The sequence below is a fragment of the Pyrus communis genome, chromosome 1, assembly GCF_963583255.1.
Source record: "Pyrus communis chromosome 1, drPyrComm1.1, whole genome shotgun sequence".
NCBI classification, from domain to species: domain Eukaryota; kingdom Viridiplantae; phylum Streptophyta; class Magnoliopsida; order Rosales; family Rosaceae; genus Pyrus; species Pyrus communis.
Genome location: NC_084803.1, coordinates 31,926,804 through 31,998,892, shown reverse-complemented (window position 1 = coordinate 31,998,892; position 72,089 = coordinate 31,926,804). Strand labels below are relative to the sequence as shown.

Here is a 72,089-nt window from a genome sequence, read left to right as displayed (position 1 = left end):
AACCATGGTGATCGACAAATTAGTAACCATGTTTTAGTTGAATTTCCTTATTCCTTTGTTAGCTTGTACATATTTAATCATCCTTGAAACACAAATGCACATAGCCTTATTGATGTGAAACTAAAGCATGATTTAACTTTTCCTTTGTGAATATAGTGACATCATGTAATCCTTGTGAGCTTTTGAGTCTTTCATGATTGAACTATCATGCATCAATCACATTTATTCTTGTGAGTATGATCTCATTCTTACATGTATCTCTAGAATGTGCTTTATATCTCTCGATTCATTCATCAATTCATGTAACAATTTGGAAAGGATATAGGCCATTTTTTATTGTTTGAGCTTTTCATGCCTACCTCACATGCTAATTTTATCCCTAGTAGCCCCTTGAACTTTAAACTAAGCCTTTTCTTTGTTAGCCATATCTCCCTACCATGCTCTGATATTTAGTTGAGAAGTTATGCATATACCTATCCTTTATTGTTTTGAGAAAGTATCATAGAGGTTGTGCCATTGGGGTTTTGTTTATATAGAAAAATGGATGGAATGTACTACATTGAAATGTGAAAATGAGGAGCATTGTAGCTTTGTATATTCGAGCATGATAAAAAGAGAGAAAAGATAAAAAATCTGCAGGATGCTCGTTATTTTTGTTTGGGTAGTATGGGTTTCATTCATTTATCTAAAGATAGGGAAAAAAATGGAGTAATAAGGTGTTGGAATGTGTTACGTACAAGCACATACTACCTCATGTTTTTTTTTTTTTTTTGTCTTTTTTTTTTTTGAGTCGAGCAATATTTTTAGTAAGTTAAAGGTTAGATTAGTCATCGATGACTTATGTCATCATGCAAAGGCACAACACCTTTTTACCACTATGGTAAAGGGCCACTTGCAATACCTCATGTTATTTAAATGTTATGCAATGCCCGTGGCCACTTCAAGAAAAAGGCTACCTTTATCCTTTTATTGCACAGAAAAGAAAAATGAAAGCTTTGCCTTCTCTTCTATTCACATGATCAAGCTGACACACACAACTGCAGCAGAATTTGACCACTCAGATTTTCTGGAAGTTAGACGGCGAGATGCAAGGATGCTATGACTGCAGTGAGTAAACTCAAGCGGCACAAGGCTATGCTGTTTTCCATTGAGAAATCAATGAAGGCGTTTAATCATACAAAGTGGCCAGCAAGGAATTCAATGGACCTCTCTTTTACTGTTGTCATTAAAAGGGTGTTAAAACCTTTGTCGGTTACACAGAAGGAAATGAAGCAGACGTGGGAAGACAAGAAGAAAAAAGACTTTTGTTTTGCATTAACTTATTAATAATGGGGCTGCTGGGTTAATAAGGGAAAAAGAACCTGATGATTATTCAACATAGAAAGGAAAATAAAATGATATTGAGGAACCAAAACGGACAGCAAGCAAGAAGACTGGAGAGTTACGGCAAAATAGCAAGAACGTTCAGGGGTTTTTCTTGAAATCTCAATTTATTTTTCATTTTTATTATGGGTTTAGTATTATTGTCGATTATGATTATTCACTTTGAGTTTCATTTTGCTGTGCTTATGAGCTTGATTTTAATCTTGGTTATTGGCCACACTTTGGGGGTTGAATTGAATGTATGTGATGCGAGTTAATGCATATACCATGTTGTTAATTCGATTTTAGCTTCCTACAAATAGTACCATGAATTCCTTGATGTAGATGACATACACTAAGTTTCATGCGGTCTCTTAGTTAGTTCCCAAATCGTTAATGAATTTGTATGTGTTTAGTAATCTAGATGCCATAGATTATTAGCACATATGAGTATACGTAGTAATATAGATGTCATGGATACTATATGAACTTGAGGAAATAGACCGTCAATTTTTATGATTACTCATTAATAATTAACTATTGGAATTGAGTTGGATTGGTTATAGTGAATCGGATGCTCTAGTGTCTTTCACAATCAAACTACAATTTTTTTTCTTTGTTTTTCGTGATCACTTATTTAAGATCATTTTCCTTTTATTTAAAATCACAATTTCATAATTCTTTCTCAAATCATCAATCGTTCAATTTCAATTCAAGTGCAATTTAATTTGGTTAGATAATAGAATTATATCAATCTTAGTTGGAATAGTCTTGTGCTTGCCTACTATATAATACTACGATTGTACACTTGCGAACAGTTAAATTTGAACTTAATTGGGCTGATTTCGGTTAATCCAGTTTTGGCAACAAACACCTCACTTCACTGATAAGGCTAATGAAGTGACCTCTTTTAGCAAAAGAATCATAAACTTTTCGCCGGCTAAGACTTGCATAAATAATCAATTGAACTTGAGAGAATCCCAGCTAACCAAATAACCAAAATTCCTAAGGCAAACTAATTCTCAACTCCGGCTTTGTCTAACTAAACAACCGCCCTTGTTGGTTGATTGTGGAAAACCTGTCTAATCAGACAGTCCGTCGGTTGCCAATTCAAACCTTTCTAACCAAACAGAATTCATGCTGACGATTAGTGAGCAAGTTAGTTTTCTCAAAAGATGTGAGAGATTTTGCGTAGAACGTTGATTTGTGTGTTGAGGTGAAGGTCCTTTTTACGTTACACAACGTCTTGTATTTATAGAACTCAAATTGCTCAACTACGAAGTGGAATATCCTAGTATCGCTCCAACTCCTGCTATCCTCGTATCGTGATTAAAAAAAATTAAAAAAAAAATTAAAAAAAATTAAAAAAAAAAGAAAAGAAAAGAAAACCCTCTTGATAAGCACCTCTCAGTATTAACCAAAGTCAAAATTCACGTGCACCTTTATAGCAAAACTCTCATCCAAATATGGCAAAAGTTCTCCCTCCGTTTTCCTTGATAACCAGAATATCAAACTTTGCATTATCTGCCTCAAGTCAATTGGATTATTTGACCGACTTTTATCTTCTTTTTGAACAAACTTCTTGGCTTTGTAGTCATCTCTAAGCTCATATAATTTTCTACAAGATAATTACTCCGATAATCTAATAGTAATATCTAGAAAAAATATTAATTCATCCAATGGCCTCTATTAAACGGGCCATAATGCGAAATTAGTAAATAGATACATTGACTTAAAACCCTACTGTCTTATTGGTTGTGGATGACTTGCTCTAAATAAATAAGTACAATATTGTTAATGTCTAAATAATTTATCTGGCTTTGTATTTGACAAAAACGTTTTAGTAGGATCGTAAAGAGGTTTAGCAAACCATGGTGTTAATTTTTTGGAGTTCAATTAAGTTAATATTTAGGCCTGAAATACAAGATTTGGGGCAAGAAAGGATAACCCGAGTTGAAAGGTCATGGTTCTCGGCCCAGTAATTATTCATCAGGCCAGTTGGCTCCCAACCCAGGAGATCATTAATGTAGCCAAGTCCTAATAGGAATAGGAATGCTAAGTGATCAAGCCAAGGGTGGCTTGGTCGAGTCCTAGGGGAATCAAGATTGTTAAGGATCATGATGTGTATTGATAAGATTTGCATTATTCCAAGGATCAACCCGTGCTTGGCCATGTGAGAATGAATTAAGTGCATAAAGGGATTAGGTTCAAAATTTTGTTCAAGTCAAAAAGATTGAGATTTGGTAGAGATTGAGTCTCGACAAAGAGGGGATTAAGGGGGATAAAAAGAGGATATCCAAGTAAGTGCTGAGAAGGCATAGTCCTATCAAGACTTTACCTCGACAAACGAGGTTATCACACAATTCACTCATGTATAGAAGAGGCTCTGGAACAAGAAAACCCTCTTCAACTCAACACACAACTCAAAACGCTCTATGTGAAACCCTACTCACAACCCTGAGAAAAATTCTAATTATCCTAACCCTCCCAACAACACATCTTCAGTTTGGATAAGTAAATAGTGTTGTGTTAACAACCGGCAACATATTTAGTTTGGTTAAGTAAACAGCATTGTGTTAACTAATGACATCTTCAGTTTAGATAATTAAACAACATTAGAGTCGTAGAATTAGGCAACTTAGAAGTAGCTTCAATTTGGACAAGTAAACAACACTACTTCTGGTTAGTTAGTCATCAATCCAAGTCTCGGTCGACGAAAAGTTTTCAATTCTTTTGCCCAAAGAGGTCACTTCATCAGCCTTGGGAATTGAGATACTTTATGATCAGTTACTCTCAGGTGCAATTTCCATAAAGACACTTATTTCTTTGAGTATCTTTGCTTGTACAACCTGATACTGATTCAATGCACTTATATTCTCACGAATATAGTTGAAGCAACCAAACCCGGTGTGGAAGATCATGAACTTTGCAGTGAATTAAGCAACCTTATCTTCATGTTTGAGAATCCTAGGCAGGTGTTCCTATTTGAATTATGACCTAAAAGCCAATTTTGTAATATTGGATACTATGTAACAACTTCATATTAATTAATAAATATTTGGGTAAGATTTATTCATTCATGAATTTGGCTTTATATTATGGTGATAATGTACGAAACGAGAGTGGGATACGGAGACTTCTATTATAGTCACTTAGTCCTTAAATTAAGTTCCGAACCATATGAAAAGTCAAATGGACTTTGCCTATCCTAAAAGGTCGATGCATATCGCATTAAGGTTAGAATGGTCTCGTGCTACACGTGTTGGACATGTGATAGATATATAGGTGCTTGTCTGTTGATCAAGTTCACTGAACACTGACCAAATAAGAAACTTAAATGCATAGATGCTTACCACATATCAAAGGTTACAAAGCTTCTAATTCTAGTATGCAAATAGTTCTCAGACTTGAGGCAGCATAGGTATCTTATGCTTATAGATATAAACTTTGATTTCACCTCAAAGCCCTCATTGCTTCGCAGGGCATGATAGTGTGAAACTTGGGTTCATATGTATAAGTATTGATAGTTTTTTTACCACTTGCAAAGGTAGGGATAAAAACACATACTTAAGGGCACGAGCCTTAACTAATCTCATAAATCTTCGGTTGAAGTATTTGTTGATCAAGCTATGTTTGTAAGACTGCTTCAACATGAACTGTATCATGGTGATAATAGATTACTACATGTGATTTGACATAAATCCCTATCACATAAATCTTGATCGGGATATGGAATAGAAGAACTGAATTGCATTGTAACTATAATCAAGGTTCGAAATAGTATCATAGTTATGGATGGCAATTTATACCGTTAAACCCGATAACCGTCTGAATGGAACGGATTTGGGGATGAAAATTCAATTATATTTTGAATATGGGGAAAAACTAGAAATGTTATTCATTTATGGTTTCAGATATGTTATAGGGTTTCCCGATCTGTATTAGTCATAGAAACCAACCTGCTTAATACATATTATACGTATAATATAATTTTTATATAATAAATATAGTATTGTATAATATATATACACTGAGCCCATTACTTTGAGAATTACAAAAGTTGCATTTTGTGAGAAAATTCAAAAGTTTTAAATCAAAACCAATGAGAATGTAGTTGTGCTTATGGGAGAGATCAAACATATGCCAACATCATCAATGTATTTATTATATTATAATGGCTAACTAGTATCTATTATATTATAATATGTCAATTGAACAAATGTATTGGTGAATATGGATATAACCGTACATCGATGGGGAATCCGTTACCCGGTGGATGATAGGAGCATATTCATGCGACTTAAATGGCTTGTTCTCGTGCATTTACGTTATGTTTCTTTAGTTATTTTAGTACTTTAAGCTATTTTCGTGTGTTTGTAGGTCCAAAGGGCTAAAGGAGCAAAAAGATGCATTTTGGAGATTTTTGGAGCACTTTTGGGCTAAGGATGGATAGCTTATGCTTGGAGCCAAAGTGTTGGACGAAATTGAAGACCTAATTGGAGCCAAAGTGTTGGAACCTTGTTCTCTTTAGTTTTAGGACATTTAAACCTTTCCTAATCCCAATCATGCCATGCATAACACACATCCATTCTAACACATTGTCATTGCACATGCATTTCCTTCATTAATTAACCCACATGCTCCCATTACTTATCATAACCACATATCATATCACTTATCACTTATCACTTATCATCATCACTTTAGCTTTAATTCACATGAACATTCACTCACCACAAACATTTCACATGCTTTCCTATTCAATTAAATCAGCCACATGCATTCATCATCATAACCTAGCTGTCATTCCACTTCATTGCACATGCATCTTCAAAGAAATCAGATTTCCATCATATTCACATGCATTCATCATCATAACCTAGCTGTCATTCCACTTCATTGCACATGCATCTTCAAAGAAATCAGATTTCCATCATATTCACATGCATTCCATCTTTTAATTTAATCACATGCACATTCACCTTGCTTTGCAGAAAATCCACTTCATAACACATGCATCTTGGCAGATTTCACATGCACTCATGCACATTCACCTTAATCATTCACATAGCTTTAATCCACATGCATTTCCACCTAGATTTCCACCTCACAACCACCAGAAATCAACCAAAAACGTGCATTCCCTTTCATTTCTGTCAAAACACATGCATTTCCACCCTTTAATCACATGCACAAACAGCCACATGCATCTCCCATCACCATTTCAGATTTCCACCAAGTTCCTAGCTGTCATGTTCCCCCCATTTCACCTATAAATACTCATTCATTCATTCTCATTCATACACAATCCATTCACCACAGAAATAAGGCCTTTGTGCCAGAAATTCACCCATTCCAAACACTCTTCCATAAACTCATCCATTGCAGAAATGTAGACCATTTCGGCACAAAGGGGGTGGTTTGATGGTCTACATTTCTGCAATGGATGAGTTTATGGAAGAGTGTTTGGAATGGGTGAATTTCTGGCACAAAGGCCTTATTTCTGTGGTGAATGGATTGTGTATGAATGAGAATGAATGAATGAGTATTTATAGGTGAAATGGGGGGAACATGACAGCTAGGAACTTGGTGGAAATCTGAAATGGTGATGGGAGATGCATGTGGCTGTTTGTGCATGTGATTAAAGGGTGGAAATGCATGTGTTTTGACAGAAATGAAAGGGAATGCACGTTTTTGGTTGATTTCTGGTGGTTGTGAGGTGGAAATCTAGGTGGAAATGCATGTGGATTAAAGCTATGTGAATGATTAAGGTGAATGTGCATGAGTGCATGTGAAATCTGCCAAGATGCATGTGTTATGAAGTGGATTTTCTGCAAAGCAAGGTGAATGTGCATGTGATTAAATTAAAAGATGGAATGCATGTGAATATGATGGAAATCTGATTTCTTTGAAGATGCATGTGCAATGAAGTGGAATGACAGCTAGGTTATGATGATGAATGCATGTGAATATGATGGAAATCTGATTTCTTTGAAGATGCATGTGCAATGAAGTGGAATGACAGCTAGGTTATGATGATGAATGCATGTGGCTGATTTAATTGAATAGGAAAGCATGTGAAATGTTTGTGGTGAGTGAATGTTCATGTGAATTAAAGCTAAAGTGATGATGATAAGTGATAAGTGATAAGTGATATGATATGTGGTTATGATAAGTAATGGGAGCATGTGGGTTAATTAATGAAGGAAATGCATGTGCAATGACAATGTGTTAGAATGGATGTGTGTTATGCATGGCATGATTGGGATTAGGAAAGGTTTAAATGTCCTAAAACTAAAGAGAACAAGGTTCCAACACTTTGGCTCCAATTAGGTCTTCAATTTCGTCCAACACTTTGGCTCCAAGCATAAGCTATCCATCCTTAGCCCAAAAGTGCTCCAAAAATCTCCAAAATGCATCTTTTTGCTCCTTTAGCCCTTTGGACCTACAAACACACGAAAATAGCTTAAAGTACTAAAATAACTAAAGAAACATAACGTAAATGCACGAGAACAAGCCATTTAAGTCGCATGAATATGCTCCTATCAAATACCCCCACACTTATCTTTTGCTAGTCCTCGAGCAAAACAAAACAAAAGAAATAAAAAAACAAAACGACACTGAACAAGAAAAACACAACCTAAACCTTCCAACAATCGTCTCAAGGATTTCCAATGCACATGACAAGTTAAAAATCATTAGTCCCATAGATTTTAGTCATCTTCACACTTAAGTACATTCTTAATCATAGTCACCACATATTATTTCACAATTAAGCATTTAAAACCATGTTTTGAATGTAGTAACATGCCTTAGAGAATTTGCTCAAATCCTTACAAGATATGCACTCGTTTTTCACACAGATTTTCTGACTACACTCCCTACACTAAGTTATATGTGAGAAGATTGATGTAAATATGAATTCTAACACTCACATATGTTATATCAAAGAAAGCATTTTCTGGATTTACGACAATGACATGAATATGATCTCATGAATTGAATGCTACTACTTAGAACGAGAACCAGTGATTCCATAAGCTCATATCAATTCCAAACTCCACATTATTGAACACATAACGATCAAGATAGAAGTCAAAGGTTGTAACGGGGCTTGGGGAGTTGGCTAACAATGAAAGGATAGGGAAAACAAACGTTCTTTAAGCAATAGTGAGCAAAGTATTGAATTAGGCACTTAGAATTCCCTTTAGAACGCAGAAGTCAACTTTGAACACCCAAGGGAAAGTCACACAAAACTTAGGGCCATATTCAAACTTTTTGGGCCCTTTCTTCAACAATCACACTTGTGAGTCCATTCTCACTTATTTTCACTCTTTTTCTTTCTTTTCTTCTTCTTTTTTTTTTTCACATTTTTTTTTCTTTTTCCCGTGCCTCCTTTAAGACTTAGGCACATACATACACACAAAAATCCTTTCCCCCACACTTATTTTCTGCAACATATTAATCAAAAGGAATTCATTATCCGTCATGCTTACTATGCTTCAAGAACAAGGGTACGAATGGTCCTAATCTAGGCTAGGTAAGGGGTGATGTGGTTAGCAAAGAAAATAGGCTAAACGAGGTTCAACGGGGTTAAAACTAATAACAAATACGAAATATGGGAAGTAAGGCTATTTGGTTAGGGTGGCAACTACACAACTTCATCTTGATATATGTTATGCAATTCAATGTCATGCTTTGAATGAAACGGATATAAGTTCTAGCATTTAGTTCTATCATGATACGATTGCATTCTAAGTAGCAACCAAGTAAGGAATAATGAGATCATGCAACAACTTTAGAAAACAAAGAATCACAGAAAATAACTCTCCAACGAAGGTAATGGCTCGAGTCTCACAGGGTTGTAGCGTTTGTTTGAGTTCCTTCCTTCAAGCATGTTACTAAAACGAATTTTTCTTTTATGATTGCATGTGAAGTCATACATTATAACCATAACCAAGCAAAAAAAATACCAAGAGTAAATCAAACTTTTCTCTATGTTAATAACTCTTTTTAACCGTCATGCAATTACAAACCAAATCCTTATCATTGTGTTGGAAGGTATACTAAGACACAAACACACAAAAACGACTCAAAACACTCTTTTTAGGCTTTTTAAAACACGTTTTTCAAATTTTTATGTGATTTTCGGAGTTATAAAAACAAAACAAACTAAAACACTCTAAAACAACTTAAAAACATCTTAAAACAGCAAGGAACAACATTTGAAGTTATGGGTGATAAAATCCCATGAATTTGCATCAAATATACTTAGTTACCCCCCCACACTTAAATCAAACATTGTCCTCAATGTTTTAAGCATAGATTCACACAAAACATAAGTAAACACACAAAAAGCAACTAAACATACTAAACATGGCAGAATGTAATTAACAAAGAGAAGAGTTTTAGGGACGCAAATCTGGTTATGGAGTGTAAATTCCCTCTTCTCCTTGGTAATTGCATTGAGGCTTTGATCATAGTGACTCCACAGGCTTACTCTTGAACTGGTTTCCGCCCATCATTGATTTTCCTTTGTGCTACTCTTGATCTGGGCAGCAGGATTCTTTTGGTCTCCCCCGAAGGTCTGAGCTTACTCCTTTGGTCTGTTTCTTTGTTCAATCTTTCCAATTCGTATTGAAAAGGGTTGGAGGATAACTCAGCCTAAGTTTGTCTCCACATGCTTCAATGTATCATTTTCACTTGCCTTACTCGCTCCCCTTTGCAGAAGTGCTCCCTTCTCTGGAAGTGTATCAACCGTTGAAGATGACTACTCGAGAGCAACGCTAGGTAAGCAATCAGGAATAGATTCCAGGCAGTTGGCTCCAGATCGGAAGACTGACTCCAAGTGCCGGCTGATTGCTTCTTTTACTTTGCCATGCGAGTAAGAACAAGGACAAAGAAAAAGACAGGGAAAGAGCATGATATGAGATACTTTTGCTTTAGACCTTGATGATATGAGATACCTTTGCTTTTGAAGAAACGGCGAATGAAGCAGCACATGTATTTGTTGTGGTTGTCTCCACATGCTTCGACCGACCGTTTCCTTCTGCCTCATTTGTACTCCAGGTTTCTGGTATCTTCTTTGGGGGAGAAAAAATTGAGTATTTCAAGAGGCTTTGCTGGGAGTGCGCCCTCAGAGGTGAGAGAGAGTTGGGCATTTTCTTCAGGTTTGCCTTGCCATAAAAGACGAAGGTCGACATATATAGAGATAATATCAAGTGGTGGTACTGTGTTTTTACCCTTGTCGACAAATGTCTCTTCGATATCTGAACGACGCCTCTTCGATTTCTGAGCAGGCCCCCTTTCGATTTCTGAACGACGCCCCTTTGCTTTCTGAACGACACGTAGTAGTGCGTATGCGGCTCCTTTTGACAAAGCTGCACGCGTTTTCTGAAAAGCAGAGAAAGCGTCGCCGAACTTTGCGCTTGTCGGCTAAAGACGTGTAGTTGTGATGATGGCCTCCACGTGTTTTCAGCTTTGTCAGAAATCTTTTGACAAAGTTGAACGCGTTTTCTGAAAAGCCGAGAAAACGTCGCCTAAATTTCGCCGAAAATTCCGGCTTTTTGAATTGGAGGACGCGTCGCCTTGGCTTCTTATAGAGGTATCGATCACCGCCAACAAACACACTCTGAAGACTTCCCATTCTTGAAAATTGACTCCGGCCCTTTGAAATTTAACTCCATCCCTTCTCTTTGAACACTTTTGAAAAATGGCAAACTCATCGAACCTTAGCTTGGAATTGAGCCTTAGCAGTGATACGGGCGCGCCGCGTCAAGGTAACGTATGGCGCCCTTCTTTCTTATCTTCTAACGGTCCTCTTACAGGTGAAGACTCCGTGATGCAGGACGCCACAACAGCTACAATAGTAGCTAGAAACCTCCTCACTCCAAAAGATAGTAGGCTGCTGTCAGGACGGTCCGATGAGTTGGCCGTTCAAGAGTCCCTCGCACTTAGTGTTCAGTGTGCGAGCTCTGTGTCCAACATGGGCCAACGCCTGCTTGCCCGCTCCCGTCAGGTGGAATCATTGATGGCAGAAGTGGAAAGTCTTAAGCAAGAGATCCAGCAGCTTAAGTACGAGAATAGAAGTTTGCATGTGCTTGCAAACAACTATTCGACGGGCATGAAGAGGAAGCTTGATGAGCTGCAAGAGTCTGAAGGTCGGATTCACAGTGACCGTCAAAGGTTTTCGTCTTTCCTCCAGAGGCACCTTTTTCCTGGCTCATCCAGCGCTTGGCCAAGTATTGAGGCCTGGAATGCTCTAGCTCCGATGCCTCCCGCTCCGATGCCTTCCGCTCCAATGCCTTCCGCTCCGATGCCTTCCGCTTCGATGCCTTCCGCGTTGATGCCTTCCGCTTCGATGCCTTCCGCTTCGACGCCTTCCGCTTCGACGCCTCGTAGTGGGGCTTCACGTAAACAACCTTTGTGAAGCTCCACCTTTCTCCATGTTTAGTATCTTTTTTTTATTCTTTTTTTTATTTTTTATTTTTTTTTTTTATTTTTTTTTTTTTTTATGAACATGCTTTGTTTTATTCAGCGCATTGGGTTGCCTCCCAAGTAGCGCTTTCTTTTACGTCTTGCAGCCGGACGAAGAACCCAATCACTCCAGGATATGTTCACAAATCAGATGAGAACTCCGAGTCATGAACTAGTACCTAAAACAAGAAACAAAACAAAATTAAGAATCTGGAAAAATAAAAACAAACAAAAATAAAACAATCCAAGGGATTAGCAAATTTTCTAATCCCCGGCAACGGCGCCAAAATTTGATGCGTGAATTATACACGCATAAATTAAACCCTCTTTTCGTCAAATTGTAGTATAAGTATAAGTAGGGATCGTTCTGGACCGGGGATTAGGAGGGATTGTTAACCACTTGGATTTGACTCAAAAACGTAAAATAACAATATGAAACACTATACTAGACTCAAAGAATGCAAAGCTAAACTTTAAAACACTAAGACAAACCAAAAGACTCAAAACAACACAAACACACTCAAATCTGCCTAAAAACCACTTTCTGGGCAGATTTGAGCAAAACCACAAATTTGGACGAAATTAAGTAATAACTTGACTCAAGAACGTAAAAACACAATATAAAACACTAAACTAACTCAAAGAATGTAAAACTAAACACTTAAAACATTAAAACAAACCAAAAGACTCAAACATCACCCAAAACACTCAAAACTGCCTTAAAATCACTTTCTGGGCAGTTTTGAGCACTTTGGTGAATTTGGACGAAATTATGTAACAAAATGAATCAAAACACTTATAAACATAAACTAAAACACTTTCTACTATATTGGACAATAAAGTAAAGGGGGATTGAGTTTTATACGAAATTAAATAAAATGTACAGATTCGAATTAAGACAGATAGTATATATGAATGTGATGAAATGGAATGAATGGATGGATGCTAGCCAAGGGGTTCATCTCCATACATGTTATACTTGCATAATAAATGATTTCCAATTGCATTTCAATAAACCATGAATTCTCAACACCCCAAGTTAACCGTGATGCACTAATTAACCTTCAAATCTTCCTAACGTTATTGAATTGGATGATGCATGCGACAATTCAAAACATTCCCCACAAGTCCTCAACATGAATGCATAGAAGAGGTACAAGCAAGAATCATTACGCTCTATGAAAATTATAAGTGTTGACGAGGCATTCGTTACTATGAATGCATGAAACTCTTGCCAAGAATTCATTTAACGCGATTGTTTATAAGCAACCTCCACTACTTGTGAATATAAGTTCGTAACTATTAGGTGAAACTCACTTATATTCTAGCGTCATATTCATGCATGAAAATTAAGCGTGCACTCTCAATAAACATACATAAATAAGTTATCAATAAAACGGTTAAACAAATTGAATCACAACTTATGAAACGCAATTAGAAGTAATCAAATCAAAATGCAAGCATAAACATATATTTCAAATTACCCCCTAGCCAAGGGGGGTTTAGTTCCTTATGATACAAAACAAAGAGAATCAAAGAAACACCTAAACATTCCAACAACTCAAACTTGAATTGTATGAACGTTTAGGCACTCTTCTCTTCCATGCCTCATTCGTACAAAACAAAGAGTATTAAAATTAAACATAGAAATCAAAGAAACACCTAAACATTCCAACAACTCAAACTTGAATTGTATGAACGTTTAGGCACTCTTATCTTCCTCTTCGTTGTAGCACAAGGTCTAAGGATAGTTTGATGGTGTGAATGGTTTGGGTAGTGGTGGAGGAATGGAAGGATGGTGTTTGGATTTGTAGGGGAAACTCACGGCACAAAGGGGGTGGTTTGATGGTCTACATTTCTGCAATGGATGAGTTTATGGAAGAGTGTTTGGAATGGGTGAATTTCTGGCACAAAGGCCTTATTTCTGTGGTGAATGGATTGTGTATGAATGAGAATGAATGAATGAGTATTTATAGGTGAAATGGGGGGAACATGACAGCTAGGAACTTGGTGGAAATCTGAAATGGTGATGGGAGATGCATGTGGCTGTTTGTGCATGTGATTAAAGGGTGGAAATGCATGTGTTTTGACAGAAATGAAAGGGAATGCACGTTTTTGGTTGATTTCTGGTGGTTGTGAGGTGGAAATCTAGGTGGAAATGCATGTGGATTAAAGCTATGTGAATGATTAAGGTGAATGTGCATGAGTGCATGTGAAATCTGCCAAGATGCATGTGTTATGAAGTGGATTTTCTGCAAAGCAAGGTGAATGTGCATGTGATTAAATTAAAAGATGGAATGCATGTGAATATGATGGAAATCTGATTTCTTTGAAGATGCATGTGCAATGAAGTGGAATGACAGCTAGGTTATGATGATGAATGCATGTGAATATGATGGAAATCTGATTTCTTTGAAGATGCATGTGCAATGAAGTGGAATGACAGCTAGGTTATGATGATGAATGCATGTGGCTGATTTAATTGAATAGGAAAGCATGTGAAATGTTTGTGGTGAGTGAATGTTCATGTGAATTAAAGCTAAAGTGATGATGATAAGTGATAAGTGATAAGTGATATGATATGTGGTTATGATAAGTAATGGGAGCATGTGGGTTAATTAATGAAGGAAATGCATGTGCAATGACAATGTGTTAGAATGGATGTGTGTTATGCATGGCATGATTGGGATTAGGAAAGGTTTAAATGTCCTAAAACTAAAGAGAACAAGGTTCCAACACTTTGGCTCCAATTAGGTCTTCAATTTCGTCCAACACTTTGGCTCCAAGCATAAGCTATCCATCCTTAGCCCAAAAGTGCTCCAAAAATCTCCAAAATGCATCTTTTTGCTCCTTTAGCCCTTTGGACCTACAAACACACGAAAATAGCTTAAAGTACTAAAATAACTAAAGAAACATAACGTAAATGCACGAGAACAAGCCATTTAAGTCGCATGAATATGCTCCTATCAGTGGACATAGTTATGGATAATCCCCAATGGTAAATTTCCAATTATGGATATGGTTAATTTCCATGGTTATGGGGATGGATATAGCATTTTCGTCTCTAAACTAAACCGTTCGCATATAGTTTTACTAATCCAAGTAGCCATGATATGCTGCTAGGTGTCCTTCATGGTTTGTAGAATTAATTAATTCATCAATTAACTTCATTGCCGGTTTTAGTTAGAACCTAAGAGGCCACCCACATATGATCATTTCTAGTAACGCTGTATGGATGTTGATAAAATAAAATTAATGGTGAATTATATTAAACCAATTTTTGGGCCTATTAGACCTGTTTTAATTAAAGGGATCCAAGTCACAAGCCCAAGTGGACAAGTGAAATTAGGTTGGGTGCATGGTTTAAGCCCATGGTGTCAAAACCCTAGAGGAGGTGTGGCATAAAGAGGCAATGAGTCTCTATGAATACTCCTTGTGGTTTCTCTCATAAGTTAAGATTATTCATTTTTGTCCATTAGAGAAAAGGGAGAAAAACCATAAGCCAAATACGCATTGTGTGCTATCCATTCTATATCAATCCAAGTGAGAGATATTACTAGCACATTTAAAAGAATAACTTCATCATCTGTTACTAGATTTATCAGTGTGGATACTCTTAAAGGCTCAACACTTGGGGAGCTTCATGTGATCAATCATGAAGAGGAAGATTAATAGCATAAGGATGATCCAATCATGCCGCCTGCACATGGCTAGAGATTCAAGTTAGCCAACTAGATATATAATTGGGATAACATATTTTATGTTATTTGTTATTTTTGTTGTGTATTAATCCCAAAAATATGCCTAGAAACACAAGGGTATCAAGGCCATCGTTGTAATCAATAATTGCGTTGTTATGGTAAATTCTATTGTAAATTTCTTTGATTTAATTAGTGTTTTTATCAGAAGTGGTCCATGAAATTGAACTACTCCATCAAGATGGCACCTGAAATTGAAGATCGATCAATATAGTCCCAAAAAATAAGTGTCGCAAATCAATGTGGCCCTTCCACAATTTAGTCAAAAATTTTGTTATATCCTGCTATGGCACATAACTAGGTTCCATAAGTCTAATTAAATATTGTCATATAGATTAAAAATATTTAAATAATAAAAGAAATTTAATTTTTGTATGATTAAAAACTTAAAAAAAAAAAATAGATGAATGTTCATCATCTTCTTCCTTTCCCACCCGAGCATTACAATGCCACCAAGGGTACTCTCTTGTCCGACCCAACCCTATTGATTACATCCTCCTGATTGTCCAACGATTGTACCTTACTTAGTGACCCACCATTCTCATCCCCCTATAACTGCACCGTTACACCCTCGTTCCCACAGTCCTCATACTCGTTGACACTGATAATCCGAATTGAAACCTCCCCAGTTTTGCTTGACCCAGAGGCACATGTTGGAGAAGAGTAGGGCTGAGAATTAAGGACGACTCTAGCGTTACCACTGGAGAGTCGAACTCATGGCCAAAAGAACATAATTTACTTGGGTTTCATGAACTTTGTTGGTTTATTCTTATTCCTAAAACCTTAAGCACTCTGTTGGTGGGGCTATTGACACACCCCGATCCTGAGACCAAGGCGTGCTGGACAACACTCGAAGGTGACGTAACCATGAAGTGTAGTGATGCAGAAAGTGTGAATAAATTTAAATCGAAGTTGGAACTTATTTATCTAATACAAAGTTTGCGCAATAGTGGGAAGAACCCATAAAGTGTAAGTAGATACAACAAATCTAGTCAAGGTACTTATTACACAACCGGAAATAAGCTCCTACATTTATTTGGGAGAATATCAAAATCGCCAAAGAATCCCTCGTGTGCCATAGAACATTCAGTTAACTAAGTCCTAGAGGGGCAAAAAACAAAGGGTGTGAGTGGGCGAAAATAAAGGTTTTCAAAACAAGTTTCTTTTTCGAATATACTAACCCCTCGGCACAAATATAATTTCCATAAAATCATACCACGTATGAGTATGAAATCAAAGGTAATGCAACCATAGTTCAAGAAACAATGAAATCAAAGGTAATGCAACCATAGTTCAAGAAACACAATTCATAATATCTCAACTGAGACATAAGAAAATCAAGTACTCATCAACAATATCAAATGCTTACCATAATATCAAGTTCTCATCAATAACTCTAATGGACCATTATTCTACGCTAACACACGAGTTCATTCAGCGGAAATTCTGATATGAATAGGACTGCTAAACTTATGCTCTGATACCAATCTAACACACCCCGATCGTGGGACCAAGGCGTGCTGGCCAACACCCGAATGTGACGTAACCATTTTTGTGTAGTGATGCAGAAAAGTGTGAATAAATTTAATTGGAACTTATTTAACTAATACAGAGTTTGCACAATTGTGGGAATAGCCGATAAAGCATAAGTAGGCAGAGCAAATCTAGTTAAGGTATTTATTACACAACTGGAAATAAGCTCTTACATTTATTTGGGAAAATGTCAGAATCGCCAAAGTTGACTTTTGGGTTGACTTTTTCAGGTTTCGACCAAGACCCCCTAGACTAATTTTGATGTCCTGATTCCAAATCCATGCTCTGTTTTCCCAAATTTAATCATTTTTGTTGAGTTTTATTAATGGGTCCCAATATTATGATCAGGTGCAATTACTATCGTACACTCTGGCTTCCTAGCTTGAATGGATGTGACATCGCAAGTATCTGTGAGTGGGCATTTTTTTTTATATATTATATATATAGTTTTATAGTTTCCAAAAATGCTTTTGGATTCAATATTATACCTATCATGCCATGTTTTAATTCATTTTAAATGAGATATTATATGGTAGAGATCATGAAATTGCCATGGCATGATTATATATATTTTTCTTCTCATCATGTATGCTGCACTAGTGTATGTACTAGCCTCGGGCCAGGGCCAAGCTTCACGTGTATGTTCACATAGCACCGTTCACTCACTTTGGATCCATTGTAGGTGCCAATCTTGTCCTAGGTTGCAATAGGCAACTCGAACTCGTATGTGATGCACATTAGCGCTAGTCTTCACATGATTGTAGTATAGAGCGAATAGATTATGATTACACCCAGTCCTGTTCATATCAGAATTTTCATTGAATGAACTTTTGTGTTAGCATAGAATAATGATGCATTAGAGTTATTGATGAGAACTTGATATTATGGTAAGCATTTGATATTGTTAATGAGTACTTGATTTTCTTATGCCACAGTTGAGCTATTATGAATTGTGTTTCTTGAACTATGGTTGCATTACCGTTGATGTCATACTTATACGTAGTATGATTTTATGGAAACTGTACTTGATTTACGGTGAGGGGTTAATATATTCGAAAATGGAACGTGTTCGAAAACCTTTATTTTCGCCCATTCAAAACTTTTGTTTTTCACCCCTCTAGGACTTAGTTAGGTGGATCTTCGGTGGCGCACGAGGGAACTTTGGCCATTCTTACATTCTCCCAAATAAATGTAGGAACTTATTTCCAGTTGTGTAATAAGTACCTTAACTAGATTTGCTCTGCCTAGTTAAGCTTCATCGGTTCTTCCTACTATTGCGCAAACTTTGAATTAGTTAAATAAGTTCCAACTTCATTTTAAATTTGTTCACACTTTTCCGTATCACTACACAAAAAAGGTTACATGACCATCGAGTGTCAGCCAACACGTCATAGTCCCACGATCGGGGTATGCTAGCTATAGTGCTCAAGTGGGAAGGGAAGAAGATGATGAACAGTCATCTTTTTCTTTTTATCCTTTTTATTATTATTATTTGTTAAGTTTTTAATTGTACCAAAGAAAAAAATTTGTTTTTTCATTATTTAAATATTTTTAATGCACATATTAATATTTAATTAAGTTTATGGGACCTGGTTATGTGCCACATTAGCACATAATAGAATTTTTGACAAAATTATGACAGAATGACCACATTGATATGCAACACTCATTTTCAAAAACTACATTGCTCGATTTTCAAAATGGGTCAATTTCAGAGACTGTGATAAAAACCCATTTAATTCTTAGGGTTCATGTTGTTTTTGCATAGTTCTTAATGATATGAATGCTTTTATCTATGTGGGACCATGATTTTCCAGGGCCAAAGTAAGGCTGATCAGTTACCTTAGAAGTTCGGTCATGGACTCAGTAGCTCTCAACGAAGCTGTATCAGATGAAGCAATGATGCTATCATCACCCTATTTCGGGGCAAAAGGTGGAGTCGACTCCACTAGATAACCATGCTTGTTTTGCAAGCCATGCAATCTGATCCAAATATGGACTCAATCAGATCTTATAAGTCTTGGAGTTCCTATAATCTAGGAATTGGCATGCGCCGTAAGTAGTCACAACGCCTAAGAGGTGCAATATCTACTTCTAGATATCCTATAGGATTATCCCGGCCTAGAACGAGGATTCTATCCTAAAAATGTCTATCTCTCACGGTATAAATACACCCATCTAGGGTTCATCTATGGTAATGCAATCTATCGTATGAGGTCTCTCTTTATCATGGCTAGCGATGTTTAGTTCCATGTCATGAGCTCAAGTGGCAAGTTTTTCAAAGGTACAAGGTTTGATTCCTTGAAGGATGTACTACAAACTTTAATGCATTCCTTGTATACAAATCTTCACGGAAGACAGTTTCGAGAAACGATCTTTGCAATCAAGGCTTAATACATGCTAACGGCTGATGTAGTCAACTACTCACTCATCCCTTCTTTGTTTTGTGTTGGTGAGCTCTATCATGCTTACCATGCGACGTGTGCTGAAGAAGCACCTCGAAGCAAGTGGACAAACTGCTTCACGAGGTAATCGTCAATAGTGCTAGCACTATTGTACATCTCGATGAAATGAGTTATGTTGTTTAAGATTGCATTTTCCATTGAACTGCAAGAACTTGGGAGGCTGGTACCCAGTTGGCATTCGGAGATTATCAAACTTCTTTGTCTATAGCTTGGAGTACGTGAGTGAGTCTTAAGAAGAACCATCATATTGTGTTTTGATAGAGGCGATCATGTCTTGGAGTTGTTGGATTGACAAAGATGCCACTAAAGCTGAATCTGTCTTTGATTGCTCATTCTCATCGGAGGTGAATTCTTGACAAGCCTCTTTCTTCGGATGAGGTAAACTTTTGCTCAACTCTCTATCATGCCTTCTTCTAACTTGCTTACGAGCAACGCTATCTGCATGTCTTTCTCCCCAATGGTCTTTGTCAGCTTCTCGGTTGCTTGAGCCATTTGAGCCAATTATTCATTAGCAAAAGTGACTCACATTATCATCACTTGCATGGAACAAGATGAGTTGGATGACTCTGAGTGCAGCAATGTTGCCTTTTTCTTTTGATCACTTACCACTGAAACTAGGCATAGGTGCACTTTAAGTCGACACTGGATACATGCGACAGTGACCGCTCTATTGAATTTTCCAATTTTGGCAAACACCTTTCACTATTTTGAAGGATGAAATGTTTTGCCCCCACTGAAATGATGGACATGACCAACTTATGCTTTTTGACAAACTTTGCATGATTTAGATAAATACTCTGTAACAGTAGCATGTTGAGCAGAAGCCTTTGACTCTCTCTGGGTGAAAAAGTTGATTGTTAGTTAATTCTCACAATGACCTTTATGTGATATTGGTGGAAACGACGTCGGAGTGGTGTGTCTGGTTAAAAGACATGTCGCTTTCATCTTGCTTTGTGAGACAATGGCAGCTAAGTCGCGCCTTATGGTGAAAGCCGACACGTTCTTGCATGCGTGGACGAGTGAAACTTGAGCCTTCTTTGACATAAAAGAAGCATGCTCGTTGCTTTAAGAATTTCTCTTGCATGCTACAAAAGCATGCTTCATTTCCCCTAGCCAGGACCGGCTGATGACAAGTTCGCACCCCAACACTCTCCTTGCTCCATCAATGACATCAGCTTAGAATAGGGATGTTGAAGTGTGGTCTCTCTACCTCTCATATCTTTCTCCATTCAAAATTCAAACACACGTCAAAACCAATGGCTTCAAGGAAGGAACAAGCTGCTCTCATAACCAAGGGAAGAAACGCTAAAACTTCTGTTGCAAGTGGAGAATTTGTTGGTGTCACGACATAAAGCAAGGCAAAGACAGGGCGTGCCAAATTTGTAAACCCAAAATTCATATGACAAATAAGACAAGAACACGTGTACAAAATAACATGTGTAGTGATGTAGATTTAGGGTTACAATCTCTTTACAACTTTGAATCCTCTGATTTGGTCTCCAGGGTGAAAAATGTGTGTTGTTGATTCGAGGGTTGTGATAACTTGATCTCGAATGGACGAACCCTCAAGGTTTTGACTTGTAGCAATGAAATAACCGACACGTGTAAGGGTGCTTGATGATTCCTCACAAGTTTAATATTCTATTCAATTAAATTGTAATAAATAATTCTTTTCTGCCAAGTGTTGACACGTGTCTTTCTTGATGACTCGTTCGATTTTGATTAGTCATATCCATGTGTACGATCTGTGAGACACATGGCACATGCCACATAAAGCCTGGCATGTTAAAACTTTAATGTGTTGGTGAACTTTTACTTCACCGGAATTTTGATGTCTACAAGAAGATCCTGAACTTCATACTGAATTAAGCAACCTTGTCTTCAAGTTCTAGAGTGCTTGGCAAGAGGTGATCCTTCCTCAGTCATACTCGCTCAAGTGCATAAGTCAGCAGCGCATTCGACACCACCAATACCACATCTATTCTACTTACTCGACCAAACTCGATCGCGAGTTGGCACACCTTCATTGACAAGAAGGATGTAGTTAGCTCATAGTTATTCGGCCTGCTCGCCATGTGGCCCTTGTAATTTTAAGGCCAACAATTAGTTACAAAATTGTTGATGATCAGAGTAGGTTCTTTCTTTATGGTTGTTTTCTGCTTGGAGTCGGGGTTTTTAGTTTTCTTTAATTATTCCATTGTTCCTTGTGATATTTGGTGGCCTTAGATTCTGCTTCCTTCTACCTTTCTTAATAATGTGTTTTTGGTTACGATCATGACATAATTGTAACTCTAAAATATTTGAAAAGTTTGTGCTGTCATATGTAATTAGTATTTGATCTTATGTATTTCACTTGACTCTTGGGGAACAATGTATAGATAATGGTTTGTGGTCGTAAAAATGTGCAATTAATTACATAATAAACTAATTAACCAGGTGTACCGACTCCTAATTGAATCACTAATGAGAAAATTTGATGAGGTGAGATGAGATCTAGAGTGGAATCCTATGATGTTGCCCAACCACTCCATTGAGGTAACTACTGCCTATAAATGTAGGGCGGAAAGAACTGCAGATATTCTAAATTTGTACACCACTGAATTAGTGACACAAATAATGATGAAGACTACCATGATCATAAGCACGATCCTGATTTCACTTATCATCTTTCAAGGAACTAATTCTGGTTTTAATATCTTGGTTGAAGCAAGACATTTAGCAGGTAATTAGCAGCATTAATTATTATTTTCATGTTTGGGTAGGTCATTAGCATGCACCAACTCCATGCCTTGAAATAGAGGCATTTTACATATTTTCTTTAGATGAAAATATATTATTCATCTTCGCCGGAAAATGTAAATAAAAACCTAAATTTACATTCTTTTTAACATCTTTTGGTGATAGGTCCAACTCATCACAACGATAATTTTAAATGAGATCTCAAATTTATGTATCTCCCATTAGAGTACAATATTAATTTACATATGCCGAAATTGTAAAATATAATACAAATATGATTTTTGCATCTCAAATTTGCATTTTCCCATTGGAGACGCCATTCGATTATTTCATGTACTGAAGTAAAGTACCCCCAGTTCTTTAATTAGGCGCTCACCGAACATATATTGAATCGGTTCTTGTGTTCCTGGTATGCTGGAAATCCGTCTTTTACTCATGGTTACATGTCAATTATGTGTCGAGAGATTATCGGAATGAACATGCATCGACACGTTCTTGGCATATTAGAAACACGTTAATGAAATTTTGTCCATGAATTAAAGGCCGGATGTCCTGCAGAGAGGACACAACTGTATATAACACGTTGCACGGCCTTAAGGAATTGCGGTCAGAAGCTTAGATATTATTCATTATATTTCTTATTATTCTGGACAGGATACAGCATATTATATAATTTCTTGGCTAGATTTACCAACTTCAGCAACATTAATTAATTGAAAGAATTGAATAAAATCTTTTTCATAACCATTCTTTATTTGGCATGTTCAGACGAAAGTTCTTCCGAGCATCCCGCATCTTCTTTACTTGGTACACCAAACATTGGAAGTTCGTTCGGTGTGATGAAGACAGGTTTCACTGAAAATTATACCACAAAGTTCAAGTCCCCGCCTCCTCCGCCGAAATCGGCAACACCACCACACCAAGCGCCAACACCACCAAAACACATACCAATTACCACTGATCTACTCGACAGATCTCCTCCGAGTACCCCCTGCATATCTTCAGCCTGAAGAGAGTCGACTGTGGAATAGTGGTGTCACTGTGTAATTATTTCATTTTAATTTTCAAGTTTGCAAAGCTCCACCTCAACCCGTCAGTTTCTCGTCAAAAGCATCAGTGCTGATAGAACTCGCCTTATATATAACGTGGAATTCAATGATCAACATAGTCAGCCAGCTGAGGTCGTGGTTATGGTGAATTTGTCACCCACGTTAACGATGTAGTTCTCCTCTCGTCCTTTTCGATGATGTTGATCTCCACAACTTCTGCCCTTCTTGCTAGGGTCTCTGTTTTTTCTTTTGGTCGAAATTTCAAGGGTTTATGTTTGGTTTGCCTTATGATGGAGTTATAAGGTCCTATGCGTGTGTGTACGTCATTGTATAATATGTGGTTATACCTTGGTTGCTACGCAAGGTAGTGAAATATATTAATGCTAGATTTGGTTTATCAGGTAGAACTAGAAATTTAATGATCAAACAACAAATCAAAGCGTATGCCTCAGCTAATAAGCTCTACATCCAGTGGTATTTTGTATTATCAAGTTAAAGATGTACCAAATTCGAATCCCACATTCACCATTAATAACCAACCATAACTAATACAAGAGGAGTGTCAATGAGTCATCATGTCCATAAAACTTGTTCTTTTTGGACCCAAAAAGAAAAGAACTTAATTTTGTATGCATAACTAATAACTTAATTTGTAATATAATTACCCTACCTATTTTGTTCAAAAAAAAAAAAATTGTAATTTTTGAGCTAATTACATTTTCACCATTTAGGTTTTAAGCGATTTTCAAAGTGGGCAATGAAATTTTAACTTTTTTGAATTACAACCTGAGGTTTTAAAACTATATAAATTTATGCATGTTGTCTAACGAATTATTTGAATCTTCATCAAATTAATAACATGATGAGCATGGATCCCATAATTGGATTCACATGTAAACACATTCGTACCAAAATGACTAAAATATTCATCAATTTGATGGAAAAGTGGACTTTCAAAGAGACAAAATGTGTAAATTGATGCAATTATAGTGTCTTACAGTGCAACGTGAAAAAATTAAAATTTCATGACCTATTTAGAAAATCAAGTTGTAAATGGTAAAAATTGAAGGGCCTAACGTTCAAGGAAAAAGTATACTCTTGTTCATGAACAGTCCCACATTTAGGCTCAAATTAATGTAACAGAGAATGGATGGGGTCCTGAAATACGAATACAACGTCCTGCTGGGGCCTTGTTCTCTCCTATCCTCTGAACCAATCCAAGGCAAGTGATTATTTACTACAATGGTGGAAAGAAGCTAAGCCCTTAAATGACGGCGTGAGTTCAAATCCCATCAATGGTTGATCTAGCATCTAATCTAACAAAATATATCGTTTGACAACAAAAAAAAAAACACAGGACAAGCATCCCAACATGTACCTAACAATCTGAAATACTCCACGGCAAATTTTTATTCTGCCTAGTTGATAGAAGCATATTTATGCAACTTTGTTAGCCTGTTTCCTTGCATTTACTCAATTAGTTTATATTTATTAGAGTGTTTTAAGCCATTTTCGTGTGTTTGTAGGTTCAAATGGCAAAAGTGGCAAGAAAAGGCAATTTAGAGCATTTTAGAGCAATTTTGGGCTTGGAATGGATAGCACATGCATGGAGCGAGGTGGATGGACGTTTTTGAAGATCAAAAGAGGCTACGAATGTGCTAAAGAGTTGAAGAAATTAATTCAAGACATAGAAGATAAGAAATCAGCTAAAGAGAAGGAACATTATCCAAAACCTTATCTTATCTGATCCTAACCTTATCCTAATCCTATCCTACCTTATTTCCAGCTGCATGGGGGAATTATTTTCACATTAGAACACCTAATATCAAAATTCTAGAAGCCTAAAGCTATGCCGCACCTTACCTTATCCTTTTCCCTAAGAATCTGCCGCAACTACCCTCTCCTTATTTTCCCTGGTTTCTCCCATAGAATTAGCCTTTTCCTTGTGGGATTGGAGTGCGTAATCCTTCTCCAACACAACCTTGCCGTACCCCTGATGTGAAAATTAACTTCACACACAAATTAACCCTCTTTTGACAATTGTAGCATATAAATAAGTAGGAATCGTTCTTAAACCGAGGATTAGGAAGGATTGCTAAACACTCTAAACTGACTCAAATAAATAAAAAAAAAAAGCTTCTAAACACTTAACTCAACTCAAAAGACTCAAAACAAGTTCACAAAACTCAAAACAAGCTGAAAACACTCAAAACTACCTAAAAACACAATCTGGGCAGATTTGACTCTAAACACAAACTTGGACGAAATTTGGTTCTAACTTGACTCAAAACTCTTAAAAACACAATCTAAAACATATTTGAACTAATTAGACACTCTAAAACACATGGGGATTTGGTTTTGGACTAAAATCAAACAAACAAAACAAGAAATTAACCTATGCAGATTTGGACGAATTTGATGGAATTAAGTGGATGATGGGATAGCTAGGAGGTTTTTCTCCACACATGGCATACTTGCATACAAAACAATCTCCAGTTGCTTAGTCAATGAATTATGAACCTCAACACCCCAAGTTAATTAGGTACGCTTAAATTAACTCTCAGATTTCCCTTAGGTCATTGAATTGAGTGGAATTAGCGCATTGCAATCAAATTATTCCTTAAAAGTTCTCTATATGAAAGCGCATAATAGAAAAACAATCAAAGATCATTAGGTTCTATGGAAATCATAGGTGTTGACGAGGCATTCGTAACTATGAAAGCGCATGATACTTATGCCAAAAATTTACTTAACATGATTGTGACCAACAATCTTAACTACTCATGAATATAAGTTCCCAATGATTAGGTGAAGTTTCCTTATACCCTAGCATCAGATTTATGCATGCAAATTAAGTCATATACATAAACAAGTTTTAATTAAAACAGATAAGTAAATTGAATTCACCATTCATGAAATCACAACTGAACGTAATCAAATCATCATGCAAATATAGCCATGGTTTCGAAATTCCCCCTAGCCAAAAAGGGGATTAGTTCCTCATACTCGTAAAACAAAGATCATTGAATTTAAACATTGAAAGCACAAGAAAGATTACACCTAAACGTTTCAGCAATTCCAGGTTGAATGGCATGCACGGCTAGGCTTCCCTTCCTCTTCCTTGCTGCGGCACAAGTTGTGGGTGGTGGATTTGGGGGTTTTGAATGGTGTGTTCTTGTTTAGAAGGATGAATAATGGCTGATTATGGTGGTAGGGTGTGGCAGGTTGTGTATGGAGGTGTATGGAGTGAATGAATGAAGGAGAATGGAGAATAGGGGTTGCGGCAAGGTATTTTCTGTATAGCATAAGGGGTGGTACGAATTTGTGGCTGAAAATATGTTTATATAGTCCTAGGATTAATTAGATTAGGGTTACACTTAGCAGATTTTATGGATTAGGGCCCTAGGGTTCGACACAAGTAAGTTAAATCCACTTAGGATAGGGTTTGGCCCAATTAGTTTCATAAAAGGATTTGTGTAATCCAAATCCACAAGGAATGAGGCCTAACAAATCAGAATCCAAAAGGAAAAAGGTTTAGGAAATTCGTCCAAAATTGGGCCTTCTAGAAACTAGGTGTTTTGTGGCTGATTTTGGGTTTTCTAGAAGAAATAAAAGGGGGAAGGGTGTGGCACCCTTTTAGGGTCAGATAAGGCTTCTAGAAATTAGGTTTTTAGGTCCACTTGTAGCTAGGATTAAGGTGGAACAAGATTAGGTTAGGATAAGGTAGGATGAGATAAGGTTTTAGATAATGTTTTGGATAATGTTGGATAAGGTTTTAGATAAGGTTTTGGATAGGGTTTCCTCTTTTGAGCTACTTCCTTATCCACTTTGTCTAGAGCTTAGTTCCTTCCTCTTCTCATCATATTTCTAGCCTCTTGAACTCCAAATTCGTCCATCCATGTTGGCCCATATGCAAGCTAACCACATAGTGCCCAAAACTGCTCCAAAATGCATCAAAATGCACTTTCTTGGTACTTTAACCCTTTGGACCTACAAACACACAAAAATGAGTTATAATACGACATTAACTAAGAAATAATAGCACAAATGCACAAGAATAATATGTTCCTATCAAATTCCCCCACACTTATCTTTTGCTAGTCCTCGAGCAAAACAAACAAACAAAAGAAACAAAACATATAATCTAAACCTTCCAACGTTCGCCTCAGGGATTTCCAATGAAACATAACATGTCAAAGATTCCCACTCACATAGATTTAAGCAATCCTTACCCTCGAGCGTACTTAATCATAGTCACCATTTACTAGCTCACATTTCATCAATTAAAGCAACATTTTGAATGTAGTAACATGCCTTAGAGAATTTCCTCAATTCCTCACCGGATATACTCTCTATTTTCACTCAGATTTTCTGACTACACTCCCTACACTAGGTATATGTGAGAAGATTGATGTAAACATGTAGACGAATACTCACATATGTTATAACAAGGAAAGCATTTTCTGGAATTATGACAATGACATGTATATGATCTCATGAATGGAATGCTACTACTTAGACGTGAGAACCAGGGATACCATATACTCAAACCCATTTAAAACTCCGCATATTGAAACACATAACAATCAAGATAGAAGTCAAAGGGTTGTAACAGGGCTAGGGTATTGGCTAACAAGGAAAGGTAGAGGAAACAAACGTTCTTAAAGCAATAGTGAGCAAAGTAATGAATTAGGCACTTAGAATTCCCTTTAGAATGCAAAAAACTACCTTTTAAACACAAGGGGAGATTCATGCAATACTTAGGGTCAAATTCAACTTTTTTGGACCCTTTCTTCAACAATCAATACATGTGAGTTCATTCTCACTTATTTTCAACTTTTTCTTTTCTTTCTTTCCTCTTTCTTTCTCTTCTTTTTCACATTTTTTTTTCTTTTTCCCGTGCCTTCTTTAAGACTTTGGCGCGCACACACACAAAATCCCTTCCCCCACACTTGTTTTCTGCACAAATGTCACTCAAAAGGAATTCCTTCCATGTCATGCTCCACTATACTTCAAGAACAAGGGTATGGAAAGTCCTATTCTAGGCTAGGTAAGGGGGATGTGGTTAACAAGGAAAATAGGCTAAATAAGGCTCAAAAGGGCTAATCCTACAATACAAATGACAAGGGTAGATTCGGCTATTTGGCTATGGTGGTGACTACTAAACAACTTCATCTTGTTATTTGTTATGCTAATCAATTTCATGCTTTGAATAAAACGGGTATGAGTTCTAGTATTTGGAACTATAGTGATGAAACGCATTCTAAGTAGCAACCAAGCAAAGAATAATGAGATCATGCAACGACTGTAGAAAACAAGAATGCACGAATTAATAACTCTCCAAATAAACGTTTAGGCTCAAGTCTCTCAGGGATGTAGCGTTTGTTTGACTTCCTTCCTTCAAGCATGTTACAAAAACTGATTTTATCCTTTGTGATTACATGTGAATTCGTAAACTATAACTACAACCAAGCATAAACCAAGGAGCAAATCAAATTTTCATCCATGTTTGTAACTCTCTTTAACAGTCATGCATTAAAAACCAAATCCTCATCATTGTGTTGGAAGGTACCCTAAGACACAAACAAACACAAAAACAAAAACGACTCTAAAAAACAACTCTTTTTGGGTTTTTCAAACACTTTTTTCGATTTTTTTCAAATTTTCGGATTTTTACTTCAAAACACACCAAAACAGCTCAAAATGCACTAAAAACACTTAAAAACAGTGAGAAACAACATTAGAAGTGATAGGTGATAGAATCCCAAGAATTAAATCAAACATTGTCCTCAATGTTTCACATAAAGACTCACACAAAAGCAAACAAATAACAAACAACTAAGCATGATAAAATAAAGCAGCAAAGAGAAGGGTTTAGAAACGCAAATCTGGGTTTGGAGTGGAAGTTCCATCTTCTCCTTGTTGAATGCATCGGTTGCCTCCCAAAAGCGCTTGCTTTAATGTCTTCCAGCTGGATGAATATGCCATGCTAAGCTTCACTAGTACCCATGGCATGGAGGGGTACATCATCCACAACATGCTCCTCGAAATTCTCATAGTATGGCTCTATGAATGGAAGGGGATAGTGATCCTCCCTGATTGTGGTGTTTTGGTTCCTATAAAGTCCATGTAAATGCTCCCACCACCTTGAAATCGACTGCGTACCTGCACCAAAGAAGGTAACAACCTATTAGTTGATATGGGAATTGGAATTGGGATTGGAGACTTACTAGGATGTTGTGGCAATGCCCCTAGGGCAGCGACCATCTCTATTATGCAGTTCATATAGGGAACTTGATAAGAATAATTTAGTTGCGAAGCTGAGTCCAATTCAATGAATTTAGGATACTTTGATGGTTAATTTGTACAGTTCACAGTTAACTTAGGGCATTGTCATTCATGGTTTATAGGAATAATAACTGGAAATCGATTTGTATGCATATGTGTCATGTGTGGAGAAGGACCCTCTAGCTAGCTTTTCACCCCTTTAAGTCACCTTAATTTCGTGCAACCTTTACTTAGTTCTGTAACTTATTAGTTTTAAGTCAATTTTCGTCCAAACAAACCCCCCTTTAGTATTTCGTGTCAATTTAGTTAGATTTTCGTCCAAATCACCCCTTAGTGCTTGTTTTGAGTTATTTGAGTCAGTCTAGCTTAGTTTTGTGTTATTTGAGTCTAGTTTTCAGTTTTTGAGTCAAGTTAGTGTAGATTAGGATCCTTCCTAATCCCCGGCCTAGAACGATCCCTACATTCATATACTACAACTATCAAAAAGAGGGTTTTAATTTGTGCGTTAGTTTCTACTGATGCGAAATATATAAGCACACAAATTAAAACCCTCTTTTGACAATTGTAGTATATGTATAAGTAGGGATCGTTCTAGACCGGGGATTAGGAGGGATTGCTAAATCACTTGAAAACTGACTCAAAAACGTAAAACAAAAGTTAAAACACTAAACTAGACTCAAAAAATGCAAAACTAAACAATAAAACACTTAAAACAAACCAAAAAACTCAAAACAGCCCTAAAACACTCAAAACTGCCTTAAAAACACAATCTGGGCAGTTTTGAGCACTTACACTAATTTGGACGAATTTGGGTGATAAATTGAATCAAAACACTCAGAAACACAAACTAAGACACTTTCTAGCTAAATTGGATACTAAAGTAAAGGGGGATTTAGTTTTTGACGAAATTAAACAAAGTGCACAGATTGTAATTAAAACAGATTGTAAAGATGAATTTGATGAAAATATGGATGGAATGCTAGCTAGAAGGTTCTTCTCCACACATGTCACACTTGCATACAAGATGATTTTCAGTTGGTCTTTCGATGAATCATGAAACTCAACACCCCGGGTTAATTAGGTTCGCTTAAGTTAACCTTCAAGTTCTCCTTAAGTTAATGAATTAGATGGGACAACGCATACACAATTCAAAACATTCTCCAAAAGTCCTTTACGTGAAAAGCACAATAAAGATACAATCAAAGATCATTAAGCAACATGAAAACTATAAGTGTTGACGAGGCATTCGTTACTATGATGAGCATGAAACTAGTGCCAAGAATTCATTTAACGCGATTGTTTATAAGCAACCTCCACTACTTGTGAATATAAGTTTGTAACTATTAGGTGAAACTGACTCATATTCTAGCATCATATTCATGCATGAAAACTAAGCGTGCACTCTCAATAAACATACACAAATAAGTTATCAATCAAGCAGTTAAACAAATTGAATCCACAACTCATGAAATTCCAACCAAAGGTAATCAATTCATATTGCAAGCATAAACATGGTTTTGAATCACCCCTAGCTAACTAGGGATTTAGCCTCTCATGTTCACAGAAAGAGAAACAAAATTGAAATTAAACATAAAGAACAAAAGATTGATTACACCTAGAACGCCCAACGAATCCACTTGAATTTCTGCGCGTTTAAGCTCCTCTTTCTTCTTCTCCTTGCTGCGGCAGAGATGTTTTTGGATGAGTTGGGATGATTTTCTGGGTTGTAGATGGGTTTATGGGGATATGGTGGTGCGGCAAGGGGTGTGAGTGGTGGAGGAAGGTTGGGAATGGTGGTTGGACTAGTGGAGTGGCTCTGGATTGAAGGAGAAGGGGGATGGTGGCTGCGGCAAAGGGAGAGAATTAGGGTGATGGTGGCTGAATGATGAAAGAATGAATGAAAAGTATAGGCTCTAGGGTGAAATAAAGGGTACGGCTGAGATGTGGAATTAGAGGGCTTAGGGTTTTTGGATGGAAGTTGCGGCTGAGATGCTTTTGTGGCTGAAATATGAAGAATGAATGAATAATCTCCCTAGGGTGCGGCTAAGTGGTGGAATACCTAGGGTTTTCAGAAAATCCAACCCTAGCTTATTTTTATTAACTAAAATTAATTCAAAGGCTGCTAGAATTAGGAAATAAAATCAGAAATTAAAAGGGAATTGATTAATAGGTGCGGCTAGGGTTTATTTGAAAGGGAAATAGGTTTAAGTTCAGAAATTAAAGGGAGAGTGGCTGCAAGGTGCGGCTAGGGAAAAGGGTTAGGGTTTAGGTGCATAAAATGGGACAAATATGCCCCCCCTTGCACGGCAAGGGAATGGGAGAAGGGGAAAGGCCACGGCAAAGGTTGGAAAGTGGGCTAGGGCCTTTGTTTTGTGTCCTAAAGTGCACACAAGGCCTTCTTCAAAGTGGCTAGAAAATACGAACGTTTAAGATTAGGAAAGGTTACCAAAACGGGAAACCTAGGGTTAACTTTCCTACTTCAAGTAGGAATCCTTGTTGAAGTAGGAATCCTCGTTGAAGTAGGAATTCATTGTTGGAGTAGGAATTCATCGTTTCTTCAAGTCTTCAACTCATTCATTCCTCTTTTGCTCCAAAAGACTCCAATTTGCATCTTCTTGCACACTTTGGCTTTATAATCTGAAAATGCACAAAAGTGACTTTAAACACTAAAATAACTAAGGAAACACAACATAAATGCACGAGAACAAGCTAATTAAGTCGCATGAATATGCTCCTATCATCTACCACATCAAATTTTGGCACCGTTGCCAGGAATTAGTAAAATTTTGTATTAATATCAAGAATTCATCAAAGAGAATGTACTTGAGACAACCAACCCCAAAGAAGTTGGATTTTATGACATAGGACTAGTCAAAACCCTCACACCAAATCTGGCCGAGTGCAAAGTTCCTGAAACTTTCAAAGAAGTGGTGTTTGTCCTTGAGTTCTTGTCAGAGCACACAGGTAAGCCACCTCCTCGAATTTCAATTTCATTTTCTACTAACAGGTTGTTGATGATTCAGGCACCCACTCTAGAATTTAAACCATTGCCGGATCATTTCAAGTATCACTTTCCATTCAAGGATCAATTCCATCCCATGGACCCTAGGGGAGCTTAAAATGAGGTATCGTCAGGCTGGAAGACGTTAAAGCAAGCACTTCTTGGGAGGCAACCCATGTGTTCGAATAAAGAGATCTCAGAATCTCCGACTCCAAAACCAAATTTGCGTTCCTTAACCCTACTCTTTATTGCTTTTACTTTGCCATGATCGTCAAGTTTGCTAGTTGTTTTGATTGCTTTCGTGTGTGAGTCTATGTTTGAAACATTGAGGAGAATATTTAGTTTAAGTGTAAGGGGGTAAACAGGTGCTTTTTGTTTTTAAGTGTTTTTATTGTGTTTTAATGTGTTTTGAAAGGAAAATACGAAAATTTGAAAGAAAAAAAAAACAAAAAAAAATTTGAAAAAAGTTTGAAAAAATACCAAAAAAAATCATTTTTGTTGAGTGTTTGTGTCTTAGGGTACCTTCCAACACAATGATGAGGATTTGGTTTTTAATTGCATGACTGTTAAAGAAAGTTACAAACATGGGTAGAAGTTTGATATGCTCTTTGGTTAATGCTTAGATGTAGTTGTCATTTACAAATTCACATGAATCACAAAGAGAAAAAAATCAATTTTTGTAACATGCTTGAAGGAAGAAACTCAAACTAATGCTACAACCCTGAGAAACTTGAGCCTAAACTTTATTTGGAGAGTTATTAATCTGTGATGTTTTTATTTTCTAAAGTCGTTGCATGATCTCATTATTTCTTTGCTTCGTTGCTACTTAGAATGCTTTTTCATCATTTTAGTTCCAATACTATAACTCATGCCTGTTTATTTCAAAGCATAGAATTGAGTGCATAACAAGTAACGAGATGAAGTTGTTTGGTTAAACCAAAGCCAAAAAGCCTTACCCTTTGCATATGTATTGTAGGTTTAACCCTTTTGAACTTTATTTAGCCTATTTTTCTTTGTTAGCCTGCATTATCCCTACCTAGCCTAGTATAGAACTATCCACACCCTTGTTCTTAAAGAATCATGGAGCATGACTTGTTGGGAATTCCTTTTGATCTACAATATGCAAAAAAACAAGTGTGGGGGAAGAATTTGTCTTTGTGAATTGGTGAAAGAGTACGTTTTGCGTTTCAAAAGGAAAGAAAAAAAAAAGGTGGAAAAAGAAAGAGAAAAGAAAAAGTTGTGCAGAAAAAGGAAAAAAAAAGGTTGAAAAGAAGTAAGATGGAGTTCAAAAGTGTTGGTTGTTGAAGAAGGGTCCAAAAAAGTTGAATCTGGCCCTAAGTGTTGTGCAAATCTCCCCTTTGTGTTTAAAGTTTGATGCTGCAATCAAAAGTTGAATTCTAAGTGTTGATTTCATTATGTTGCTTACCATTACTTTAAGAACCTTTATTTATCCTTAACCTTTCTTTGTTAGCCAATACCTTAGCCCCATTACAACCCTTAGACTTCTATCTTGATTGTTATGTGTTTCAATATGTGGAGTTTCAAATTAGTATAAGCATATGGTATCCCTAGTTCTCACTTCTAAGTAGTGGCATTCCATTCATGAGATTATTTACATGTTGTATTAATAATTCCAGAAAGTGCCTTCTTCGTTATAACATATGTGAGTGCTAGTCTACATGTTTACATCAATCTTCTCACATATACTTAGTATATGGAGTGTAGTCAGAAAATCTGTGTGAAAATAGAGAGTATATCCGGTGAGGAATTGAGGGATTCTCTACAACATGTTACTACATTCAAAATGTTGTTTTAATTGATTAAATGCGAGCAAGTGAGTGGTGACTGCGATTAAGTATGAGCTCGAGGGTAAGGATAGCTAAAATCTATGTGAGCAGTGATTTTTAACATGTCATGTTTCATTGGAAATTCCTGAGGTAGTTGTTGGAAGGTTTAGGTTGTGTTTTGCTTTCTTTGTTTTGCTAGGGGACTAGCAAAAGCTAAGTGTGGGGGAATTTGATAGAAGCATATTTATGCAACTTTTTTAGCCTATTTCCTTGCATTTACTCAGTTAGTTTATATTTATTAGAGTGTTTGAAGCTATTTTTGTGTGTTTGTAGGTTCAAATGGCAAAAGTGGCAAGAAAAGGCAATTTAGAGCAGTTTTGGGCTTGGAATGGATAGCACATGCATGAAGCGAGGTGGATGGACGTTTTTGAAGATCAAAACAGGCTAGGAATGTGCTAAAGAGTTGAAGAAATTAATTCAAGACATAGAAGATAAGGAATCAGCTAAATAGAAGGAACATTATCCAAAATCTTATCTTATCTTATCCTAACCTTATCCTAATCCTATCCTACCTTATTTCCAGCTGCATAGGGGAATTATTTTCACATTAGAACACCTAATATCAAAATTCTAGAAGCCTAAATCTATGCCGCACCTTACCTTATCCTTTCCCCTAAGAATCTGCCGCAACCACCCTCTCTTTATTCTCCCTGGTTTCTGCCATAGAATTAGCCTTTTCCTTGTGGGATTGGAGTGTGTAATCCTTCTCCAACACAACCTTGCCATGCCCCCTAGCCTATAAATACCCACATCTACCACATAATAGACACAAGAGCCTAAAAATTAGAAATTAAACACTTTGTGCCGTAACTTTGTAAGGAAGGAGAGCTTGGAGCCGTGCCTGCCATTCAAGGCCTTTGGATTGCTGGAGCATTTCTAGTTGTATTCTATCCTTAGTTTTAGTTCAATGTTTGCTTTAATTTGGTTTTCAGTTATGATAGACATGTGGAACTAATTTCGCTTTAGCTAGAGGTGAATTCAAAGCCATGAACATATATGTGATATGAATGGATTACATCCAGTTATTGTTTCATAAATCGTGAATGCAATTTACTTAACTGTTTGATTGATAACTTATTTTTGTGTGTTGATTGAGAGGGCCCACTTAGTTTGCATGCATGAATTTGATGCTAAAATATAAGGGAGTTTCACCTAATAGTTATGAACTTATATTTACAAGTAGTGGAGGTTGCTAGTCACGATCGCGTTAAGTAAATTCCTGACAGGAGTATCATGCAGTTCATAGTTACGAATGTCATGTCAATGCTTATGATTTTCACATAACTTAATGATCTTTGATATGTATCTCTATTATGCAGTTCATATAGGGAACTTGATAAGAATAATTTGGTTGCGTCGCTAAGTTCAATTCAATGAATTTAGGAAAATTTGATGGTTAATTTGTGCAGTTAACGGTTAACTTGGGGCATTGTCATTCATGGTTTATAGGAATAATAACTGGAAATTGATTTGTATGCATATGTGTCATGTGTGGAGAAGGACCCTCTAGCTAGCTTTTCACCCCCTTAAGTCACCTTAATTTCGTGCAACCTTTACTTAGTTCTGCAACTTATTAGTTTTAAGTCAATTTTCATCCAAACAAGCCCCCCTTAGTATTTCGTGTCAATTTAGTTGGATTTTTGTCCAAATCACCCCTTAGTGCTTGTTTTGTGCTTGTTTTGTGTTATTTGAGTCTAGTTTTCAGTTTTTGAGTCAAGTTAGTGTAGATTAGCATCCCTCATAATCCCCGGCCTAGAACGACCCCACTTTTGTATACAACTATCAAAAAGAGGGTTTTAATTTGTGTTAGTTTCTACCACATCACTAGTGTTCGGCAAACTTTAAATGCACCAGTAATGACAACAAAGGAAAATCCACATCCGGTCGGACATGGAAATTGTTGACAGAAAATTTGTAAACATGAATCTCTCTGGTCAACTCCTCATTTCTCTCACACAAGACAACTGTAGCTACACCAACGCAGAGGTGCGGGATGATGAACTGGAGTTCTCAATATCATAACAATCGGGATGCCAGAGATTCATTACATCCCATTCGTAATATTTTCGTGACAGCGTTAATATACAAAACCATAAACGAAAGTAGTCCTCACCAGGGATTTTACAGATAAAAATGAAAGTCTTGTAAATTTGTAATAGAAAACGGAAGCGAAATTCATCTCATCCTGCTTTACAGCTGCAAACCGGCAATTTCGACAGCACATGCTTCGTCGCTCCCAAAGAGAAACCTTTGTGAACGCTAAACGTATCAAGCTCTAAAGAATGATCGTCGTATAAAATATTAAGAGAGTTCCTCCTTGTTGAACTTGTTCCAAGCTTCCTGTTCCAGTAAGAAACCAACGCTTAATAAAGCCTTAATATAGATACTTTGCTTGTATTAAATATTTGATGCGTTGATAGAGGTACCTTAAGGATATCGAAAACCTTCTCTGCAGTATATTTTTGTTCCAGACTAGCACCTTTCTGTTGAACCTTATCAGGATGGACACACAATGTGGCCTTTCTATAAACCTTTTTGACTGAACCAGAAGTGATCAAATCTGTCAATGAAACGGGCTCCCATCCAGATTCTGCCCAAAGGACCTGTTCATCATTCCCGAAAAGAACAAATTAGTTGGTACTCAAAAGGTTTTATGACATCTTGGGTGATGACGCAAATAAGGCCCAAATTCTAAACAACTCAAAAATCGAAGGTCAAACATTATTGTACAAGAAAGCAAGTGAAAGTTTCAATTTTCTTTCAGACGTCATTGTACACGCAACTCTAACATACTGCCTTCAGATGTTGTGAACGCGTAATTTTGAAATCTTATAAAGCTCAGAATTCAAGTGAAAGATAACTAAAAAACCGTTTAGACTTTTATAGTAAGATGTTCAAAAAACAAAGAAAAGGGGAAGACAAAGTACAGCCGATCATTTATGGTGCACTCAAAAACTATAGTTTATGCAAAATATTCAAAGCATACTTCTATGTAATATTACATACAGATTGCAAGGATGACAGTAATGCACGCATATTGCCTTCTTTCCCATAAGACCAGCTCTTTATTTTAATATCCAAATTCTCGGCAATTCTCTGCAAAGCAATATGAATAATACAACTAGGTCAATAAATATAACAACGGTGATGTAAAAACAAAACCATATAAAAGCACGAAATACAAGCCACTCCTAGACCCAAAAGATATAATTTACAGCATATTTTAAGATTGAAGATAGATAACCAACCAATTTGTAAAGAATCCCCATGCACAAAATCATGAAATACATGCCAATGCAATGGATTAAATAATACTTACACGTCTATCTTCTTGCTCCTGCCGAGTCTTTCTATCACGTTGGTTCATATCAGCCACTGCTTGCAACTAATTAAGGAGGAAAAGAACAGTCAAATTATGCCAGAGTATAGATACAAAAATAGTTAAGCCTAAATCTACAATAAATTCGCAGGCCAGTCCATCATGAACATTATCTATGTTCTATAGATCTTAGATCCAGCATCAAGATGATGTAGCTGAACCTTACGAGGATAAATAACATTTAATTTTTAATAACTGTTTTTCACCTAGCTTATGACTGAGTAACATTATGCTCAAATTGCGAACATTGCATTATCGTAGTGCAGGTAATAACATGGAAAGGGGTCAAAAGAACGAAACAAACCCCGAAGGTATAGTAAATTTTAGAATAAAAAAGGTCTTGTACAATTCATGTTTGTTTATTGTGTCCTTTTCCAAGTAACTTCTCTCTATCTGCTCCTCACTTTAGCTAGTTCATTTGTATGGACCTTCCTTTTGCAGTCATCAAAACACAAAAAGAGACAAAGAAGAGCAATAAAAGAAAAACAGCAAAGTGATAAGAGAGAGAAACACAGACCGCACGCTGCTGTGATCTCTGGTGACGTGCCAATCTGGCTCTTCGTCTTTCTTCACTTTCGCCTTCAACTTCCTCAAATTCTACAAACCCAGTGGAAGCTGATGCAAACAATAATATCATAGAAATCGGCAAAACAAGAGGCTTTTCTACAAATGAAGTAGAACTTTTAACAACTAATTACCTCCATCCATCGAAAAAAGGCCATCAAAAAGACCAGTTGCAGATGAAGACTTCTTCATGCTATTTGAGGTAACAGATGCCCTTTGGGGCGTAGGTCTTCCTCTGTTGTTTGTCTGCGAATCAAATACTGAGTCCTGGAAATTGCACGAGTTAAGTAACTACATAAGTCACTGGTGTTGGAAATAGCATCTTACTAAAGTTATGCTTCTCACCAAATTTGTAGGTTTTGACCTTGGTACACTGTTTGATCTGAAACCCATTAGATCATCTTCAATCAATCTGCCTCGTCTGGTGGCTGAGGTCTCTACCCTTTCTTCATGAGAAGGAACATTTGTGCGTCCAGTTGCATTATTTCGCACCGTAGCTCTGGCAAATTCCTCAAGTTCATCAATAGAAGACACACCAGAGCTCCTTTCTGCAATCAATTAAGCGTGTAATGAAGGGAAAAATAAAATTCAACTTTGCTTTTTAACTTGAGGAAGGAGGAAAACCTTTATCTCCCTTTGAAGCTTGTGCTGACTTTGGAGGGGATTTCAACTTTGTGGAACTATTTGATGAAACGCCGGGTTTTGCTCCTCCAGAATTGCTGAGCTTACTGATCTGTTCCAGTTCTGAAAAAATATCGGAGGAATCATATCCAAGTGTTGAAGCTGAAGTAGAAACTGACTCTAACACCACAAAGGGGTCGTCCATAGATGAACCGAAGTTTGATTTAGTTGAATGAACGGTTGATGGCCGAGGACGATTTTCGGGTGCTCTGAACATAAAGATTTTAAAATGAGAACATCTGCGTTTCTTACCCAGGTTACTTATAGGGACATTAGTAACTACATTATGGCATCCATACACAAAAGTCATACAACTTGCTATGATCAAGTAAGTCGGAGTAATCACATCCGAGAACAAACCAAGGTAACACGCACATTTGAACAACATTTCCATTTTCATTCAACAGAAGTATAAGAGTAATTTACAACAGTAAATGCAGTAGGCTGAGACAGCGACGAGACTAAACTGTGCTGCATTATATATGGAATGTTAAACTGGAAAAAAACAACACAATGTATCACCAAAATTACGAAAAATCTAATGAAATCCCATCTTTTAATGATTAAGCTAGCCATAAAAAGAAGATCATCAATTGACATTAAACTAAGACGACATAAAAAAAAATTGATTAACTGATTAACCTATCATTCGGTTGATCAAAACAAACATACCCATTATTGGAAGGGGTGCTTCCACCAAACCCCGGAATCAAATCATCAAAATCGCCTCCCTTCTTGGCCACCTTTCCGGCCGAATTAACATTTCTATCGTTCTTCACGTTCAATCCTTGCAATTTTTGTCTCACTCCGCTAAGATCACCCAGCAAGTCATCAACCGGAGCACTCTGCTTCGAACCGGAAGCAAATGACCCGAAAATGTCATCATCTTTTGCACTACTCTTACCAGAACTAGAGCTCTTAAGGCCAGGCATTCCAGCAAACACGTCGTAGTCATCATTATAGCCACCAAACGACGACGTTTTCGCATTCGAACCCACAAACATCGAGTCGAAATTGAAAGAAGAGCCACCCGACTGCTTTACTGGCTTACTGGGTGCGGTGAAGATGTCGTCGTAGTCGTCCAATCCTCCAAAGCTGCGTGTTTTGTCGTTAGAGCTCGACTGGAAAAGCCCGTTCGGACCATCAAAGAAGGACGCGTAATCGGAATTGGGATTGACGGGAGGAGATCCGGAGGAGTACGACGACGTTTTGGTGCTTACACCCGAACCGACCCCGAAGTCCCAGGATTGAGCGTCATTGGCGGCGGCGGGTCGTTTCGATGAGGCCATCGGAGCAGATTTTCCTTGGGGCTTCAACCCAAATCGCTCCGTCAACACACCGAACTCGTCCATATAGGAATTCGACAGAAATTGGTCACAACTGAGCTACAAAGAAATCGAATTTTCGGAAAAGAAAAGGTGGGTTTGATCGAGCTAAGAAAAACTCTGAGAAAATTACGAACTTTAAAAATCTGTGTTTTGTATAATTTTGATATATGATCTACAGATTGCGTGTAATTTGAGGGGGAGGGAAAAAAAATGAAATTTTCTGCAGGAAAGGGGGAATTGGGTTTCAGATGGCGAGGACGAATTGGCGGCGATCGGGTGATGGGGAGGGTGAGAGAGAGGGAGGGAGGAGGGCGTTGGATAGTTTTCCGGGGATTTGTGTGAATGAACGCGGCTTTTCTCTTTTTTCTTACTATCTCTGTCTCTCGCGATTCCCCTCTCTGTCTCTCTCTCTGTAGTGGCAGACCACGACAGTTGCCACGCAGCTTCACAAATGCTATAATTTTTCATGAGAATTGTTATTAACACTTTAAAAATCTTATTTTATATTTCAAACTTTCTATATTAAGAAAGAAAAAAACACTTGTGAGTAGTGTAGAATAAGATTTTTGGAGTGTCAATAACACTTCCCTTTGTGATTTATTCTTCAATTTTCACTTTTTTTTTTAATTTCATTGGATTTTAAAAAGTTTTTTTTATTAGCACCCCATATAATATTAAATCCACCTCAAATGTGCAATGACAATTTTAACTTCATAAAGTTAAATAAAAAAACCTAAATACACCCCAAATCACAACTTTAACATGTATATCCTACAATTATTTTTCTTCAACTCTCAAAATCAATCTCATCCTCTATTGTAGTACAAAACCTAAATCAATGAAATCACAAACACATTGATCACAACTTTACAACACAGGTATATTGATCAATAACCTCCTGATTTTCATTCACCGTACCACTACAACTTCATCTCCGTATGAAATCAACAAATATGCCTTGTTATGACGATTTTCACAGAGGGGACTCAAAATTTACGGACTCTCATTATGGCGCTTCAAATTACACCCAAACAGGAAGGGAAGGAGAGGAGCGTCCAAGTCAAGCTACTTGCCTCTTTGGCTGTGATACCGAAAGCTCTCGCAGATGCACATATGATTGGTTGTTTTGTACATACAATGAAAATCTTCAATCCAATGATTCATGGGGACGTTCTATCAACCCCACATTCTTCTTCAACCTGGTTTCATTGAGTAAAAATTTTTTTTTTTTAAATGTGGAGTGGAGTGTAGGTAAAAAAATGTGGGGTGTAACATCCCGTCCCAGGATTATTAAAACGTACATTTGAATTTACGATTTTACCCCCTAGTTCGTTAAACGTACGTGTAGTTTTGTGTAGTGTGGTGTTGTGGGACCACACACACTCATACACTCTCTTTTCTCCCGGGATTCCCTCCCTCTTTCCCTCACTTTCTGTCACTCTGTCTCTCACACTCTCTCTCTCTCTCTTCCTTCCCGAGTTCATCTTCTTCTTCTTCATCCAACACACGGACATACACACAAACCTACTCAAACTTTCACCAATCAAGAAACTAAGACCACCATCGTGTTCGTGGAGCTGAGAGGAGTTCAAAGGTGCCATTTCCAGGTAAGAACTTTGACGTTTTCACGTCGATATCACCATGGCCGATTTGAGCACTGTTCATGCAAACCTAATCTAGCTTGTTTTAGGAGATTCTAAGCTTGTAGATGTGTTTGTGAGGTCCCAAGGAGCCTCGGAGTAGTTCGTTGGACGAGTTTTGACGTCGGGAAGGCTAAGTTTAAAGTTGGCCGACTTTTGGAAGTGGTGGACAGGTATGATCTAGCAATTTTTAGCCCTTGAAACTAGTCTATCGTGATTCTACTAGTCCTAAGCTTCATTTTGGCGTTTGAATCGTGAAAAATGGTTGAAAAACGAAGGAGAAAACTTAGTTTGAAAATTACCCAGTTTTCCGGCGCCGGCGTCTCGCCGGAGAAGACAGGGGAATATTCCGTTAAGTTTAACGGAATATTCCTAACGGCAATGGACGGCGTCAGTTAAGTCTAACGGAATATTCCGTCAGTTTAACGGAATATTCCTGACGGCGTCAGTTGATGCCGTCAGTGTGCAGTGCACGTGGCCGCGCGTGGGGGCGCGTAGGTCCGTGCTTGTTCAGGCGCGTGGGGGCGCGTGCGTGGTCCAAAAATATTTCTAAAAATATGGGTGTGATCCTGAGGTTGTGTAGGTCACGTTGGTATATTCATTTGTCCATTTTGAGCAATGTATGAGAAGTTATTACGAGAAGTTGCTTAGGTGCTTTTAAATTAACGTTTTCGTAACTTTGTCGCGTATAGGTGATTCGTTTTCCGAGGACGAGCGTTCACACTCGAGGCAGGGGGGCTACGACCCTTCTAATTATCAGTGAGTGGGTTTTTGTTTTCCGTATATACCTATATACATCTAAATTCCCAGAAATAGAATAGAAAATGTTATTTGTTTTATACCATGCATCGTATGAATGTTGTTTACGCATCATCGCATGTATTAGTAGTGGCATACATATATATATAAATGTGTATTTGGTGCTGTGGACGCACAGGTAAGTGCCAGGTAAGCGGTATTCATGTGGTTATGCATTCCTGTTTATTATGCAATAGTAGTTTGAAATGTTTAGAGAGCTCATAATCTGCACCCCCGGTGTTAGTGCTCCCGCCCGAGGCCAGGGCACAGCCTTCACGTGTATGTTCACCAGCACCGCATGCTCGCCTTGGATCCAAGATAGGTGCAAGCCTGTCGTACAGACCACAATAGGTGGTTCCGACTTGTAGGTGACCCGCGATTTATCGCACAGCTTCACGTGATCGTAGCACTAGAGCATACATATATATATTACACCCAGCCTGTCGTACAGACCACGTTAGGTGGTTCCGACTCGTGTGCAGATTCAGTTATTGAGTTGAGAGTGGAGCTCTAGATGCAGTCGTACAGGTCACGTTAGGTGACTCCCGGCCGCTAGATTATATGTTAATGATGTGAATTACGCTTGAGTATTTATATTTGATTATGAGTTTCCGTTATGGCATATTCTCGAGCATGAATGGCATATTGCAGAGCATGAATGGCATATTGCAGAGCATGATTGGCATACCTATACATACGTATATATGTTCATTTTCTGGGAAGTATACAGGTTTTACGGCGAGGGGTTAGAATGTATTTTGCTAAAGAGTTTTCAAAGAACTTTGTTTTGCCCACTCACGCTTTTGTTTTTGCGCCCCTCCAGGTTCTAGTGGTCTAGCAAGTTCGGTGGTTTATCCCAGAGGGCGTCCCGGCATTTCTGACAGACACTCACCATTGTAGGGTCACCTTCGGGTGTATATATGTCGTATCTTTTCCTTTCAGACTGTTGTAGACTTGCTCTGAATTGTGTCTCACATACACTAGTACTTTGTATGCTATTAGGTTTTTAATTATTAGTGCTTTTATATTACTATATCATTAGCTTCCGCATGCGTACATGGCTACGTCACCTTCGTGTGACGGCCAGCACGCCCTGATCTCGGTCGGGGTGTGTCAGCTTGGTATCAGAGCCTAGGTTTGGCAGTCCTGTGTCTTTGTGAGTATTCTAATAGTTGGTGTCTTCTGTCAGAATCATGCCGCCTCGTCGGGAACCACGTCGCTCATATGAGTCTAGTTTCCCTGATCTTACTCAGTTGGGGGAAGTGATTGCCACAGCCCTTCAAACAGTGATGCGCCCTCCCCAGAGAACTCCTCTGGAAACTATGTATAATTTGAAGTTGGATAAGTTTAAAGGTAACGAGGGTCACGAAGGCGCAGAACGTTGGTTGGAACACATAGAGAAGACTTTCCGTGTGTTACATAACCAGGGGAACCTTCCTTTGGAGAGGTGGGTCGAGACAACCTCTTGGTTTCTGGAGATGGAGTCTGCAGCTTGGTGGGAACAAGAACTTCGTAGGTTGACTCCAGCTTAGAGGACCGATTGAAATGTTTTCAAGGATGTGTTTCAGAGGAGATTCGTACCCCCTGAGTATATTGACCGTAAGAAACAGGAATTCACTGAGTTGAAACAGCGAAAGATGACGGCTAACGAGTATTATCGTAAGTTCACTGATTTGTCTCGTTACTATCCTGATGTCGCTGGTAATCCGGCGGAGATGCTTCGTCGTTTTCGTTTGGGCACTAGAAAGAGATGGCGTTCTATGGCCACTACTACTCACTGTGAGTCCTACCAGGATTTTTACGAGATACTGTTGAGGATAGAGGACTCAGAGAATATGTCAAGTGACAGTGACGAAGAGAAAAACGGCAATCAGAAGAAAGACGACAAAGGAAAAGGTCAAACATCGCTTGGGCCTCGCCAAACTCAGAACTTTAAAAGGGGTGGTGCTAGTTCGAGTTCGTCTAGTGGTGGTTTCAGTGCCTCTGGACAAGGACGTGGAGGTAGGTTTTATGGAGGCGCTCGAGGCCAGAGACAAGGTGATGGTGGCCGAAACCAAGTCCCATTTTGCCGTAGGTGTAATAACCGACACTTCGGCGAGTGCAGGCAGATTAGCGGTAGTTGTTTTACGTGTGGACAGGTGGGACATAGAGCGGTGAATTGTCCCCAGGGTCAGCAGCAGAAGCCGCAGCAGACCTTTATGCCGCCACCTGCACCGATTCAGCAAATCCAGTGTCCGAGTAACTATGGTCAAGCAGGTAGAGGTGGTGCCTATCACTATCAAGGTGATGTTGTTCCCTATGCTCCGGGACCGTATCAGTACCCCCAGGACCTGTATTCACAAGGTGGTTATCCCCCGTATCCCAGCAACTACATGCCGTATCCTCCAGCTCCGGTAGGTGGTTCTCAGTGGTACCAAGGAGGACAGTATCAGCAGGGTGAGATTTCTACTAGTAGTGCAGGGTCTTCGAGACAGATGGGTCAGCCCAGTCAGGGGCGTGGAGCTCAAGGTCGCGGTGTTCAAGCGAGCAGAGGTCGCGGCGGACGACAGCAAGGCCAGGGGCGTATTCACAATATTTCCCTGCAGGATGCTCAGAACAACCCGGACTTGATAATGGGTACGTTAAACATTCTTGGTTATTTTGCTAGAGTCTTAATTGATTGTGGAGCTACACATTCCGTTATTTCTCATACATTTGCTCAAGTAACGCAACCTCGCCCCACACCTCTAGGATACGATTTAGAATTCGCTATGCCTAGAGGAGAGAGATGTGTTGTAGATCGTATGTACCCAGGATGTCCAGTGATAGTAGAGGGTGTTGTTATGCCCGCTGATCTTATCCCGTTAGATATTGTCGATTTTGATGTGATTTTGGGCAACGATTGGTTGCACTTCTATCGTGCCAACATTGATTGTTACGGGAAAGTAGTTACGTTTCACCGTCCTGGATTACCTGAGGTTACTTTTGTGGGTGAGCAGAGTGGAGTAAGACATGGTGTTATTTCGGCTTTGCGAGCGAAGAAGTTGTTGACTAAAGGTTGTCAGGGGTATCTAGCTCATGTGGTGCTAGAGGAGACCGTTCCTAGCAGAATCGAGGATGTGAGAGTGGTTAGACACTTCCCTGATGTTTTTCCTGAGGATTTACCTGGTTTACCCCCAGATCGAGATGTGGAGTTCAATGTTGAGTTGCTTCCAGGTACCAATCCTATTTCTTTAACTCCTTATCGTATGGCTCCTGCTGAGTTAAGGGAATTGAAAGTGCAGTTACGGGAATTAGTGGATAAGGGATTCATTCAGCCTAGTACTTCACCTTGGGGCGCTCCAGTGTTGTTTGTGAGGAAGAAAGATGGGACTTTGAGGCTATGTATCGACTACAGACAATTGAATCGGGTGACGATTAAAAACCGTTATCCATTGCCTCGTATCGATGATTTGTTTAATCAGCTGAGAGGTGCTTATGTATTTTCTAAAATAGACTTGAGGTCTGGGTACTATCAGCTGAAGATTAGTAGGGGTGATGTTCCTAAGACGGCGTTCAGTACTCGTTACGGTCATTACGAGTTTCTGGTTATGCCGTTTGGGTTGACGAATGCACCAGCAGCTTTTATGGATTTAATGAACCGGGTATTCCAGCCTTACCTGGATAGATTTGTCATTGTCTTCATTGACGATATTCTGGTGTATTCTAAGTCCAAAGCAGAGCATGTTCGACATCTTACTTTGGTGTTGAAGAGGTTGAGAGAACACCAATTGTATGCTAAGTTTAGCAAGTGCCAGTTCTGGTTAGATCAAGTCGCGTTTTTGGGGCACATCATTTCTGCTCAAGGTATTCTAGTTGATCCTCAGAAGGTTGCAGCTGTGGAGAGTTGGGAGCAACCACGAACCGTCACTGAGGTGAGAAGTTTCATTGGTTTGGCGGGATATTATCGGAGATTTGTTAAGGATTTTTCGGTGATTGCCTTGCCACTGACGAGGTTAACAAGGAAAGATGTTAAGTTTGAGTGGAATGATAAGTGTGAGCAGAGTTTCCAGCAGTTGAAGCATTGTCTTACTAATGCACCTGTTTTGGCACTCCCGGACGATAGTGGTGATTTCGAGGTTTATAGCGATGCTTCCTTGAATGGTCTGGGATGTGTATTGATGCAGCATGGTAGGGTGATTGCTTATGCTTCGCGGCAATTGAAACCCCATGAGATGAATTACCCTACACATGATTTGGAGTTAGCTGCTATTATCTTTGCGTTGAAGTTGTGGAGACATTATCTTTACGGAGAGAAGTGTAGGATCTTCACAGATCACAAGAGTCTTCAGTATCTTTTCACCCAAAAAGAACTTAATCTTCGTCAACGGAGGTGGTTGGAGTTGCTCAGCGATTACGATTGCACGATTGATTATCACCCTGGTCGTGCGAACGTAGTGGCCGATGCACTTAGCAGGAAGTCACATGGCCGTATCAATGCGTTGTATGCTAGTCGTATTCCTCTTTTGGTGGACTTGCGTGCTACGGGAGTAAGGTTAGAAGCAGAAGATCGAGAAGTGGCATTACTTGCTAATTTGAGCACTTTTGGTGTGTTTTAGTGTGTTTTGAAGTAAAAATCCGAAAATCACATAAAAATTTGAAAAATTTGTTTTAAAAACCCAAAAAGAGTTGTTTTCAAAGTGTTTTTGTGTGTTTGTTTTTGTTTTAGGGTACCTTCCAACACAATGATGAGGATTCGGTTTGTAATTACATGGCTGTTAAAGAGAGTGATTAACATGGATGAAAGTTTGATTTACTCTTTGTGTATGCTTGGTTGTGATTATAACTTATGACTTCACATGCAATCATAAAAAATATAAAAAATCAGTTTTTGTAACATGCTTGAAGGAAGGAACTCAAATTAACGCTACAACCTTGTGAGACTTGAGCCTAAACGTTTATTTGGAGAGTTAGAATCTGTGCATTTTTGTTTTCTAAGTCGTTGCATGATCTCATTATTCTTTGCTTGGTTACTACTTAGAGGCGTTTCATCATTTAGTTCCAAATGCTAGAACTCATGCCCATTTCATTCAAAGCATGTTATTGATTTGCATAACACAGATTCAAGATGAAGTTGTGTAGTGACCACCACCTTAGCCATATTGCCGTGTATCCCATGTCATTTTATGTTCAAGTTAACCCACATTATCATCACCTAGCCTAGATTAGGACCATCCACACCCTTGTTCTTAAAGCTTAGTAAAGCATGATTCAAATTGAATTTCTTTTGATTTATGTTGGCAGAAAACAAGTGTGGGGGAAGTGTTCTTGTGTGAGAATTTGTGTGCCATAGGCACGGCATGAAAGAAAAGAAAAAGAAAAAAAAAAAAAAAGGCGTGAAAAGTATGAAAAAGAGTTGAAAAGTTGTGAAAAAGAATTCCAAAGTATTGTTTGTTGAAGTAAGGGTCCAAAACAATGAATTCGGCCCTAAGGAGTTGTCTAAGTCTTCCCCTTGTGTTTTAAAGTTAATTTCTGCAATCTAAATGAATTCTAAGTCTTAAGTACACTACTTTGCTTACTATTACTTGAAGAACGCTTGTTCTCTTTATCTTTTCTTTGTTAACCACTACCCCAAGCCCCGTTACAACCCTTGACTTCATTCTTGAGTGTTATGTGTTTCAATTTGTGGAGTTTGAATTTGGTATGAGCATATGGTCATTAGTTCTCGCATCTAAGTAGTAGCATTCCATTCATGAGATCATTTCTAAACATGCTTATTAACTCCATAAATTGCGTTCTTTGTTATACGTATATGTGAGCATTCGTTTTCATATTTACATCAATCTTCTCACATATAACTAGTATAGGGTGTGTAGTTAGAAAATCTGAGTGAAAATTGAGTGCATATCTTGTAAGGATTGAGCAAATTCTCTAAGGCATGTTACTACATTCAAAACATTCTTTTAATCGATTAATTGTGAACTAGTAAGTGGTGTCTATGATTAAGTATGTTTTCAATTGTAAAGATGACTCAAATCTGTGGGGATGATGATTTTTAACTTGTCATGTACCATTGGAAATCCCTGAGGTGAACGTTGGAAGGTTTAGGTTATGTTTTGTTTCTTTGTTTTGCTCGAGGACTAGCAAAAGCTAAGTGTGGGGGAATTTGATAGAAGCATATTTATGCGCCTTAGTTAGCTAGTTCTTATGCATTTATGTTGTGTTTTCTTACTTAATTTAGTGTTTAAAGTCATTTTCGTGTGTTTATAGGTTCATATGGCTAAGGATGCAAAAGGATGCCTTTCGGAGCCTTTTGGAGCAAATTAGAGATTGGAATGGATTGCATATGCTTAAAGCCAAGTAGATGGACGAAATTGAAGACCAAAGGAATGAAAATGAAGAACAAAGAGTTCACATTCATCACCAACACAACCATGCATCCACACATTCTTTCTCCATCATTGCCGTGCAAAACACCATCATTGCAGCCACATGCACATTCCACTTCATCATTTCAGATTTCCACCATCAACAAAGAACCATTCATTAATCATTTACACTTTAATCATTCAACCACATTCACACATCACCCATTCACCTTTGTGCCATGCTTCTACCTTTGTTCAAGCCCTTCCACATAACCTGCCTTCATTCATTCAGAAAATGCATTCCTTGCCGTGGCTAACATGCACTTGTTCCCCTTTCATCATTCCCTTTATTCTTTCATCATTCCATCCACTCATTCATCAAACCACTCCCATCCATTTCATCATTGCAAACATTCAAACAAACACCACACAATGCCGTGGCTCCTATCCCATTTCCAGATTTCCCCTTTGCATTTCCCCTTCATAAATCAGCCACATGCACTTTAATCATTCAATCTCCAACCTTTCACATGCATTCCATCTTTTAATTTAATCACATGCACATTCACCTTGCCTTTGCAGAAAATCCACTTCATAACACATGCATCTTGGCAGATTTCACATGCACTCATGCACATTCACCTTAATCATTCACATAGCTTTAATCCACATGCATTTCCACCTAGATTTCCACCTCACAACCACCAGAAATCAACCAAAACCGTGCATTCCCTTTCATTTCTGTCAAAGCACATGCATTTCCACCCTTTAATCACATGCACAAACAGCCACATGCATCTCCCATCACCATTTCAGCTTTCCACCTAATTCCTAGTCATCATGTTCCCCCCATTTCACCTATAAATAAGCATGCATTGCAGCCACAAACAACACACTCTTCCATTTCAGAAAACCATCTCTCATAAACAATGCATTCACCACAGAAATAAGGCCTTTGTGCCAGAAATTCACCCATTCCAAACACTCTTCCATAAACTCATCCATTGCAGAAATGTAGACCATCAAACCACCCCCTTTGTGCCGTGAGTTTCCCCTACAAATCCAAACACCATCCTTCCATTCCTCCACCACTACCCAAACCATTCACACCATCAAACTATCCTTAGACCTTGTGCTACAACGAAGAGGAAGATAAGAGTGCCTAAACGTTCATACAATTCAAGTTTGAGTTGTTGGAATGTTTAGGTGTTTCTTTGATTTCTATGTTTAATTTCAATACTCTTTGTTTTGTACGAATGAGGCATGGAAGAGAAGAGTGCCTAAACGTTCATACAATTCAAGTTTGAGTTGTTGGAATGTTTAGGTGTTTCTTTGATTCTCTTTGTTTTGTATCATAAGGAACTAAACTCCCCCTTGGTTGGGGGGTGATTCGAATATATGTTTATGCTTGCATTTTGATTTGATTACTTCTAATTGCGTTTCATAAGTTGTGATTCAATTTGTTTAACCGTTTTATTGATAACTTATTTATGTATGTTTATTGAGAGTGCACGCTTAATTTTCATGCATGAATATGACGCTAGAATATAAGTGAGTTTCACCTAATAGTTACGAACTTATATTCATAAGTAGTGGAGGTTGCTTATAAACAATCGCGTTAAACGAATTCTTGGCAAGAGTTTCATGCATTCATAGTAACGAATGCCTCGTCAACACTTATAATTTTCATAGAGCGTAATGATTCTTGCTTGTACCTCTTCTATGCATTCATGTTGAGGACTTGTGGGGAATGTTTTGAATTGTCGCATGCATCATCCAATTCAATAACGTTAGGAAGATTTGAAGGTTAATTAGTGCATCACGGTTAACTTGGGGTGTTGAGTATCATAGTTTATTGAAATGCAATTGGAAATCATTTTATTATGCAAGTATAACATGTATGGAGATGAACCCCTTGGCTAGCATCCATCCATTCATTCCATTTCATCACATTCATATATACTATCTGTCTTAATTCGAATCTGTACATTTTATTTAATTTCCTATAAAACTCAATCCCCCTTTACTTTATTGTCCAATTTAGTAGAAAGTGTTTTAGTTTATGTTTATAAGTGTTTTGATTCATTTTGTTACATAATTTCGTCCAAATTCACCAAAGTGCTCAAAACTGCCCAGAAAGTGATTTTAAGGCAGTTTTGAGTGTTTTGGGTGATGTTTGAGTCTTTTGGTTTGTTTTAATGTTTTAAGTGTTTAGTTTTACATTCTTTGAGTTAGTTTATGTTTATAAGTGTTTTGATTCATTTTGTTACATAATTTCGTCCAAATTCACCAAAGTGCTCAAAACTGCCCAGAAAGTGATTTTGAGGCAGTTTTGAGTGTTTTGGGTGATGTTTGAGTCTTTTGGTTTGTCTTAGTGTTTTAAAGTTTAGTTTTGCATTCTTTGAGTCTAGTATAGTGTTTCATATTGTTATTTTACGTTTTTGAGTCAAATCCAAGTGGTTAACAATCCCTCCTAATCCCCGGTCCAGAACGATCCCTACTTATACTTATACTACAATTTGACGAAAAGAGGGTTTAATTTATGCGCGGATAATTCTCGCATCAAATTTTGGCGCCGTTGCCGGGGATTAGCAAAATTGCTAATCCCTTGTGTTTTTGCCGTATGTTTTTAGTGTAATTTACCTAGTTTTCTCATTTTGTTTTGTTTTCTTGGTTTAGGTACTAGTGCATGACGCGGAGTTCTCAAACTGTGCATGCACATATCTTGGACTTTAACGACGATTTTGAACGTGATTTGAGAAGAAAGAGGAGGCATCCCGAACCTAGTGAACCTAGTTCAAGTTCAGAGGCCGAATCTGAGTTTGAAAGTGTGGAAGAAGAAGTTATGGCAGCAGACAATCGGACCATTAAAGAGCTTTCGGCCTCGGGGTTGGCCAATGCCGCACCATTATGCATTCAATACCCCGCGGCTGCCCAAGGCAAGACCGATGAATTCGAGTTGAAGTCAAGCTTGTTGCACCACATTCCGAAATACCATGGGCTTTCCATGGAAGATCCCAACAAGCATCTCAAGGAGTTCGAGGTTGTTTGTTCGAGCATGACACCCATAAATGTCGATGGGAACATTCTAATGATGAAAGCTTTTCCATTCTCTCTTGTGGAAAAGGCTAAGGATTGGCTTTATGAATTGGCACCCGGGACCGTTACTTCTTGGGAGAGCATGAAGAGAGCGTTCTTGGAGAAGTTCTTCCCTACTTCAAGAGTCATTCTCTTGAGGAAGAAAATTAGCGGAATCCAACAAAGTCAAGGAGAATCTTTTCCGGCATACTACGAGCGTTTTAAAGCCCTTGTTGCATCGTGTCCTCAACATCAAATGAAGGAGGAGCTTCTCCTTCAATATTTCTATGAGGGCCTTCTTCCCATTGAAAGGCAAATGCTCGATGCTTCGGCGGGAGGTGCATTGGTGGACAAAACTCCTATGTCGGCCAAGACCCTAATTGCAAACCGTGCTCTAAATGCACAACAATATGAAGGACTTGGGCAAAGGGACCCCCCACGACAACACTTGAATGAGGTAAGTTCTCAATCCGATATTCAATCTCAGATAGCTAATCTTACTTCTATTGTGTCTCAGATGGCCGAAGGAATGAAGATACAAGGACCGATTGTATGTGGTGTATGTTCTATCCAAGGACACCCTTCGGAAAAATGCCCTCAATTGATTGAGAATGGGGGATGGGAGAGTGCAAATGCCATGGGATTTCCGAGCCACAATCAACCAAGGAATGATCCATATTCCAACACATACAATCCGGGTTGGAGAGACCATCCAAACTTCAAGTGGAGGGAACCTCAACAACCTCAACAACAAGGAGGCTTTAGACAACAACCCCCGGGGTTCTACACCAAGCCATTCGGCCCCAATCCAAACCAAGCACAACCTGCCCAAAACAATCAAGGTACGTCGTTGGGCAATGAAACACTTCTTAAATTACTTACCAATTTGTCTCAAGGGCAAGAGGATCAAACCAAAGCCATGCAAAACCAAGACAAAAGGGTGGATCACTTGGAGAAACAAATTGGGCAGATTGCGGAATTTGTAGGACAATTCCGAGACAAAGGCAAGCTCCCTAGCTCAACCGTTGTCAATCCAAGGGGAGGATTCGAATCTGCCAAGGCAATCATGTTGAGAAGTGGTAAGGAGGTCGAAACCACCCCAAGCACGTCCAAAACAAGTCAAGAAGAGGACGTGTTGCTGCAAGAAGAGGAGGAACAAGGAATAAAGGCCACGGCAAGGGTGAAAGAATCTTTGCCGCAGCCCCCTATTGTGCCAAAACCGTCCAATATGCCTAAGGTAAGTCCAAATTCGACCTTGTCAAGTTCCATTCCACTAAACGTGCCCTTTCCTAGCAGGTTTAGGCAATCAAAGAAGGAGGAGAGTGAAAAGGACATTTTGGAAACCTTTAGGAAAGTTCAAGTTAACATTCCGCTCCTTGATGCAATCAAGCAAGTCCCTAAGTATGCCAAGTTCTTAAAAGAGCTTTGCACAACGAGGAAGAGGATTTCAAACAAGGAGGTGGTCCAGGTAAGTGAAAATGTCTCTGCGGTGTTACAAAGGAAATTACCCCCTAAATGCAAAGATCCGGGTAGTTTTACAATTCCGTGCGTTATTGGTAATACTAAGTTTGAACAATGCATGTTAGACTTAGGGGCTTCGATTAATGTTATGCCATACTCTATTTATGCATCTATGAACTTAGGTGAGCTTAAAAATGATGGTGTGATAATTCAATTAGCCGATCGTTCTAATGCATATCCAAAGGGTGTTTTGGAAGATGTTTTGGTACAGGTTGATAACTTGAATTTTCCAGCGGATTTCTACGTGCTTGACATGGAGGATTCACCCCATTCCACCCCATTACCGATTCTATTAGGGAGGCCCTTCATGAAAACAGCCCGCACCAAGATAGATGTGTTTAAAGGAACTTTAACGATGGAATTTGATGGGGAAGTCATTGATTTCAATCTTTCTGAAAGTATTAAATTTCCTAAGGACGATCATTCTTGCTTTTCTATTGATATAATTGATGATTTGGCGCAGGAATTTCTCGATTCTTTGGAGAGGGATACACTTGAAACAACAATTGCACAAGGAATTGGGCAAAAATCTGGTTTTGCCGTGCCTAGAAGTGAAGATGAGGCCGAGATGGTTGCTGCACTTGAGTCATTGCCACAACACTTTGGTAAGCCTCCAAAACCGAGTCCAATTCCTGTTTCGACTAACAAGTTGTTACCTTCAGTGATTCAGGCACCCATTCTTGAGCTTAAACCATTGCCGGATCATTTGAAGTATGTCTATTTGGGAGACAATGAGACGTTGCCTGTCATAGTTTCCTTATCCCTCACAGCAATGGAGGAGGAGAAATTGATTCGGGTGTTGAAAGAGCACAAGACGGCCATAGGATGGACCTTGGCCGACATAAAGGGTATTAGTCCTACAACTTGCATGCATCGCATACTTTTAGAGGAGGGGGCTAAACCAACCAGAGAGGCTCAACGCCGGCTCAACCCTCCAATGATGGAAGTTGTGAAAAAGGAGATTATCAAGCTTCTAGATTGTGGGGTGATCTATCCTATCTCGGATAGCCGTTGGGTTTCACCGGTTCAAGTTGTGCCAAAGAAATCCGGAGTGACTGTGGTGAAGAATGAAGAAGATGAACTTGTGCCTACACGCATTCAAACCGGTTGGAGGGTGTGCATTGACTATAGAAAGCTAAATGCCGCAACAAGGAAAGATCACTTCCCTTTGCCATTCATTGATCAAATGCTTGAAAGGTTAGCCGGTCATTCTTTTTATTGCTTTCTTGATGGTTATTCGGGTTATAATCAAATTGTCATAACGCCGGATGATCAAGAAAAGACCACCTTTACTTGTCCATTTGGTACTTTTGCATATCGTCGTATGCCATTTGGTTTATGCAATGCACCGGCCACTTTCCAACGATGCATGGTAAGTATCTTCTCTGATTATGTTGAAAAGATAATTGAAGTATTTATGGACGATTTTAGTGTGTTTGGAGACTCATTTGATGCTTGTTTGCATAATCTCACTTTAATCTTGAAAAGATGCATGGAAACTAACCTTGTTTTGAATTGGGAAAAATGTCATTTTATGGTTAAACAAGGTATAGTTTTGGGTCATATCATCTCTGAAAAAGGAATTGAAGTTGATAAGTCTAAAATAGATCTTGTACGTCACTTACCCTCTCCTACATCGGTTAGAGAGGTCCGTTCTTTTCTTGGCCATGCAGGATTCTATCGACGATTTATCAAGGACTTTTCCAAGATTGCACAACCCCTATGCCGCCTACTCCAAAAGGATGTGTCTTTTGAGTTCAACGAGGCGTGTGAGAAGGCATTCAAGCATCTAAAAGACTTACTCACCACGGCACCCATCATAACTCCCCGGATTGGTCCATTCCCTTTGAATTGATGTGTGATGCATCGGATTATGCACTTGGGGCTGTTTTGGGTCAAAGGAAAAATAAACAGCCACATGTTATTTATTATGCTTCACGCACTTTAAATGATGCTCAATTGAATTATTCTACAACCGAAAAAGAACTCTTGGCGGTTGTATTTGCTTTAGATAAGTTTAGATCATATCTTCTTGGTACTAAAGTAATTGTTTTCACTGACCATGCAGCCTTGAAGTATCTTCTCACCAAAAAGGAGGCTAAGCCAAGACTCATTCGTTGGATGCTCCTACTTCAAGAGTTCGATCTTGAAATCCGAGACAAGAAAGGGTGTGAAAACGTGGTGGCTGACCACCTAAGTAGAATGGTGCGTGAGGAAGAGTCCACCCCCATTTTAGAAACGTTTCCGGATGAGCAACTTCTGTCCATTGAGGTAAGAACCCCTTGGTATGCCGATTTGGTCAATTTCTTGGTGTCTAAGCAAGTTCCTAGTACCCTAAACAAGTTCCAACGTGATAAACTTGTTCATGATGCACGTTTTTATGTTTGGGATGATCCATATTTATGGAAATTCTGCCCAGATCAGATTGTGCGTAGATGTGTGCCCGAATCTGAATTTAATTCCATTCTTACATTCTGCCATACTTATGCATGTGGGGGACATTTTGGCACCCAAAGGACAGCCCTAAAGGTGTTACAATCTGGATTTTATTGGCCTAATCTCTTTAAAGATGCTAAAATGTTTTGTTTAACATGCGATAAGTGTCAAAGAACAGGTAACATAGGGCCTAAGGACCAAATGCCACAACAATCTCTCTCATTTGTGGAAATTTTTGATGTGTGGGGTATTGATTTCATGGGCCCCTTCCCTCCATCTTTTGGTTTCACTTATATCTTGCTAGCTGTCGATTATGTTTCCAAATGGGTGGAAGCCAAAGCCACCCGTACTAACGATTCTAAGGTTGTTGCAGATTTTGTGAAATCTAATATTTTTGCTAGGTTTGGGATGCCACGAGTTTTAATTAGTGATGGGGGTTCTCACTTTCGTAACCGCACCATTGAAGCTTTGCTCAAGAAGTACAACGTTACTCATAAGGTTTCCACACCTTATCACCCTCAAACCAATGGGCAAGCGGAGGTTTCAAATAGGGAGATCAAACAAGTCCTAGAGAAAACCGTGGGACCCTCAAGAAGAGATTGGAGTTTGCGCTTGGACGATGCATTGTGGGCCTATCGTACGGCTTACAAAACTCCCCTTGGCATGTCACCTTTTCGGCTTATATATGGTAAGCCATGTCATTTGCCCGTTGAGTTAGAGCACAAGGCACATTGGGCTGTGAAAACCTTCAATTTGGACATAGACGCTGCTGGAGTTCATAGGAAGCTCCAATTAGATGAACTTGAGGAGATTAGGAACGAGGCTTACGAGAATGCTCGCATCTACAAGGACAAGACGAAGGCTTATCATGATAAGATGCTTCGTACCAAAACGTTCTCCAAGGGGCAGAAAGTGTTGCTTTTTGATTCAAGACTTCGGTTATTCCCTGGTAAGTTACGTTCTAAATGGATTGGACCTCTTGTTGTTACTAATTTTTTTCCTCATGGTGCAGTCCAAGTCCAAAGCTTAAAAAGTGGCCACGAGTTCAAGGTGAACGGACATAGATTGAAGCCATACTATGAGAACTTTGTGGAGCATGTCGTGGAGGAGACCCCACTCCATGCCGTGGGCTCCAATGGAGCATGAACGTGTCTTCGTCCGGCTGCAAGACGTTAAAGAAAGCGCTACTTGGGAGGCAACCCATGCAATTCAACAAAGGAAGCTCAAGGAATCACTCCAATTCCAGATTTGCGTTCCTAACCCCTTCACTTTGTTGTTTATTTCGAATCTGCCTATTTAGTTGTTTTACTTGCTGTTTGTGTGTTTCTTTGTGTTTTGTGTGATTTTATGCTTGAAACATTGAGGACAATGTTTGATTTAAGTGTGGGGGGGGTAACTAAGTGTTTTTGATGCAAATTCATGGGATTTTATCACCCTTTACTTATAGACTTGTTCCTTGCTGTTTTTAAGTGTTTTTAAGCAGTTTTGGTGTGTTTTAGTGTGTTTTGAAGTAAAAATCCGAAAATCACATAAAAATTTGAAAAATTTGTTTTAAAAACCCAAAAAGAGTTGTTTTCAAAGTGTTTTTGTGTGTTTGTTTTTGTTTTAGGGTACCTTCCAACACAATGATGAGGATTCGGTTTGTAATTACATGGCTGTTAAAGAGAGTGATTAACATGGATGAAAGTTTGATTTACTCTTTGTGTATGCTTGGTTGTGATTATAACTTATGACTTCACATGCAATCATAAAAAATAAAAAAAATCAGTTTTTGTAACATGCTTGAAGGAAGGAACTCAAATTAACGCTACAACCTTGTGAGACTTGAGCCTAAACGTTTATTTGGAGAGTTAGAATCTGTGCATTTTTGTTTTCTAAGTCGTTGCATGATCTCATTATTGTTTGCTTGGTTACTACTTAGAGGCGTTTCATCATTTAGTTCCAAATGCTAGAACTCATGCCCATTTCATTTAAAGCATGTTATTGATTTGCATAACACAGATTCAAGATGAAGTTGTGTAGTGACCACCACCTTAGCCATATTGCCGTGTATCCCATGTCATTTTATGTTCAAGTTAACCCACATTATCATCACCTAGCCTAGATTAGGACCATCCACACCCTTGTTCTTAAAGCTTAGTAAAGCATGATTCAAATTGAATTTCTTTTGATTTATGTTGGCAGAAAACAAGTGTGGGGGAAGTGTTCTTGTGTGAGAATTTGTGTGCCATAGGCACGGCATGAAAGAAAAGAAAAAGAAAAAAAAAAAAAAAGGCGTGAAAAGTATGAAAAAGAGTTGAAAAGTTGTGAAAAAGAATTCCAAAGTATTGTTTGTTGAAGTAAGGGTCCAAAACAATGAATTCGGCCCTAAGGAGTTGTCTAAGTCTTCCCCTTGTGTTTTAAAGTTAATTTCTGCAATCTAAATGAATTCTAAGTCTTAAGTACACTACTTTGCTTACTATTACTTGAAGAACGCTTGTTCTCTTTATCTTTTCTTTGTTAACCACTACCCCAAGCCCCGTTACAACCCTTGACTTCATTCTTGAGTGTTATGTGTTTCAATTTGTGGAGTTTGAATTTGGTATGAGCATATGGTCATTAGTTCTCGCATCTAAGTAGTAGCATTCCATTCATGAGATCATTTCTAAACATGCTTATTAACTCCATAAATTGCGTTCTTTGTTATACGTATATGTGAGCATTCGTTTTCATATTTACATCAATCTTCTCACATATAACTAGTATAGGGTGTGTAGTTAGAAAATCTGAGTGAAAATTGAGTGCATATCTTGTAAGGATTGAGCAAATTCTCTAAGGCATGTTACTACATTCAAAACATTCTTTTAATCGATTAATTGTGAACTAGTAAGTGGTGTCTATGATTAAGTATGTTTTCAATTGTAAAGATGACTCAAATCTGTGGGGATGATGATTTTTAACTTGTCATGTACCATTGGAAATCCCTGAGGTGAACGTTGGAAGGTTTAGGTTATGTTTTGTTTCTTTGTTTTGCTCGAGGACTAGCAAAAGCTAAGTGTGGGGGAATTTGATAGAAGCATATTTATGCGCCTTAGTTAGCTAGTTCTTATGCATTTATGTTGTGTTTTCTTACTTAATTTAGTGTTTAAAGTCATTTTCGTGTGTTTATAGGTTCATATGGCTAAGGATGCAAAAGGATGCCTTTCGGAGCCTTTTGGAGCAAATTAGAGATTGGAATGGATTGCATATGCTTAAAGCCAAGTAGATGGACGAAATTGAAGACCAAAGGAATGAAAATGAAGAACAAAGAGTTCACATTCATCACCAACACAACCATGCATCCACACATTCTTTCTCCATCATTGCCGTGCAAAACACCATCATTGCAGCCACATGCACATTCCACTTCATCATTTCAGATTTCCACCATCAACAAAGAACCATTCATTAATCATTTACACTTTAATCATTCAACCACATTCACACATCACCCATTCACCTTTGTGCCATGCTTCTACCTTTGTTCAAGCCCTTCCACATAACCTGCCTTCATTCATTCAGAAAATGCATTCCTTGCCGTGGCTAACATGCACTTGTTCCCCTTTCATCATTCCCTTTATTCTTTCATCATTCCATCCACTCATTCATCAAACCACTCCCATCCATTTCATCATTGCAAACATTCAAACAAACACCACACAATGCCGTGGCTCCTATCCCATTTCCAGATTTCCCCTTTGCATTTCCCCTTCATAAATCAGCCACATGCACTTTAATCATTCAATCTCCAACCTTTCACATGCATTCCATCTTTTAATTTAATCACATGCACATTCACCTTGCCTTTGCAGAAAATCCACTTCATAACACATGCATCTTGGCAGATTTCACATGCACTCATGCACATTCACCTTAATCATTCACATAGCTTTAATCCACATGCATTTCCACCTAGATTTCCACCTCACAACCACCAGAAATCAACCAAAACCGTGCATTCCCTTTCATTTCTGTCAAAGCACATGCATTTCCACCCTTTAATCACATGCACAAACAGCCACATGCATCTCCCATCACCATTTCAGCTTTCCACCTAATTCCTAGTCATCATGTTCCCCCCATTTCACCTATAAATAAGCATGCATTGCAGCCACAAACAACACACTCTTCCATTTCAGAAAACCATCTCTCATAAACAATGCATTCACCACAGAAATAAGGCCTTTGTGCCAGAAATTCACCCATTCCAAACACTCTTCCATAAACTCATCCATTGCAGAAATGTAGACCATCAAACCACCCCCTTTGTGCCGTGAGTTTCCCCTACAAATCCAAACACCATCCTTCCATTCCTCCACCACTACCCAAACCATTCACACCATCAAACTATCCTTAGACCTTGTGCTACAACGAAGAGGAAGATAAGAGTGCCTAAACGTTCATACAATTCAAGTTTGAGTTGTTGGAATGTTTAGGTGTTTCTTTGATTTCTATGTTTAATTTCAATACTCTTTGTTTTGTACGAATGAGGCATGGAAGAGAAGAGTGCCTAAACGTTCATACAATTCAAGTTTGAGTTGTTGGAATGTTTAGGTGTTTCTTTGATTCTCTTTGTTTTGTATCATAAGGAACTAAACTCCCCCTTGGTTGGGGGGTGATTCGAATATATGTTTATGCTTGCATTTTGATTTGATTACTTCTAATTGCGTTTCATAAGTTGTGATTCAATTTGTTTAACCGTTTTATTGATAACTTATTTATGTATGTTTATTGAGAGTGCACGCTTAATTTTCATGCATGAATATGACGCTAGAATATAAGTGAGTTTCACCTAATAGTTACGAACTTATATTCATAAGTAGTGGAGGTTGCTTATAAACAATCGCGTTAAACGAATTCTTGGCAAGAGTTTCATGCATTCATAGTAACGAATGCCTCGTCAACACTTATAATTTTCATAGAGCGTAATGATTCTTGCTTGTACCTCTTCTATGCATTCATGTTGAGGACTTGTGGGGAATGTTTTGAATTGTCGCATGCATCATCCAATTCAATAACGTTAGGAAGATTTGAAGGTTAATTAGTGCATCACGGTTAACTTGGGGTGTTGAGTATCATAGTTTATTGAAATGCAATTGGAAATCATTTTATTATGCAAGTATAACATGTATGGAGATGAACCCCTTGGCTAGCATCCATCCATTCATTCCATTTCATCACATTCATATATACTATCTGTCTTAATTCGAATCTGTACATTTTATTTAATTTCCTATAAAACTCAATCCCCCTTTACTTTATTGTCCAATTTAGTAGAAAGTGTTTTAGTTTATGTTTATAAGTGTTTTGATTCATTTTGTTACATAATTTCGTCCAAATTCACCAAAGTGCTCAAAACTGCCCAGAAAGTGATTTTAAGGCAGTTTTGAGTGTTTTGGGTGATGTTTGAGTCTTTTGGTTTGTTTTAATGTTTTAAGTGTTTAGTTTTACATTCTTTGAGTTAGTTTATGTTTATAAGTGTTTTGATTCATTTTGTTACATAATTTCGTCCAAATTCACCAAAGTGCTCAAAACTGCCCAGAAAGTGATTTTGAGGCAGTTTTGAGTGTTTTGGGTGATGTTTGAGTCTTTTGGTTTGTCTTAGTGTTTTAAAGTTTAGTTTTGCATTCTTTGAGTCTAGTATAGTGTTTCATATTGTTATTTTACGTTTTTGAGTCAAATCCAAGTGGTTAACAATCCCTCCTAATCCCCGGTCCAGAACGATCCCTACTTATACTTATACTACAATTTGACGAAAAGAGGGTTTAATTTATGCGCGGATAATTCTCGCATCAAATTTTGGCGCCGTTGCCGGGGATTAGCAAAATTGCTAATCCCTTGTGTTTTTGCCGTATGTTTTTAGTGTAATTTACCTAGTTTTCTCATTTTGTTTTGTTTTCTTGGTTTAGGTACTAGTGCATGACGCGGAGTTCTCAAACTGTGCATGCACATATCTTGGACTTTAACGACGATTTTGAACGTGATTTGAGAAGAAAGAGGAGGCATCCCGAACCTAGTGAACCTAGTTCAAGTTCAGAGGCCGAATCTGAGTTTGAAAGTGTGGAAGAAGAAGTTATGGCAGCAGACAATCGGACCATTAAAGAGCTTTCGGCCTCGGGGTTGGCCAATGCCGCACCATTATGCATTCAATACCCCGCGGCTGCCCAAGGCAAGACCGATGAATTCGAGTTGAAGTCAAGCTTGTTGCACCACATTCCGAAATACCATGGGCTTTCCATGGAAGATCCCAACAAGCATCTCAAGGAGTTCGAGGTTGTTTGTTCGAGCATGACACCCATAAATGTCGATGGGAACATTCTAATGATGAAAGCTTTTCCATTCTCTCTTGTGGAAAAGGCTAAGGATTGGCTTTATGAATTGGCACCCGGGACCGTTACTTCTTGGGAGAGCATGAAGAGAGCGTTCTTGGAGAAGTTCTTCCCTACTTCAAGAGTCATTCTCTTGAGGAAGAAAATTAGCGGAATCCAACAAAGTCAAGGAGAATCTTTTCCGGCATACTACGAGCGTTTTAAAGCCCTTGTTGCATCGTGTCCTCAACATCAAATGAAGGAGGAGCTTCTCCTTCAATATTTCTATGAGGGCCTTCTTCCCATTGAAAGGCAAATGCTCGATGCTTCGGCGGGAGGTGCATTGGTGGACAAAACTCCTATGTCGGCCAAGACCCTAATTGCAAACCGTGCTCTAAATGCACAACAATATGAAGGACTTGGGCAAAGGGACCCCCCACGACAACACTTGAATGAGGTAAGTTCTCAATCCGATATTCAATCTCAGATAGCTAATCTTACTTCTATTGTGTCTCAGATGGCCGAAGGAATGAAGATACAAGGACCGATTGTATGTGGTGTATGTTCTATCCAAGGACACCCTTCGGAAAAATGCCCTCAATTGATTGAGAATGGGGGATGGGAGAGTGCAAATGCCATGGGATTTCCGAGCCACAATCAACCAAGGAATGATCCATATTCCAACACATACAATCCGGGTTGGAGAGACCATCCAAACTTCAAGTGGAGGGAACCTCAACAACCTCAACAACAAGGAGGCTTTAGACAACAACCCCCGGGGTTCTACACCAAGCCATTCGGCCCCAATCCAAACCAAGCACAACCTGCCCAAAACAATCAAGGTACGTCGTTGGGCAATGAAACACTTCTTAAATTACTTACCAATTTGTCTCAAGGGCAAGAGGATCAAACCAAAGCCATGCAAAACCAAGACAAAAGGGTGGATCACTTGGAGAAACAAATTGGGCAGATTGCGGAATTTGTAGGACAATTCCGAGACAAAGGCAAGCTCCCTAGCTCAACCGTTGTCAATCCAAGGGGAGGATTCGAATCTGCCAAGGCAATCATGTTGAGAAGTGGTAAGGAGGTCGAAACCACCCCAAGCACGTCCAAAACAAGTCAAGAAGAGGACGTGTTGCTGCAAGAAGAGGAGGAACAAGGAATAAAGGCCACGGCAAGGGTGAAAGAATCTTTGCCGCAGCCCCCTATTGTGCCAAAACCGTCCAATATGCCTAAGGTAAGTCCAAATTCGACCTTGTCAAGTTCCATTCCACTAAACGTGCCCTTTCCTAGCAGGTTTAGGCAATCAAAGAAGGAGGAGAGTGAAAAGGACATTTTGGAAACCTTTAGGAAAGTTCAAGTTAACATTCCGCTCCTTGATGCAATCAAGCAAGTCCCTAAGTATGCCAAGTTCTTAAAAGAGCTTTGCACAACGAGGAAGAGGATTTCAAACAAGGAGGTGGTCCAGGTAAGTGAAAATGTCTCTGCGGTGTTACAAAGGAAATTACCCCCTAAATGCAAAGATCCGGGTAGTTTTACAATTCCGTGCGTTATTGGTAATACTAAGTTTGAACACTGCATGTTAGACTTAGGGGCTTCGATTAATGTTATGCCATACTCTATTTATGCATCTATGAACTTAGGTGAGCTTAAAAATGATGGTGTGATAATTCAATTAGCCGATCGTTCTAATGCATATCCAAAGGGTGTTTTGGAAGATGTTTTGGTACAGGTTGATAACTTGAATTTTCCAGCGGATTTCTACGTGCTTGACATGGAGGATTCACCCCATTCCACCCCATTACCGATTCTATTAGGGAGGCCCTTCATGAAAACAGCCCGCACCAAGATAGATGTGTTTAAAGGAACTTTAACGATGGAATTTGATGGGGAAGTCATTGATTTCAATCTTTCTGAAAGTATTAAATTTCCTAAGGACGATCATTCTTGCTTTTCTATTGATATAATTGATGATTTGGCGCAGGAATTTCTCGATTCTTTGGAGAGGGATACACTTGAAACAACAATTGCACAAGGAATTGGGCAAAAATCTGGTTTTGCCGTGCCTAGAAGTGAAGATGAGGCCGAGATGGTTGCTGCACTTGAGTCATTGCCACAACACTTTGGTAAGCCTCCAAAACCGAGTCCAATTCCTGTTTCGACTAACAAGTTGTTACCTTCAGTGATTCAGGCACCCATTCTTGAGCTTAAACCATTGCCGGATCATTTGAAGTATGTCTATTTGGGAGACAATGAGACGTTGCCTGTCATAGTTTCCTTATCCCTCACAGCAATGGAGGAGGAGAAATTGATTCGGGTGTTGAAAGAGCACAAGACGGCCATAGGATGGACCTTGGCCGACATAAAGGGTATTAGTCCTACAACTTGCATGCATCGCATACTTTTAGAGGAGGGGGCTAAACCAACCAGAGAGGCTCAACGCCGGCTCAACCCTCCAATGATGGAAGTTGTGAAAAAGGAGATTATCAAGCTTCTAGATTGTGGGGTGATCTATCCTATCTCGGATAGCCGTTGGGTTTCACCGGTTCAAGTTGTGCCAAAGAAATCCGGAGTGACTGTGGTGAAGAATGAAGAAGATGAACTTGTGCCTACACGCATTCAAACCGGTTGGAGGGTGTGCATTGACTATAGAAAGCTAAATGCCGCAACAAGGAAAGATCACTTCCCTTTGCCATTCATTGATCAAATGCTTGAAAGGTTAGCCGGTCATTCTTTTTATTGCTTTCTTGATGGTTATTCGGGTTATAATCAAATTGTCATAACGCCGGATGATCAAGAAAAGACCACCTTTACTTGTCCATTTGGTACTTTTGCATATCGTCGTATGCCATTTGGTTTATGCAATGCACCGGCCACTTTCCAACGATGCATGGTAAGTATCTTCTCTGATTATGTTGAAAAGATAATTGAAGTATTTATGGACGATTTTAGTGTGTTTGGAGACTCATTTGATGCTTGTTTGCATAATCTCACTTTAATCTTGAAAAGATGCATGGAAACTAACCTTGTTTTGAATTGGGAAAAATGTCATTTTATGGTTAAACAAGGTATAGTTTTGGGTCATATCATCTCTGAAAAAGGAATTGAAGTTGATAAGTCTAAAATAGATCTTGTACGTCACTTACCCTCTCCTACATCGGTTAGAGAGGTCCGTTCTTTTCTTGGCCATGCAGGATTCTATCGACGATTTATCAAGGACTTTTCCAAGATTGCACAACCCCTATGCCGCCTACTCCAAAAGGATGTGTCTTTTGAGTTCAACGAGGCGTGTGAGAAGGCATTCAAGCATCTAAAAGACTTACTCACCACGGCACCCATCATAACTCCCCGGATTGGTCCATTCCCTTTGAATTGATGTGTGATGCATCGGATTATGCACTTGGGGCTGTTTTGGGTCAAAGGAAAAATAAACAGCCACATGTTATTTATTATGCTTCACGCACTTTAAATGATGCTCAATTGAATTATTCTACAACCGAAAAAGAACTCTTGGCGGTTGTATTTGCTTTAGATAAGTTTAGATCATATCTTCTTGGTACTAAAGTAATTGTTTTCACTGACCATGCAGCCTTGAAGTATCTTCTCACCAAAAAGGAGGCTAAGCCAAGACTCATTCGTTGGATGCTCCTACTTCAAGAGTTCGATCTTGAAATCCGAGACAAGAAAGGGTGTGAAAACGTGGTGGCTGACCACCTAAGTAGAATGGTGCGTGAGGAAGAGTCCACCCCCATTTTAGAAACGTTTCCGGATGAGCAACTTCTGTCCATTGAGGTAAGAACCCCTTGGTATGCCGATTTGGTCAATTTCTTGGTGTCTAAGCAAGTTCCTAGTACCCTAAACAAGTTCCAACGTGATAAACTTGTTCATGATGCACGTTTTTATGTTTGGGATGATCCATATTTATGGAAATTCTGCCCAGATCAGATTGTGCGTAGATGTGTGCCCGAATCTGAATTTAATTCCATTCTTACATTCTGCCATACTTATGCATGTGGGGGACATTTTGGCACCCAAAGGACAGCCCTAAAGGTGTTACAATCTGGATTTTATTGGCCTAATCTCTTTAAAGATGCTAAAATGTTTTGTTTAACATGCGATAAGTGTCAAAGAACAGGTAACATAGGGCCTAAGGACCAAATGCCACAACAATCTCTCTCATTTGTGGAAATTTTTGATGTGTGGGGTATTGATTTCATGGGCCCCTTCCCTCCATCTTTTGGTTTCACTTATATCTTGCTAGCTGTCGATTATGTTTCCAAATGGGTGGAAGCCAAAGCCACCCGTACTAACGATTCTAAGGTTGTTGCAGATTTTGTGAAATCTAATATTTTTGCTAGGTTTGGGATGCCACGAGTTTTAATTAGTGATGGGGGTTCTCACTTTCGTAACCGCACCATTGAAGCTTTGCTCAAGAAGTACAACGTTACTCATAAGGTTTCCACACCTTATCACCCTCAAACCAATGGGCAAGCGGAGGTTTCAAATAGGGAGATCAAACAAGTCCTAGAGAAAACCGTGGGACCCTCAAGAAGAGATTGGAGTTTGCGCTTGGACGATGCATTGTGGGCCTATCGTACGGCTTACAAAACTCCCCTTGGCATGTCACCTTTTCGGCTTATATATGGTAAGCCATGTCATTTGCCCGTTGAGTTAGAGCACAAGGCACATTGGGCTGTGAAAACCTTCAATTTGGACATAGACGCTGCTGGAGTTCATAGGAAGCTCCAATTAGATGAACTTGAGGAGATTAGGAACGAGGCTTACGAGAATGCTCGCATCTACAAGGACAAGACGAAGGCTTATCATGATAAGATGCTTCGTACCAAAACGTTCTCCAAGGGGCAGAAAGTGTTGCTTTTTGATTCAAGACTTCGGTTATTCCCTGGTAAGTTACGTTCTAAATGGATTGGACCTCTTGTTGTTACTAATTTTTTTCCTCATGGTGCAGTCCAAGTCCAAAGCTTAAAAAGTGGCCACGAGTTCAAGGTGAACGGACATAGATTGAAGCCATACTATGAGAACTTTGTGGAGCATGTCGTGGAGGAGACCCCACTCCATGCCGTGGGCTCCAATGGAGCATGAACGTGTCTTCGTCCGGCTGCAAGACGTTAAAGAAAGCGCTACTTGGGAGGCAACCCATGCAATTCAACAAAGGAAGCTCAAGGAATCACTCCAATTCCAGATTTGCGTTCCTAACCCCTTCACTTTGTTGTTTATTTCGAATCTGCCTATTTAGTTGTTTTACTTGCTGTTTGTGTGTTTCTTTGTGTTTTGTGTGATTTTATGCTTGAAACATTGAGGACAATGTTTGATTTAAGTGTGGGGGGGGTAACTAAGTGTTTTTGATGCAAATTCATGGGATTTTATCACCCTTTACTTATAGACTTGTTCCTTGCTGTTTTTAAGTGTTTTTAAGCAGTTTTGGTGTGTTTTAGTGTGTTTTGAAGTAAAAATCCGAAAATCACATAAAAATTTGAAAAATTTGTTTTAAAAACCCAAAAAGAGTTGTTTTCAAAGTGTTTTTGTGTGTTTGTTTTTGTTTTAGGGTACCTTCCAACACAATGATGAGGATTCGGTTTGTAATTACATGGCTGTTAAAGAGAGTGATTAACATGGATGAAAGTTTGATTTACTCTTTGTGTATGCTTGGTTGTGATTATAACTTATGACTTCACATGCAATCATAAAAAATAAAAAAAATCAGTTTTTGTAACATGCTTGAAGGAAGGAACTCAAATTAACGCTACAACCTTGTGAGACTTGAGCCTAAACGTTTATTTGGAGAGTTAGAATCTGTGCATTTTTGTTTTCTAAGTCGTTGCATGATCTCATTATTGTTTGCTTGGTTACTACTTAGAGGCGTTTCATCATTTAGTTCCAAATGCTAGAACTCATGCCCATTTCATTTAAAGCATGTTATTGATTTGCATAACACAGATTCAAGATGAAGTTGTGTAGTGACCACCACCTTAGCCATATTGCCGTGTATCCCATGTCATTTTATGTTCAAGTTAACCCACATTATCATCACCTAGCCTAGATTAGGACCATCCACACCCTTGTTCTTAAAGCTTAGTAAAGCATGATTCAAATTGAATTTCTTTTGATTTATGTTGGCAGAAAACAAGTGTGGGGGAAGTGTTCTTGTGTGAGAATTTGTGTGCCATAGGCACGGCATGAAAGAAAAGAAAAAGAAAAAAAAAAAAAAAGGCGTGAAAAGTATGAAAAAGAGTTGAAAAGTTGTGAAAAAGAATTCCAAAGTATTGTTTGTTGAAGTAAGGGTCCAAAACAATGAATTCGGCCCTAAGGAGTTGTCTAAGTCTTCCCCTTGTGTTTTAAAGTTAATTTCTGCAATCTAAATGAATTCTAAGTCTTAAGTACACTACTTTGCTTACTATTACTTGAAGAACGCTTGTTCTCTTTATCTTTTCTTTGTTAACCACTACCCCAAGCCCCGTTACAACCCTTGACTTCATTCTTGAGTGTTATGTGTTTCAATTTGTGGAGTTTGAATTTGGTATGAGCATATGGTCATTAGTTCTCGCATCTAAGTAGTAGCATTCCATTCATGAGATCATTTCTAAACATGCTTATTAACTCCATAAATTGCGTTCTTTGTTATACGTATATGTGAGCATTCGTTTTCATATTTACATCAATCTTCTCACATATAACTAGTATAGGGTGTGTAGTTAGAAAATCTGAGTGAAAATTGAGTGCATATCTTGTAAGGATTGAGCAAATTCTCTAAGGCATGTTACTACATTCAAAACATTCTTTTAATCGATTAATTGTGAACTAGTAAGTGGTGTCTATGATTAAGTATGTTTTCAATTGTAAAGATGACTCAAATCTGTGGGGATGATGATTTTTAACTTGTCATGTACCATTGGAAATCCCTGAGGTGAACGTTGGAAGGTTTAGGTTATGTTTTGTTTCTTTGTTTTGCTCGAGGACTAGCAAAAGCTAAGTGTGGGGGAATTTGATAGAAGCATATTTATGCGCCTTAGTTAGCTAGTTCTTATGCATTTATGTTGTGTTTTCTTACTTAATTTAGTGTTTAAAGTCATTTTCGTGTGTTTATAGGTTCATATGGCTAAGGATGCAAAAGGATGCCTTTCGGAGCCTTTTGGAGCAAATTAGAGATTGGAATGGATTGCATATGCTTAAAGCCAAGTAGATGGACGAAATTGAAGACCAAAGGAATGAAAATGAAGAACAAAGAGTTCACATTCATCACCAACACAACCATGCATCCACACATTCTTTCTCCATCATTGCCGTGCAAAACACCATCATTGCAGCCACATGCACATTCCACTTCATCATTTCAGATTTCCACCATCAACAAAGAACCATTCATTAATCATTTACACTTTAATCATTCAACCACATTCACACATCACCCATTCACCTTTGTGCCATGCTTCTACCTTTGTTCAAGCCCTTCCACATAACCTGCCTTTATTCATTCAGAAAATGCATTCCTTGCCGTGGCTAACATGCACTTGTTCCCCTTTCATCATTCCCTTTATTCTTTCATCATTCCATCCACTCATTCATCAAACCACTCCCATCCATTTCATCATTGCAAACATTCAAACAAACACCACACAATGCCGTGGCTCCTATCCCATTTCCAGATTTCCCCTTTGCATTTCCCCTTCATAAATCAGCCACATGCACTTTAATCATTCAATCTCCAACCTTTCACATGCATTCCATCTTTTAATTTAATCACATGCACATTCACCTTGCCTTTGCAGAAAATCCACTTCATAACACATGCATCTTGGCAGATTTCACATGCACTCATGCACATTCACCTTAATCATTCACATAGCTTTAATCCACATGCATTTCCACCTAGATTTCCACCTCACAACCACCAGAAATCAACCAAAACCGTGCATTCCCTTTCATTTCTGTCAAAGCACATGCATTTCCACCCTTTAATCACATGCACAAACAGCCACATGCATCTCCCATCACCATTTCAGCTTTCCACCTAATTCCTAGTCATCATGTTCCCCCCATTTCACCTATAAATAAGCATGCATTGCAGCCACAAACAACACACTCTTCCATTTCAGAAAACCATCTCTCATAAACAATGCATTCACCACAGAAATAAGGCCTTTGTGCCAGAAATTCACCCATTCCAAACACTCTTCCATAAACTCATCCATTGCAGAAATGTAGACCATCAAACCACCCCCTTTGTGCCGTGAGTTTCCCCTACAAATCCAAACACCATCCTTCCATTCCTCCACCACTACCCAAACCATTCACACCATCAAACTATCCTTAGACCTTGTGCTACAACGAAGAGGAAGATAAGAGTGCCTAAACGTTCATACAATTCAAGTTTGAGTTGTTGGAATGTTTAGGTGTTTCTTTGATTTCTATGTTTAATTTCAATACTCTTTGTTTTGTACGAATGAGGCATGGAAGAGAAGAGTGCCTAAACGTTCATACAATTCAAGTTTGAGTTGTTGGAATGTTTAGGTGTTTCTTTGATTCTCTTTGTTTTGTATCATAAGGAACTAAACTCCCCCTTGGTTGGGGGGTGATTCGAATATATGTTTATGCTTGCATTTTGATTTGATTACTTCTAATTGCGTTTCATAAGTTGTGATTCAATTTGTTTAACCGTTTTATTGATAACTTATTTATGTATGTTTATTGAGAGTGCACGCTTAATTTTCATGCATGAATATGACGCTAGAATATAAGTGAGTTTCACCTAATAGTTACGAACTTATATTCATAAGTAGTGGAGGTTGCTTATAAACAATCGCGTTAAACGAATTCTTGGCAAGAGTTTCATGCATTCATAGTAACGAATGCCTCGTCAACACTTATAATTTTCATAGAGCGTAATGATTCTTGCTTGTACCTCTTCTATGCATTCATGTTGAGGACTTGTGGGGAATGTTTTGAATTGTCGCATGCATCATCCAATTCAATAACGTTAGGAAGATTTGAAGGTTAATTAGTGCATCACGGTTAACTTGGGGTGTTGAGTATCATAGTTTATTGAAATGCAATTGGAAATCATTTTATTATGCAAGTATAACATGTATGGAGATGAACCCCTTGGCTAGCATCCATCCATTCATTCCATTTCATCACATTCATATATACTATCTGTCTTAATTCGAATCTGTACATTTTATTTAATTTCCTATAAAACTCAATCCCCCTTTACTTTATTGTCCAATTTAGTAGAAAGTGTTTTAGTTTATGTTTATAAGTGTTTTGATTCATTTTGTTACATAATTTCGTCCAAATTCACCAAAGTGCTCAAAACTGCCCAGAAAGTGATTTTAAGGCAGTTTTGAGTGTTTTGGGTGATGTTTGAGTCTTTTGGTTTGTTTTAATGTTTTAAGTGTTTAGTTTTACATTCTTTGAGTTAGTTTATGTTTATAAGTGTTTTGATTCATTTTGTTACATAATTTCGTCCAAATTCA

General features: G+C 38.4%; 1 protein-coding gene across 2 annotated transcripts; it reads right to left on the bottom strand.

The window, feature by feature from the left end:
- Positions 1–36,512: 36,512 nt before the first annotated feature.
- LOC137737211 (auxilin-like protein 1) lies at positions 36,513–40,875 on the bottom strand. 2 transcript variants are annotated; one of them, XM_068476640.1, is made up of 9 exons: positions 39,815–40,875; positions 39,086–39,351; positions 38,807–39,009; positions 38,596–38,728; positions 38,415–38,494; positions 37,838–37,903; positions 37,525–37,614; positions 36,945–37,121; positions 36,513–36,858 (listed from the first exon to the last, which is right to left on the bottom strand). In XM_068476640.1, exons 1-9 carry the CDS (start codon positions 40,492–40,494, stop codon positions 36,820–36,822), a joined length of 1,734 nt encoding a protein of 577 aa, XP_068332741.1. In that variant the 5' UTR covers positions 40,495–40,875; the 3' UTR covers positions 36,513–36,819. The 2 variants fall into 2 exon arrangements, with proteins under 2 accessions (XP_068332741.1, XP_068332732.1); XM_068476631.1 differs by having other exon boundaries at positions 38,415–38,512; positions 39,815–40,874.
- Positions 40,876–72,089: the final 31,214 nt, after the last annotated feature.

What these genes read in the sequence shown, in the direction of transcription:
- LOC137737211 (XM_068476631.1), bottom strand. Translation starts at nt 40,494, where the DNA reads ATGGACGAGTTCGGTGTGTTGACGGAGCGATTTGGGTTGAAGCCCCAA. An exon ending in CCTTTTTTCGATGGATGGAG is followed by an intron (nt 38,513 to 38,595) that starts GTAATTAGTTGT and finishes TGTTTGCATCAG; the next exon opens with CTTCCACTGGGTTTGTAGAA. An exon ending in AGGAGCAAGAAGATAGACGT is followed by an intron (nt 37,615 to 37,837) that starts GTAAGTATTATT and finishes ATTGCTTTGCAG; the next exon opens with AGAATTGCCGAGAATTTGGA.